The following is a 52745-nucleotide window of genomic DNA, read 5'->3' on the forward strand; positions in this document are numbered from 1 at the left end:
CTTCAGTCTTATTTCAGAAGGAAAGCATGAGCCTTACTCTATTTTTTCAAAAAAACAGATGTAAAAATCTGTCTACAGGAAAATATTCTAGGCTCTAAAATGAATGGATACACCATCCTGTAGGCTTGAATCCAGAGTCTATGCTCTGGAGAGGAATAGTATTTATAACATATTAAAAAACCTTGTTCTTGCTTTCCTTATCAGTTAGTACTAGTCTTCTCTCTGCTTAATAGATGTGTTATTGGTTGCTTTCCAAGATGTCTAAACTTCTCTCTGCAGTTCACAAGGAGCCTAGGTACTTCATGCACACTTCTTGTCTGCACTCAGAGGCCAAACTACCTAAAAATGCTAGTGGCTAGAGGCACCCAAGTCCTCTTAGGAAACCCGCTCAGAGACAGTTGGGATAGATTCATATCATCACATTTCTTGTCTGCGTATGTAACAAAATTTGGTCTCTCACTTTAGTAAGGCCATCCAAAATGCCATTGGTTCAAAGATTTACTGACAAAGCAGAAAAAAACATTTTATTAGTGTGATAGTCTGAATATTTTCAAGTATTTTACAGAATCTGAATTTCAAAAAACACATATTTTTCTAGACACATAAATGGAGGCACAAAGCCCCTCTGTAAAGGTGTCACAGCAAACCATTGGCTGGAATGCTGCCACTTTGCAATTCCGATTAAACACGTTTCCATCCGCCCACTGAAACCATCCAGCATATGCTACCAAAGTCTGTGCAATGGATTTGCTAATGCCAGTGGCTGAATTAGCTCAGTCTGTAATAGTTTCTCCTTAATGTGAATGGGAAAACAGCAATAAATACCATTAAACCACATTCATTCACATTACACTCCTAAATGCTATGAATGCCTCAGCACAAAATTTCTGTTTCAGATTCCCTCCGTCATATCAGCCATCACAGAATCGTAGAAATATTGGTTGGAAAGAACCTATGGAGGTCATCTTGTCCAATCTCCCGCTCAAAGCAGGATGGTCACCAATGGTGGCTCAAGTCACCTGTGACTTTGTCTAGCCTAACCTTGAAAACCTTCAAGGATGAAAACTCCCCAAATATGCAACCATTAGTCTGAATGGAAGTCACCATCCCAGTCCGTGGGAGAACCAACTCTGATCATCTCATCTGGTGGTATCTAGTATTTTGTCTTTGGGAAAACCCAGAAGCAGGTGATTAGGGGAAATTCATTAAAACAGAGCATTTAGAAGTAGAGTAGGGAGTATGTAGAATGATCTTTTTTCTAGCAGCTAGATAAATTAACGAGGAGAAGTCCTGTTAGGGTTGTTACATACAAAAATACAACTGCAACTTGAAGTTCAAATTCCCCAGGTCACGGGGGTATATTTTGCTGAAAAAATGTACAAGAACAAAGATCACTGAATACTTACCCTGCTTTTACGCTCTTTCTTTATGAGATGTTACAGACTATTGTCAAAGACAGGATATTTGGCTAAAAAGACCTTTGCTCTTTTTGTATTCTCTAAAACTCATAATCTGTGTTCTTGTTTTAAAAGCAACAGGTTAAAAACACCCAATTTTTCAAAATGACGCCACTTAGTTACTGAATATACTGAGTTCACGTAAAATTATGAAGAAAACAAATTCAAGCAGATTCTCTAGCATAATTTTAGTCTTTCTTCTCTTGTATTGTTTATACATCCTTTGATTTCTCTGTCCCTGACTCAGACACACATCATCTCTGTTTCTGAGAAAATGGTATTGACATTTTGTCCTTCGGTATCTGTCACTGATGGGAGGCAGGGCAAGGCTGTCTCACGCATGGAATGTAGGTCATAAAAAGCTGAGGGCACTCGAGATGTTTTTGAACCAGAAAACAGTCTTTTACTGTAATGGGAAAACAAGAAATTAGACAGTTTCTTGTGATTTAATTTTGCATGCTTCGCTGAACCAGCACAGCTGCTCCACTGGTATTGTCCTCTGTGGAGACAATGATCCAAGTGCTCCAGCAATGGCTTGGTGCTGGTAGACAAACTGAGCAAAGAGCAACCAATTCAGCAGTGCAATAGAAAACCTCTTTCTTTTTTTTCCCCCCCAATATATAAATATTGGGAATTCATGCGCTCTCTTTTTGTGCAGCTTGCGCATGCTCAAAAGCTGCTAGGTACATGCTGAAGCTTAGACACTACCTCACCCCTTCCAGCCCCATCCAAGGCAACCAGTAAAGAGCTCTTCACATTACTGACAAAGGAATTTGGGACAGTTGGAAATTGCTTCACAAGTTTTTTCCATTCCAGTTCTTCTTTCTGGGCGGTCCTTACCAGCGCCTGCTCTGGGTTTTGGCTGTTCTTTATCCAAAGCTGTCCAGAATAATTTCAGTTATATAACATTTGCCAGACACTTCTCTATTCTTCCTACTGTTCCTTTTCACCACATTGCCCCAGATTTCCAGTTTGCCTACTAACATTTCTTCCTTTACCCACTTTATCAAGTTCTCTCCTTAGCTGTCATTATTTGTGTGTTATCTTCTATTAATATTTATGGTTATTTTATAACCATAATTTTTAACTGTAACTTCAAAACTCTAAAGTCAGAACATAATACTACTCTCACCCTAACTGAACTCAAATTTGAGTACCTGACATGCTACAAAGGGAAACATTCATATCCTAACTGCAGGCACTCGCCTTAAGAAGCTGATAACTTAGAAAGCTCTCACTTCCCACAGAGTTAGTGGAAAATATTTAACTTAGGCATGTGTATCAGGCATTGTGAATATCCACAAAAGATCCAAAATATGGGACAAGAAGCATTCATATTCATATAGGAAACATACCTCTCCTTCTAGGAAAGAGAAACTTTTCTTTCATGGTTCTGTATTTCTGCTAAATTTTTAAGGAGCTGAAGGAAGCAATGACTTCCAAGGAATAAATATAATGCTATTGAAGGACTGGTCCTAGCCCAAAAGCTTTTTGATATTCGGCTCCCCTCCCTCTGCCCTGATTAAGTGATGTGTGCACAGCATCCCTTTGGTCTCAAAGTTGTCATGTCAGCTTGGGCGTTAGTCATAGCCAGGGCATGATCCTGAACCCACATCTCCCAAGTGATCATTTTTGTCCTGAAGTTGGGTCTGCGCTTCTAATTTCTACTTGTGGCCAGGTGGTTAGTGAGGATTTTGAAGACTACTGAAGCTAGTAATTTCCAAACCAATATTTACATAAATGGGAGGCACAGGATGTTTAACGTCTGTCTGCTACACTTCAAGTACAGTTACCAGAAGCCATGCAGTCCTCTATTTATCATTATTTAATAGCTCATTTGAGAATAACAGGGTGATTCCCTTTTCAACACTCATGGGCCAGAAAACGCAGGATCATATAACTTTAGTCGCCTATTGACAGCTTACAAGAGAATAAATTAAAAGGGTCTTTGAGGGATTGGAAGTTTCTGATTGCATGAGCTCAGTCTGAAACCAAGTAGCACAAAATATTATCAGGAAATAAGAGACATTCTTCCAGAGTTACAGACAAATGTATATTGCAGGTAGTTTCTCAGTAAAAATGCCTCTTATGAAACTTCAAATTTGTCTGCAAATGTAATAATGTCAAGGAGAGGAAGAGATGTCATAAATAAGTGACGCAGCATGATCTCTGAACTGGCAATGAGAAAATTTATACCATTTAGTCATTTGAGGATGAGTGTTGCTTGGCTGTCTAATTTTTAACAACAAGGGGGGAAAGAATAAATTTTATAGCACTGGTTCAGACTTAGGTATATTATAGCAGGTCTAGTGAGACCTTATAAGGACTGGAAGGAACTGCTGCAAAGGGCAAACCAAATGAGAATGTTATTAAAAGGAGAAAAGGAATTCGCATATAAAAAATCCTCTCTGAAAATAGGATATCCAAGGCCTAAACACTTCCGATTTTCCTGTAATATCCAAAGTATAAGACAAAAGGTGGTATTAAACTGACATTCAGCCCAGGAAAGAAAATCTGAACAGATATGCTGGTTGAGTATAAAGTAACTCCGGATATGAGCGAGGCTGTGAGGATGTTTTCCTGGGTCATTAATCCACAGAGAAGAGGAGTTCAGAGGTAAAGCAATTAGGAATGGCTGCACCAGCTGGATAGACAAGTGTAATCAGGTGGTTCAAATACTGAAAAGGTTGTATATCACATGTACTTTATCACTTCGTTCACTATCAGTAAAGAACCTATTAAATGAAACACGCAATGAGGAAAGGCTGCGAGAGCTGGGCCTCTTTTGACTGCTTAGCCTTAGGGGATCTTAGCAATGTCTACAAATGGCTTAAGGGAGGGTGTCAAGAGGATGCGGCTGGACTCCTCTTGGTGGTGCCAAGTGACAGGACAAGAGGCAACCGGCAGAAATTGAAGCACAGGCAGTTCCGCCTGACCATGAGGGGGAATTTCTTCCCTGTGAGAGTGACGGAGCACTGGAGCAGGTTGCCCAGAGAGGTGGTGGAGTCTCCTTCTCTGGAGATCTTCAAGGCCTGCCTGGATGCAACCCTGTCTGCCATGCTCTAGGTGACCCTGCTGAGCAGGGAGGTTGGACTAGATGATCTCCAGAGGTCGCTTCCAACCCCAACCATTCTGTGATTACGGCCAGTGCAGAATGAAAGACAACCTTAATTAGTAAACTTTAAATCTGATACAGTTAAGGCATAATGCTTAAAACTCTCAGACTGTTAACTTCTATCACCACAGTTGTTCAGTTAGAGCCCGAACTGGAACCCTTGAAAATCAGCAGACTCCCTCAGGAATTCGGAGTTTAAAAATACAAGGCTGTTGCATTTCTTTTTCCACTCACTCACCTGACATAAAACTTGTAGATTAAGGTTAGATTGCAGAGGAGTTTGAATTTTAAAAATCTGATTATGTTGTTAAATCAGGCAATAAGCAGTAGTGAGTGCAAAGGGGAAAAAATAGCATTCAAGTCATATTTCTTTTCAACAGCATCTTTGCAGCTCTCCTTTTTGTGTAGACTATGACTCCTCAAGTTCAGTTCTTCACTTCTGTAATTCTCTGCCAAGGTAGCCTGCAAACATACTAAGCACCAAAGCCCTCAAACATACATACCAGTACATCAAACTTTTTAAAACCAAGCCCCTTTCAGCTTTTCTCTTGACAAGAGCTAGTGTGACAGCAATACCAGCTGCTCAGAAGTGAATAAGGGCTTTTTGAAGCACACACTGGAGGTTAAAACACTCAAAACGAGTCTGTAGCAGATATATACTGCCTGAATACAAGGGATAAGTCAGAGCTGTAACACTTATATTGGTATATATACTATATAGTTGTATTAGCAATTGGCAGCATCTTGGTTTAAACAGTATATCAGTCACCTCTTTAACTTGGCTCAACATCAGGTGAGTGAGTCATGACCTAGTTAAAGAAAATTAAAGCTTACAAGACTGAAAAGTACTCAGAGTGATAAGAGCTTTACAATTAAAACAGTTTAATGCCAGATTTCACCACACTGTGAATGCACACACTAGATAGCTTGCACATCTGCTAGTGGAATATGTCATCCCTCTCCTCTGAAGAAGAAAAATCACAGATCCTTAAAGCTTTATCAGCTAGAAACTTTCCTCTTTCCAACAGTTCAACTTCTGAGAAATAGAAGTCTTCTTTCCAGTGATATACACTTGTGGCTAGCTAGCAGTGAGAGTGTCAGTATATGCATGTGGCTCTAGAAAATTCAGGTAGCAACCCCTGAAAGGCGTTGCCTGGTCAGTATTGTAGTTACTCTCCATTTTTACATATGTTTCCTCCATAAATAAAGCTGAAAGGCTCTGAGAAGATTTCTCCCTGGCTGTTTGCTGTATCTGTTCTATGGAATGAATGCAATCACTGCAGCAGCAAGATTGGCCAGGGCTTGCATGCTGATACTAATGAGGCTCCCTGTATAATTTCCATACCCCTTCCAAGCTCATGCTATAAATAACAATCAACCACAGCCTTACATGGTTAAGTCTTGATAATGTTCCTGACAGTGCCAAAATATCCCATTTCTGTGTGTGCCAGATGCTTTTAATAAAGTGACTTCCATCTTATGGAGCTCTGTTTGCATTAGTCTAGCCCCTCTGAGCTGATTCCAGTCATGGTTACAGCTGGGTCAACTTTTTCCCCTTTTTCTTCCCCTTTTGGCTGTATATGAGCAATATAGCCTTCTCTGGAGCCACCCACAAAGAAGAAAAGACGAGTGTGAACAACCCCTTTCTGAGTGCATTTCACATTGATTTAAGACTTTGTTCTGTTATGAGAGCCCGTTCAGGGTTCAGCTGCACTGCCTTTACAGAAAACCCTCTAAAATGGCCAATAGCTCGGCACAATTAAAAAAAATAGGTGAAAGGAAAGGTCACAAAAGCTACAAAAAGAAAGGAACACCACTAGGTCCTGAGCACCTGCACATGCATGAGGAGGGTCCCACTAAAACTGTCACTGGTTAAAATTTAAGTCTCAGGGATTAAGCCTGGGTTTCTCTGTTCATTAAGCTAAAGCTCATGCTCATCACTATGCCTTCATTCAGAACTGAGGATTCCTAAATCTCCATTCTTACAGAAGCAGGGTTTCTGCCACTTAGCTAAGCCGATTTACTAGGAGATGAGAGAAGTGATTTTGAACTTCCTTAAGCAAAGAATGGAATCAAAGCTTGATTACACATTTCCTGAGCAAATGGCAATATCAAAAGTATACTGTATTGAAAGAGTATATCCCCTCCAAAACATATGTTTTTAAAAAAGAAAGAGGCCACCACCACAGGGAGCCAGGTAATATCAATGCATATGGCAACCCTTAGGGACCACCAACAAGACTAAGCCGTGGAACAGGGTCTCCAAAGTCCTACATGAATTTAGGCATAAGTAAAATGCTCAGTCTTAACATTACTGGGCTGACATGGTGTACGTGCAGAAATGCAGGTGAAGATATGTGCAGCTACGGCATTCAGATACTTCTTTGCATGGATGGCACCTGAGGAGAGGGGTCTCAATATTGCAATACTGGACCTTAGTACCCAAATCTCACTAAACATTTATCTGAGATAGCTTCTCAGGACATAGTCCTCATAACCTAGTCTGATTGGGCCTTTAGCTTTTCCCTGGAGCTGGGGTCACAGTGCTCACAGGACACTGAGTAAGAAATTCCACAGTACTCATGCTTGCTTCCACTGCAATTACCTAACGTATTTATTGTGATTCATAAAATGGATTTGTTGAGAACTTAAAGGTCAGCTCGTCTGAATGGAATTAAATCCATCTCCTATGAGGAAAGGAAGAAATAAAAGACATGGAGGAAAAAAAATACTTGCCATAATGTTTGTCTTCCAGTAAGTATAAAAGTGAGGCAACTACTGTCCCTTCCCGCTCTTAATGAGTAAGGTTGGACCTGACTACAGCACATCTGCTGTGCAGGGTACACTGACAAATACTGCTTTTATCTTGCACTGGGACATGGTCTTTAGCACTACTGCAAGAAAGCTGAGATGGAGATGAGGGCTTGCATGGCATGAGAGCGTTGTATGGCATGCAAGTCATAGGAATAAGCCCAGAACTGCTTAATCCATGACTACTTACGTTCAATGATTTCTGCCTCTGTGGTTCTACTGCTACCCTTGAGTCTACACTAGAAAATGCCATAGAAGAAGTCTTTTACTATTGATGAGGAAGAAGTAGAAGAAAGTATATTCCCACACACTCTCCTGTGCATCAAGCCATATGCCAGGCCTGCAAACAATCTCAGACTAAATTCTCTAAGCTTTTGGGAAATGGATCAAACCACAAATCCAGGCTAAGTCAGAGTGAGTGTGTGAGTCAATGCTCTTATTCACAGTTGCCTGGTAGCTAGGCTCTGACCAAGAGCTTCAGGCTGTGCAAGGTACAGAATGAAGTCAGTTATTGCTCTGAAGAGGTCCCAGGCCTCAGTAGAAAAGGAGAAGTGATTCACTGGAATACATATAACAGTTGGATGTCTAGTTTTTATAAGGGGTATTTAGATTCATTTATGCCCCAGAAAGGAAATTCGTAATAATAGTTTTATCTAGTTTATGGCTACTTTATATAGAACTGCAAACTAGGGTTATAAAGACTATTTTCTGAGATCTGGTAACTCTTTACTAAAGGATGGAATTTTATTACAAACTACTAAGGATAAGACTAAAGCTGTTCTATGGGAGTCTTCTAAATCTTCCATTATTGGTCATATTACCTTCTACATCACCATAAATGGAACTAGAAAAGTAACTGGTAAAAGAGCTGATCTAATTGCAGAACGTTTTACGTTTGAGGCAACAGTAAAATGCTATGGTCTTTTTTTTTTTTTTTTTCATTTTTCAGCCAAAGAAGAAAGAGGTCTTGTTTTAAAAATCATGCAACAGGCCACTACTAACTGGGAGATATTCCTATAAGAACAAAAATTCTGTTGTAAAGAAGCAGTTGTCACAAATTCATAGTTAAAAAATATACCTATTTCATACTCAAATCCTATTTGAACAATAGGATACAGTTTCTCCTAACCTTTGAAGAGATACCATGCCACTAATTCCAATGTATGCAAAAAAATGTTTTTCAGACTCTTTCTAAGAGACTGGCTAAGGGCTATCATTGAAGCTAAATCTTTCTGTTAGTATATCTAAGTTCGTGAAAAACATTAAAAAACTGACTGTCCTCTTAGTCTAAATTTCATGCTGCTTCAGCATCAATATCGAAAATCCAGTCTTCTTAATTCTATGTTTAAACATCTGGAGTAAGCTGGGACAAGTCTTACAGTATTAGAGACTAGGATCCAATTTTGCCACTGCAATTTATTTTAATTATTCATTTGACCTGCTCTTTTGAATAGAAGTGTAATGATTTTGATGATTATTGAGTTACATCTTCATTAGCCTAGGGAAAAAAAAGAGAAGATGACAACAGGGCCATTTGTTGTGGGACTGTGAGCTCTGTTTTTCTTTCAAATGACCTCAGTTATTTGTGCCTTTGGGTTTCCCACTTCAGCAGCTATGGCTATGTATCTAGTCAAAAAGCCTTCAGCATTTAGGAAATGTTATCTACTATTTACGCTGTAGCCCAACTCTTCAGTGTCAGCTTGAATACAACGCTGACTTCTCAGATACTTTTAGTGAAGTTCAAGGTCTCAATCACTTTATTCCAGACTCATTGATATCTGGGCTCAGCATATTTAAAATTCAGAACACAATCATTTCAGTATATAAAATTCTGAGACAGAGAATTTGATCAACATATAAGCTGGTTTGCAGCTCAGCCTAATCTAGGTAAAAATCCTCTGAGTAGAAGGAAGAACTTTCTTAGAGGTTATTCTTACCCTGTTCTGTTCATCTAAAATCCACAGACCATTATATAATCATATTACATTTATCTACCATATGTGCTCCTTGAGAACAACAGAATAACAACAGAGAGTTGTTCAGAGAGTAACAACGTCTGACTGCATTTTATTCTTTATGATATTAAGGACAGGAAGGGAAAGATAGGATGATATAGAACCAAACCGAACCGCACAGCATGGCACAGCACAGCAGAACAAGAACAGAACAGAATAGAATAGCTCTGCTCCCTTTAGTCTGATACATTTGTAACTTGATTCTTGCCATGATACAGAGGAATTTGAATACTTTCAGCTTTGTTTCTCCAGAAGGAGTCAAAGTAGTAGCTTATGCAGATCCTAAAACTGGCTGTATACTATCCAGCTGGTCACTTGGCTCAAAGCCAGGCCACTCATTCACATAAAATAGTAGCCGTTCCGTGATAAATGTAAAAGGAGGTTGTTGCTCCTAGTCCAGTTCTGAGTGGTTTGTAATTATAATCACAAGGGCTAGTAACCTTGTCTGCATTTTCAAGAAAGGTGAAAGTGAGCGATTGGTGTACGGAGTTACTCTTAGCTTTCTTTGTAGCGCCTCCCTGGGTCACCACTGAAACGAGAGTTCATCAACATTTCTCAGCTTATTAATTTTCTCCAAGATAAAAGCTTATTTTGAGGAATTTATTATTTTCAATGCTAAAATAAATTATTCCTAATTCAATTTCATTTCATGAGAACCTAACGAATAAATATTGACTTACTAAATTTCCCCCCTCTGATTTATAATGTTGTACGTAGCTATTAATAACAGAAGAACTCTTGTCAAAAAGTTGGAATTTCTTGAATTTTTCTGTTCTGCCTGATATTTCACCAAGTTTGTTTGCTGCACCTATTTGGAAAAGATGGTTTGGCAAAATTAATGGATAGGAATGGAAAGATAGATGTCATGAAGTTAGAGGCTACTTAATTTGATGACCTAAGTGGTGAGGTACATAAAATACAATGCTATTATAGTCACTAATGGGTCTTCTTAATGTTTTAGTAGCAGAAAAGCTGGATGCTTTCTTGCATCTCGAGGAATCAAAGAAAATGGAGTAAATCTTGTCTTCTTGCTTCCTCCTTAAAACCAGCTGGCTCAGAAGTCCTGCCAGTACCAAAATAGCAGCCTGATGAGTTTATATTCTATAACCTACACAAATTACTTGCCTGATATTCAAGTCACCTGCTGCTATACTAGTCCATGTATAAAAACAGAGCATATCAGGCAGTTTACGCATAATCTGCTTTCTAACAGATTTATGAGGAGGCTGACAGATGACTCGTAGTTAGCCACTTCCAGCGCACCTCAAAACTGTCAGCTGTTCCTCACAGCACAACCACTCCAAACCACGGGCTTTCCAAACACTTCCCAGATGTTTCAAACCTTCTCGAATCAACTGCATTGTTAACGTGTACAGATATTTATGGGCATTTTTCCCGCTCCTAGTTGTTCAAATGCATGAGTTGCTTTGCAGCTGGCAAATACAGCCAATAATGAAGGCTGTATTCCAAAAAACTGACCATTTCAGACAGCTGTCTGCTGTCCTTGTGCAGATCACGGTGCAGATAACATCTGTCCGCACAGGAACAATTTCACCATAATAATACATTATTTCACAGTAGAGTCAGTCAGGCCAGGTAGCTACTGGCCATGGGCTGATTTCTACCTGTTTTAGAACAATTGGGAGATGCATTTGGGAGATATTTTGTATCTTATAATAAAGAGACTAGCAGGTCGCTTTTTGCAAACTGTTTTCCATTGCAAGCAGATTTCATTATGGATTTTTTTTTTTTTAACTCCAAATGCTATAAAAATTGAGGGGATCCTTTCCCTTTGACTTTTTTTCAGTTTTGGCTCAACTACTGGACATTTCATCTGGAAAAGCTAGAAGAAAGTGGAAGAGCCTCAGTCAGGGCTGGATTTATCTTGTTTGACACATTAGTTCTTAGTTTTTCCAGTGGTCTGAAGTATGGTATTAATTCACACAAGTTTAAAAAAGAATGTTCTAAGAGATACTTTTGTTTTATTCCTACCGTTCTGTCTTCGAATTATTAGAACCTTTATATCCTATTAAAATTTTTTAGTTGAGAATGAACACAAAAAATACAAAAAGTGAACAAATAAAGTAAACAAACAAAATATGATTTTTTTCTGACAAAGGGAAAACATAGAGTATGAGTATGAGCCAGGAAAACAAAATTTGTTGGAGAATGGGTGGTGACTTGTCCAAATTAAAAAAAAAAAAAAAAAAAAAAAAAAAAAAAAAAAAGGTGAAATTTAAATTGTCAGCTTAAGGCCAGTCCAAATTAAACTTTGGGATGTTTAGAGACATAGAGACATCACTCTGGGTAGTTGGGCATGTTGCCTTTAGCCTGCTGAGACACTGAATTCAAACATCTATAAAAGCACATATTCATACCCATGAACTAGGGTTTCAGTGAAGAGACTGAACACCAGAGATGAGGCAATGCCCGTTTAGACTTCTCTCTTCTTAGAGCCCACACAGGCTCATTGAGTCTCATTTTTTAAAAAATACAAAGACAGAGGTTGGAATTTCATTGTATAATGCTATTTGTCTGAGATTTTTAGAGTGCTTCATGTTAAGAATTGCCACCAGTTACACCTAATGGATGCAAGAACTTAAACATAAGAGGAGTCTAGCATCCATTAGTCTGGAGCAGGTCCAAATCACAGCCCCCCAGTGTTTCAAATAGGTTGCAGAAAGCATTTTATCTGTATGAAAGTTAGAGTTAGTTTACCACAGCTACCTCCCCTCTAGTCTTCTTACTGCCGGATGGCTCTTATTCCTGTGGGCTGCACAAAATGCTATCAAAACCATCCTTCTTTTCAGACAGACGGATCACTTTATCATATCCAACTTCAGCCTCTCATATCAGCTGCAATGTCATTAACACGACTTAAAAATCTCATCACAGTACACTCTCCAACGCCTACTTACATGTTCATCGATAACAAGGTCTGTAAAAATGTCAGAGCTTCCAGTCTCACCTGGAGATAGTCAAGGAGCACCACCACTGTGCTAAGGTTTCTGCATAATTAAAACTAACCATTAGGCGGTTTTTAAAACCTATTGGCTACAAGTTATCCGAACCCGTTGTAAAAAAAAGAAAGAAAAAAAGAAAAAAAGGAGAGAAGAAAATGCCAAGTTCTAGATACAGCTGTTTAATTTCATCCTGAGTTAAACCGAAAAGTCTTCCATCGTCATCATATGAATGGACTACCTCCTTTGGACTACCTACCTACCTATCTATCTCACCTGATACCTTTATACTAAATACAGAATGGAAATACCTGGTAGGCAATGTGTTCTCTGCCCTATCGCCTATACTTCCACCAGTGTTTTTAACTGATCAAGGGTATCATAGGACAGCTCTTTTCAAGTTTCTAGTATCAGATGTTTTAGTATCTGCTAACCACAGAATTCATCTTTCATCTTTGCATTTCCCTGATAAACATTTCTATAATTTTTATGTCCTTATTTACATTCACTTCCCATCTTGTATGTTTTATATATATATATAGACTGAATATATGCTTGTGAAATGAATACATGTGACTGTATCCTGCATGTTTTATAGTATATATAACTTAGAGTTAACTAGATTTCCCTGTGTGTCCCTACAGCCACTCGTATTTCACTTATACATTGACTTTCCTTAAATTCAGGTTTTTGATTTTCAAGCACTTTTAGGCTAGAAAGAGATTTTTTTTCCCTAAGTTATGGCCTTTTAAGTATCTGGCAAAAATATTAAGTTATGACTCTCAACTAATTTGTAAAAGAGCGCCATTCAGATCTGTGAAAACAGCTCTTTCAAACTGCTGAGGTCATTTGCTCTCTTTGCCCGTAACAACTATGGTCTGCTATGTCATGGTCGCTATACCTTATGTGCCTTCAGCTCCACTTTACTGAGATCGTTGCTGCTATAGACTTTCACCCATGGCAGGTAAGATACTTTTTAGACCAGTAAATAATGATCAATCACTTGGAGAAATTTAACGGGATATTTTAATATTCTCACCATGAGACTTCCTGTATAGGCCACCCAGATTTCTAGGTCTTGCAGCTGAACACATTAGTTAGCCGCATACTGCAAGCAAGCAGTCTCAGAGCACTTGTTTTGTAGTGCGACTTCGCGATCTACAGCAGGCCCCAATTATTTCTTTCACTCCATCTTTCCCTCACCCTCTCCATTTTCTAGGACATTATTCATAGTGGTTATTTTCAAGGTAATTTTTTTCCAAATTCATGACTCAGACCAGACCGCCGCTGCCCTTCTCCTCCCTGTCCAATGCTCCAATAATCGTGGTAATCAGTAATTTTAACAGTCCACTAGTGCAAATATTCCTACTGATTTTTGTAATAGTAACTAGGCAAATTTGTGTGTATAAAGGAGCGATTCCAATTTCTCCTGCTGATTATCCCGACTTCTAATACTAACTGTAGGCAGGTAAAGAAATTATTCCCTCCTTGCTTCCTTCAGACCTTGATTCATTTTGTTCTGTGCACCTTGCCCTTGTGCTAAATGAGTGTTTACTTGTTCCTTTTCTCACTCTCACCTCTTCCTGACTGGGTTACGCTGCCTGCTTCATAGAAAGATTTTTTTCCCTGCTGCTGGAACGAAGTCCATCAAAATCACACATCATCTTTTATCCTTGCAGAAGGGAAGAAGAAGAAATCGTTGCTCTGACAAGCTCTCCACTTTATGCTGCTTCCTTTGCCCAGGTTTCACTCTCTGAGTCTCCTTTCATCCTGTCCTCAGACAGACTCTCCAAGAGATCCCCAGCACACTTCTCCACCAGCTCCTCTAGAGTTATCTATCTACTTGCGAGGAATTAATAAATAAAACAGTGCCCATCTGCACCTGGATGCCAGCAGGAACTAGTCATCTGATAAAAATAGCACTCGGAAAGACCTTTCAGAATCACCCTATCTATTATGTGCACCCTAGTAAAATGCAAGGAATAGGTATTAACATCCATAAATGACCCCCAGTACATCTATCCCTGCTTTGGTTCACCAGCGTATTAATCACATGCCTAACCTCACATGTTTAACATCACAGCTCCTTGCTGGGTGAGGCCTAAGTTTCCACGGTGTGCTTGTGCTGGACCCAGGGATAGTCTACTTATTAAGCAGACCCAGGTCAGGTGTTTGAAACTCTAGGGAGCAGATGAGCATTAATTTAATGGATAATTAATCTGCCTATTTGCTCTTTCAGCATTTTAGTTGCATTACCATGTCAATCATTCCTCTGTTTCAAATGAGCCAATGTAGTGTTTACTAAGACTCTTGAGACTTAACATGGAAAACGAGCAGAGCTATTTTGATTCATTGTTGTAACAGATTGTAAACCTCTTCTGTGTTTTTAAAAACATTTACCATAGCAGCTGAAAAATGATTTTTCAAAATACTATTGCTACAGCCATGGGATTAGATCTTGGATTTAACCCAAAACACTCTCCATGCAGTTATGACCTCCTTTTTAATCCTCCTAATCTCTGTATAAAAAAGAAATTTAAATAATACATTGGGGGAGGGGCTGTTTTTAGGGGAGAATTTCAATCTAAAACACTACTCTATGTAGTACATTACAATCCATATGACTTTCTATTTGTTAGTGTTGGCACAAATAGAGATGGGGAATTATCAGTGAAAATGAAGTGAAGCATTTTTGGTACCAACAGCAGAAACACTTCTGCTACACGTCGTTAAGCAGTAAGCTTTAATTTCGTGCAGTTCTTTCCTATTTTGTACAAATTTAAAAACTGGACATGGAACAGATTTTCAAAACAGTATGATTTTAGCTTAAGACTCTTAGAGTGCAATCATGTTTCTTTCCTTATTCTTAACATATATCTGCTATTAAAAAATCTGACAAATTATGTGTACAATGTTTAAATGTGATCGTGATGATTGTCTTTTGCTTGGTTCCATGAGTGAGGCCAGATGTCAGTGAGATTTCTGTACCTACTACTTGTATATGGGGTAGGATTTAGATATGTTACCTACTTAACAGAACTTAACAGATTTCTTTGCTTTATAAATGCTGTCCATGTGCAAAACAAAAATGTCTCCTCTCACCTTACTTTCAGTCCAGGTGTTGCATCTGTGTGCTCTGTGAGGTAAATTTTTGTGCTTTCTAGTTGAACTACTGCTGAGCTTTTAGGGAGATAAATGGATATCAAAATGTTTCACTGTGATGGGGAGTGTCAAGAACTTGTGGGAAATCTGTGCTCCAGGAAAGATGTTTACATAATGACTTTTCCTCCCCCAATTCAGGACACAAACCAATACTGTGGTGTCAGAAATTGCCACAGGCATATAAATTTTGTCTTTTGGTCAGGCTCTAGGAAATACAGTACCCATGAGCCACACACAGCGGATCACTTTGTAAAGTATTCATGGCCTACTGCCTACATCTGCTGGAGAATCTGGACCTCAGACACCTCGGGAATGGGGGCTCTATAAAGACACAGATTGACGAATTTAGTAAATCTCTGCACCATCCACCGCTCCTGGAATACCTTGCTGATGCTTCACACTGTGGTTGCCCTTCTCTTCTGCTGCTTCTCCATCCCTGCTAATAGAGAATGGGGGATGATGCACAGCTCATTTTTTCACTCTGCGACTTCTTTGTTTCTTTTTTATGTAGAAAAGAAGGCTGCTCTTGGACCCTTCAGGACCACAGGAGACTGATTTCACAGAATACTTCTGCAGCTGACAAATTGCAGCGCTGCTGGAGCTGCACATGGAAAATCAAAATGTGTCAACAGCTCCTTTCTGTCTTGCCAGAGTCCGAGGAAGGGCTTTGCTAGTTGACAAGCTAACTTTCAGGCACCTTTCAGAGAGCCAGTACGACTTAGTCTTTCATTTTAGAGCCTGGCTCCATGCCGTTAAGATCGACAGTATTGAATTGACTCTATTGGAGCAAATTTCCTCAGTATTCCACAAAACAAGTGTCCTGTTATTAAAATACTGCCTATTTCTAAAATAATGTTAGACCAAGTTTCACATTTCTGTTAAGAAAATACTGATTTTATTCAATTATCTCCCACGTTTTTGTGTAAGACAATTAAAATTACAAGTATTGTTCCAACTTAAGGCAACTCTGTAATGCCTACCAGCAAAAAATAGGTAAAGATTACTGTTTTTATTTTCAGCACAAATGCTGAACTGCTTCACTAGTATAACTAGGCTGTAGGAAACTTTGCTTTATTTTAAAGGATTGCTGGTGATTTACAGAAATATGCCAGGGTGCTTTCGGAGCAGCTCTTTTTCAGTTTGCCAGGACTTACTCATGTGCCTTTCTTTTTCCTGCAGCTGCTGTCAAAGATGCGAAGCAGAGCAGCTCCGTCAGCCATTTACGTTTCTGGTTGTGGTCGTTTCACCTCATACCGACAACACTAGTGATACAGATTAGCAAGCAATCGTAGAGCTTTCCACCGAAAAAAAATAACACTTAGGAAATGTACTGCAACAAAAGCAACAGAAAGGCGCACAACAGGTACAGAGCTTTTGGTGAAAAAAAAAAAAAAGAACAACTGTGTATATTTATCACTGCAACTTTCATCGTTTTCTCACCTTCTGCCCACAGATTTGTCCCTTTCGTATAACATCTGACATCCCAAACCACTGAGAAGCTATAAAGGGCTTTTCAAAATATCAAAACTCCCATAGCCTGTCACAGATTTTTTTCCTACATCTCCCTAAATGTGGGATTTCACTGTAAGATTTATAGGCCAGAATGGCAATCTTTAATCCCAGAGGAATAGCGTATTTCAAATGTTGAAATCTTTCTGTCAAGGCAAAACTGGCAGTTTTATGCCCCTAATGTAAGCAAGATATAGTTTTGCAGGAGGATATACAGCTTGCAGGAGGTGACCTCCATAACTTGCAATGGGAAACAGAACATCAGTTTTTAACCACAAAGACTATCAACATGATGGACTTTCAAGTTCAGACCTTTTTAGGCACATAAAAAGGTATTTGGGAGCATTTTTAATGGCTTGGATATATTTTTCTGTATTTCTTGCATCTGGACTTGCAGAGGGGAAACATACACAGCTTTAGCAGTAAAATGGTTAGAAAGGGAAGTGCCATTAATGTATTCCAAATTCTGATCAGATAGTTTGTGAGCTCGCTGTGGAATGAGTGTCATGATGTAGTGAGGAGCCATCACTGCTACCTCCAATTAAAAAAAAAATCTGCCCTATTCTTGCCAATAAGCCTTTCTAGACAATATCATGAAAATTCACGTATTACTACAGTGAGAGCAAAAGAGAGCTCACTTCTCCTGTTGCCCTAGAGCTCTGCCTGACACAAGAGAAAGTGCAAAGTGCTTTTGAAAATAGGACTGAAATTTAGACACTAAAAGGTTAAACCTTGATTATTCTGAAAATTGCCAGAAGATTTTGGGGTTAAAATCACCTCACTTAACTTGAGATCTGTACAGCATGACATGTACTTCAGTTCTGCTCGTCTGAGACCTTCTTTACAGGAAGGAGGCTTTGTAATGAACAGTTTTAGATGCAATATTTTGGACCTACTGTGAACATCTACTTTCTGAGGAGAGGACTTCACCCTGAAAGCATGTATTTCTTTCCTGTGGTGCTAAGGAACATGTAGAAAAGTAGCTCAGATCTGTGTGATTGCTGGTCTTGAGGCGGCTTCCTCTCACAGAAGGAAAAGGGAGGAGTTGGCACTGTCGCTGTGTCAGTGCATATCTTCACCTCTGATGGAGAAGTTAGAAAGTCATCTTCCCAGTCACCAGCATTATATTCTCAAGCTTCGCTCTCTTTCATCATTTTAGATCTTCCTAAGCTCTGATGAGAAGACGGTTGAAGGCCTCTTTTCCCCTTGTTTTGGGGGTTAGTTGTTGCAGGGTAGCTGCCTTTTTTTCCCCAAGCTGCTACTGGAATTTCAAGCAGCAAATCATCATGCGCAGCTATTTATAACTCTGGAGGTAGAAGAGCGTTTCATCGTGGAACGCAATTTCTGATGGAGTCAACTAGAAGTCATTGAACTTTGCAGCTGTGCAGCTGTGTCACCAAACCCCTCATGCTGCCCAATTATTTTCCTTGGCAACTGCTTCCTTTAAGAACTTGTTTTTTCCTGCCTATGCCTCAGTTGGCTGTTTGTGAAAGCCCTGGCTATGCTTGTTGAAGAAAGAAAGAGTGAGTGGTTGCTTCTGTTATTCTGCAGAGAGTTTTACAGGGAAAAATGCTGCTTAGTAGTGACATAATCTCGTAGTCTCCAGAGGAACCTTTTGACAGAAAGGGAGAGAAAGAGGAAGAGGATGGGAGATCTGCTCAGTCTGACCTTTCTCCCCGAAGGATAAAAATCAAAGGAGAAAAATAAAATATCTTTTATTCTCTTTTTTTTGTTTGCTTGTTTGTTTGTGTCTCTGACAGCCTGAAGCTCCACTCCTCTACACATGCTCAGCTACACAAGTGTGTTGGTTCACTGCTGGTGAATGTACCATTGAACATAGTTTGGTAGAAAAATGCAAAGTAACATCACCTCAGCAAGCTTGCCAAAAGCCAGAGAATTGGACAAACCAGCAAGATATTTTAAATAACTCTGGCTTAACTGCTGGTGGTTCTTGTTCTTTTTATCCAGGTTTACATCCCATGGCATGACCTATAGAAATTTTCTACAGCAAAACCCACCAGGTTCTATCTGCTGACATAAGCACTGGGAAGGTCTGGATAAAAGACCCAATCTCCTATTTGTGGAGCACCAAAACTGAAAAAATAATCTGCTACTGTGGGAAGAGGGATGAGAACAAACATAGACCTGGATGTTTTCCCCAGGCACATTCAGTTAAGTGAAGATTATAGAAACCCATGTAAATAAAGAGAATAAAATAAAATAAACATGCTACATCCCCTTTCCTGTCCCCTTTTAAGTCTTTTTCCTGCTTCAAAGCAGTCCTCAGGCTTTGGTGCTGTGTGTGGGTACACAGAGCATACCCACACTACCCTTCCACAGCCTTTGGGGAGAGGTTTGCAACCCCACAGGTCTTTGAACACCAGTGCCTGGCTGGAGGCGCAGAGGTAGCATCACCTTCTGTATCCTGCAGCTGCTTGTGGTTAAAGCTAACTTTTCATCAGCCCCATGCCTTGGTATAATGCTGTGAACTGTAAATGTTCAGCACAGCACTGTGGACTTCAGAACTAGGGAAGAAAAAAAAAATCTTTCTTCAGATTCCTGCAAAACTAACAAAGCCCCAAGCAGAAGCAAGTAGTCAAAACAAAATTAAGAGAGCATGAGACTGCTGTCTGGGATACATGGTAGTAGGGAATGGTTGCTGCAAAACTAGTGAAGAAGAGCAAAGACCGCTGTGGAGGGCAGGATGCAGACATGTAGAAGAGCTAGCATGGAAGAAGCAGTGCAGAACAGCTCGTGTGGGAGGGCCTGCACGGACAGCCAAAACAAGCGTATCTGCAGGAGGGGTGGCTGGCTGCCATGCAGCACAGCTCCCGCAGGACAGCATGCAGGGAACAAGTCTGCAGAGAAGCTACTGGGCAGTGACCATCTGTGTCGCCTCCGCAGCCTGCTTCCCAACTCCATCACCTGTTCTTCTTGGAGAGAGTTGCTGCTGTTTAGGGAGGTTACCCTCAATCCCAGTCCCAAGCTGCTCCTGGGGTACAGAGTAAGATGCTGCCATTCCTAGAGAGATGAGTCTTCAAGCACCCAGTTCAGACAGCTGTACAGCATCCTGGCCCATGATCATGCCCATCTAAACATATAAAACAAATTTACAGGCAGATCTTTTCCTTAAAAGAAAAATTTTCTCCAGAGAAGAAAATTTCTGTCATTCTGTGCTGCTTATTTCTCTTGCGTATTTCCTGCTTCACCCATATTCGGTCTTCCTAACAGCCATCATTTCTGTTTATAAATGGTTTTATCTTACGCATAGTATTATCTCATTCGTGTCTTCTCCTGTACATTGAGCCCAAAATGTAGTCCTTAACTTTAAACACACCTTGAAGCAGGTATCTTAAATTTCATCCACCGAGTATCTTAAATTTCATCCACAGGTGGGCAAGACAGGCTCAAGGGAGCTCTACTACAGTAATGAGCTTGCCAGCAGGGCTATGCCATTCACAGATTGCAGACCTTGCTGGGCTGCAATGTAGAAACACCATGAAATGCTTATGTCCTTTGGAAGATCTTGCACTGATATCTCTCCTTTATTTTGCTGATTTGCCTTTATAGGAATAATGAGGTAGCTTTAGAAATCCTTCTGAGAATAAAAGGGTGGTTAGATTAATGAATATCAAAAGCTTTCATCTTATTTGCCCAGACTTGACTTAAAAAAGCTGCAGCTGAAAGTTTCTTTGAGCAGATCAAGATCACACTGTTGCAATATATATATTTTTTCCCCAAGAGATACAGTCAGTAACTATGTATAACAGAAAAGTTGCCCGAATATTTTGTTTTAAAGAGACACAGACAATCACTTTAGAGTCCAAAGATCTTAACCAAAAAAGAAATACAGTAAGGTTGTGTTACAGACTTACCATTAACTGCTGGCGTCAGCGGATGCTGACTCTGTCATACGACAGAGCAGTTAACCTTTGCAACTCTAACCCATGTCAGAGGATGAGAGGCAATTCATGAAGTCCGCTCTTGTATTGCAACAGCTAAGGGTCACACTAGAGCTGAAATGACACAGACACTATTGTGTCCAAAGGAAACAACAATGCTTTTCTCCTAGAAGAATCTCATCTGACTTTTATTCCCTCAGAATAAAATCTGCTACAATGCAAAGGCATTTCCAGACTATCAGATGTTCGGTGTCCACAAGATTTTCAGAGAAAGCTTAGGGAAAGAAAAGGAAGTGTTGATTGAACACAATGGGGAGCACAAGGGAAATTAGCCTTTCTCCTCTCACATAGATGCCAGCCTTTCCGTACAGTGCCAGGACTAAAAGGCCAGGGCACTAAACACTGCACATTGATCAAATGTTAATGCTACATCACTTTCCAATGCCATTCAGTATTACTACAGTAGAGTTGTTGTGCAATTTATTTCAGAGTCATTATTGTATTATTTAGGAGCCCCAAAGCTGTTTTCACAGTAAGAAGCACCACAGAAGCAGCTAGTCACTATATGAATCTTCTTACCAAATACTTTGTTGGTCAAAGATCTGAAAAATTAGTAAAATAAATCCAACAAATCAGACAAATTGATGAAGAAAAAATGATGAAGATTTTTTAAACTTGTCCAATATTCAGCAGTGAATGTAACCACCCATCACAAACTGCAATATGGTAGTCCTGAAAGGTACATATGTATGTACAGGCTTAACTTTTAAGACATGACAGTAACAGGCATGACAGTAACAGAACCTTCTTTACACCAGTTATTCTAAGTTAAGAATATGCTTATGCCTTTTTGCAAGCTTGGTGGAAACTAAGATTATATTTTAATGGAAGGGACTTGATCCTTTTGAATATGGAATACTCAATCATTGACAGTCATATTTGTTGAGGGTGAAACAGCTCTCTGTTTAGCAACAGCATGATTGCCACATCACTGTTAGAGAAATGGGCAATACTATAACGGAAGAAAACAGCGTTCCCTTTTTCAGAGGAATATAACCTATCCATCTTTCAACACTAAGGTTGTACTCACAGGCATCCAGCAAACCATAGGCAGACTGCTCCTTTCTGCATGTCTGGCAACACGCAAACCCAGCGGTACAAAGCTTGCCACAAACAAATAATCTGTGGATATAGCCAGAAAGTCTAGACTTGATGACTATGTGAAGGGAAGGTTCTAGCTGCCACAAAGTTTGTACTCTTTGATGCAAATAGGAGTTGAACATGTGCAAGGCTCAAAGACAATACCTAAGTCTAAAAACTACATCTGGCTGTAGAAAACATTCCAGATATAATTTTCAAAGAGACAGAGGAAGAAAGTGTCTGTAGCAAGATCAACTAAGATGGTTTTGCTCTTTAGGGTACCTACAAGAACTGGATTCAGCTTTTGGCAATTTCTGTCTTGGGTTTATCAAATAAAAGCCTTCCAAACACTAGCTGTAAAACAAACTTAATAGTGCTTCCTCTCTGCTGCTTGTCACGTACACGCAGAACTGAGCATGAGGAACTCAGCATCAGATAGTCTTTAAATGACATCAAAGCACAATTCAAAAATATGAAAAAAACCAAATAGTATAAATAAGCGACTTGTGTGCAAAGCAATTCTAAGCATAGTCTAAATAAGAACAGAATAATTATACCAAAGGGCTGCAAAGGGCTTTCGTATCAGCAGAGTCCACTTTTCTGTAAGAAATTTTTCTCTTGGGAGAGTCTATTCCAGTCTGACAGAATACAGAGAGCAGAAAAGCTTGTTTAAAAAGAGGTTTACAGCAACACTTTATTTGTGTAAACTTTTATCTCCTTACAGTAGAAACATACACAGTACAAGCCAAAAGTAGTATAACAATTTTACAGCACAGATTACTGGTAAAATGCAAAACTAATTTGTATCAAATTTTTAAAAAAACTGTGCACTTTCTCAAACTTAACTTTGTTCAGCACATCGTTTTGATTTATATATAACAAGGCATTAATTCTATAAGAATCATTTACTATATTCCAAAATTGCATGACCTAGGTGTAACACTCTATAGCCTGATACCATTTTTGTTCCTTTCAATATTTACAGATTTAATCTACTTGCATTGACATGTAACATACAAGTACTAAGAACAAATATAAGCTCTGCTAATACTAGTTTCACATTGAGAAAGTTATACAAAAAGCTCAATTTTGCATTGCAATAGCTTGGTTCTGCTGCAACCATGACTAATTTAGGAAAAATTTCCCTTCTTAGCATGTTCCCTCACTTTCAGCAGCATTTTGGTCTTTCAAACTGCAGAACTGAATCTGCTCTGAGCTCTACAGGAACTGGAAGCAGATCATATTTCTACCAGCTACCAATTTTTTTTCCTCCTCTTCCTTTCCAGAACACAACTCCTAAATTTTTTTTTGAAAGTTGCATCCTCTATACATGACATAATCCAATTCATTCTAGCTACTATGTACAGAAATGGCTCAGGCAATTAAGTTAGTCCACCTTGTCATTAGTCAACAGGAAGTATAATTACTGTAGCTGTAAAGGAGGTATCTAGTGTTCCAGAATAAGTGAGTTTAGTTATGATGGAAGCTTCCTCAATTCTATTTACATGACAACTTCAGGCTCAATGTTAAATAGCAAGTCATCATTTCCTCTTCGAACTTCAAGTAGTAGAGGTGACTCATTCATCACAGCCTCTTGCAGGTCACTGGAAGTCATCAAAGGACGCCCATTGACTTTAACAATGATATCTCCGTCTTGGATCCCTCCTCTGCATAGGCAAGAAGAAAAAAAAAGCAGTAAGAATGCATTCTACTCAGAAAAGTAGTACTAAAGCTATTCACCACCTCTTTGGCTGATGTTATATTCTTTGCTTGCTTTAGTTTCCAAAGGAGGGCACTTTCACACTTCTGATAGATGCAGACTAATGAGTAATGCTCCCTAAATACAAAATCAGGCTTGGAATATTTCACTGAAGATTTTCTTCTGAAACAACAAGAGATAGTAAAAGTGGTCTATTTTCTCTCTGTTTTGTAGAAATAGAAAAGACTTTTAACCATGACTGACTTACTCCATCCATGTGAAAGACTATGTCTCTGTCTCTATAGGACATATTTCACACAGCAGAAGTTAAACCTAATTGCAAAATTGACAGATAAATGAAGTATATGAACTGAATTAATTCTTTCCTGCTGCTCAAGTGCTAGTCAGAATGGCTGCTCTTCTCACCTTTGGAACTTCTTAATAATTCCTAAAAACATATGTAAAAATATGTTACTTATTTCCAACTTTTCTGTATAATGGTCTCTTCCTCAAAGATAAATAATCATTTCAGACAATAACTCAGGCAATGTCTAATATGAATGTAATTCTATTTCCTGTTGAATTGATATTTGCTTTACCTTTCAAAGGCAAAATTGACTCGTATTTGGGATCTTGTTTAAACATGCACATTGTTAGTGCATACGATGTCATTTGAGAAGTTTTGAAACTGAAATACTTCACCTTTGTATATCTGAGTAAAATACTACTTTTTTTTTCTTTAACAAAAGGCACAAGTTTTAATTTTTTAAATACAAATCAAGACTGGTATGAATAAGTGCTTGAATACAAATAGGAATATCTATTTGGAAATATATTTATTCTTAAGAAAATAATGTGCTCTGCATACCTATGAGAAGGTGAATTTGGAACAACTTCATGTACATAAATTCCACTTCTGACATCAGGGAAGTCAGGATTACTGTGTTTCAATTCTTCTACCAAGCTAAAAGAAGATCAAAATTATATAACATTTAATTCTACTAGTGTTATAAAAGTAACATTTGAAGTATTTTCCCTAGTCTTTTTCTTGTCCACAAATAAATGACATAATAGATAACTTTTTGCCTCTCGTTTTGTGCTGACAACATAGGAAACTTAGATAAAACAAGCAACAGCCCAGTCCAAAGCAATACATTTCAAGGGTCAAAAACACTTACTTGTGCAAAACTTGCTATATTTAATGGTCTCATAAGTCTACTGCAAGAGCTTGACTTTTGTTACTTGCAGCAATAGTACAGAGAGCCCTTCCCACACACCCAGTCCTAGAGGCTGTAGAGGGACCAAAGACAGTCTTGTGCCATAGAATTAACACTGCTGATAAGGCAGAAATTTACTAATGGTTTTGCTTCTTTCCTTTTGCAAATCTTTAGTGAGAACAACACTGCTTTTGACAACTTGTGTCATAACTAGGTGATCAGAATTATGAATTTTTCAGGGAAACTAGTACTTTAGCTTCTTTACGTTTTATCACAAATAAAATGGTTGTGCTTGTCTTTATAAAGACGACAGAAACCAGCTGCAAAACAGAGACTCTAAAAATATCCTCTTATTTCTGAGAAGACGACTTCATGTCAGACCTGGGTACAGTACAAGTTAAAACCCACTTATAGTACAAAAAAGTTTTAAATCAATGATGGATTACTTTGTTGTCTGTCATGAGAATCTGGGGTCCCTCAGGTGGAAAGGAAGCTAGAATAGCTGCACACAGCTTCATTTTTTTTTCCAATTGAAGACCCTAACATAATTAAATGTCTAAAAAAAAAACACATCGAGAGAAAAAGTATTTTCTTGAAAATTGGCCTGTAAACGTCTTACACTGCCCTATTAGATATCACAAAAGCAGTAAAACATCACACTATGTTCATGTCACAATATTTAGAGATGCATCCTGAATTTCTCTCAATTGACGGTGGTCTTGTGATGTGAATGCCATTACACTGATTCATTCCAGCTAAGGCTCTGACCCTTTTGGGAGGTCTGAAAGAGTACAACTCAATAAATAAATATGGCTTTGACTACAATCTCAGCTGGAAATTGTCTTGTTTAATTTTGTAGTATACTGCCATATTGCAAATGTGCTTACCAGTGGGAAAGGACACAAGTGTAAGAACCCTCACTTATTATGCCAGGATACATCCAGGTAACAAGACAAAGTAGTGTGAGAGAGAAAAGGCAGTAAAGAACCTGAGTCTGGTTTTGGTAACAAGGAGACACAAAGCTTTACTTCTTTGCTTTAGCAACCACTTCGTTTCAAATTAATGGTTAGACACCAAATCCTACACGTGGCCTCCACTGGCATTGATAAAACTACTGCCAAATCTTCAGGTATCTAATCTCACACAGTCACCTAAATGCGGTAGCTTGTTTAAATCATGCCTAAAACCTGGTACAACACCAGACATCCCAGTCAAGACGGTGGGGAGAGGGGGGCGTATCCAGGCTCTTCCTAACTTCCCACTTACCAATGGGGCACGCACCATTATCAGTACTTACAAAATGACTGACTGATTTTCCAAGTCGCAGAATATACATTTCACCAACACAATTAAAATGTTCACAAGCTTCATAAAAACTAACCCACCCATCTGCATTCTACAGAGGTTTATAACCAAAGCTGCATAATGAAGTTCTGAACCACTATTAAACATTTTCTGCAACTAACTGTAGGAATAATTATACAGGATACTTTAAGATACTTACGCAGGTGTTATTGTTAGCATTCTGATGCCAATGAAACGCTTCTTCCCATCTGAAAATAACACAGGAGGTATTTAAAAAATTTAGGCAAAAACTAAGAAAAATAACTTCTTTGATGACGTAAGATATCTTCCAATCAAAACAGTATGTAACAGCTTTTAAAAAAACTAAACATAAATCATACGCATCAACAATGATGTCATTTTTTCTTTTGCCTAACGTTGGTGTATAGAATGAGAATCCTTCACCTCACCTCCACCTCAAAGAGTGCTGAGGTAAAATTTTTTACCACTCTAAAAAATTTCCTTCAGGAAAATTTCTGTGATTCAGAATCACATGACTTAAATAAATGGAAGATTTTATAGCCAAGCACCATCTCATCTGAAACTAGTTGAGATAATCTAATCATATGGTGTTCCCATTAAAACGTAGGAATGAGATTTAAAGAAATGTAAATTTTCATCTTTCAGAGAAAAGAGAGCCTAAGAGATAAATCTGAAAGGCTTACACCAAGTTCTAGTGCAAACAGCTCATTATTTCTACCCAAAAGGAATGAAAAATGAATTAAAAACCTTAACCAGGACTCTATAGAATTTTAATTCACTCCTTCAAGAACACAGGCTCATTTCTGCAATTAGCTCTTAGTAGACAAGATATTGCACAGCTGTTTTATGAACAAATGCTCTTTGACAACTTCCTGGAGTGAGTACATCAGTAGTTAGTTGCATCTGGTATTAAACAGTATTTCCCCGTACTTGTTCCAGGGTAACTACTTCATAATTTCTTTGAGATTCTCCATATTCTCATATAAGGTGACAGAAAAGGAGATGTACAGAATCTCCTCTAACTCTCATTCTATCCAAGAAAAATAATCCTAAACTAAGGATCTAGTTCTGAATGTTATGCATGTCAATGAGAATGTTGAGTACTAAAACATGGGATTCACTATCCTCTAGACAATCTTGTATCTTCAATTGTCATGCATGCTTTTCCCTAAAAATATTTTGGCTGTCCTTTATTTTAAAATGAAACCAATCTGATCAAAATCAGCTATAGTAAGACCTCCACGAAAAAGCCTCATTACTTTAAATTGAGGTCTTAAAACCTTTGGGCATGTGCCTGAACTAATGAACTCACGTTTCTTTAGTCCATGTAGCACACACAAATCCTTAAAAGGTAAATTTTCGCTTTTTTAAAAAAGGGCAAACATTCTAACTCTCCCAGCTAAAAATAATTTTTCCCCAGTGTGGACAGTTAAATGGTAAAGCTGTCTGTAAGTCAAACTGCAGTCAAACCGAACAGATACATAAATGACAGACTCTCTGGTGACAGTTTGTCTCCACTGAACAGCTTGCTACTGGTCATGGCCTGTGTGATACAGAAAGATGCAGGAACATAATGCATACTCTGGGGGTTCGATTAGGAAAGCCTACTTGAAAGAAAATGCAGATGAAAAGGACAAAAATTTATCTGGAAGAAACAAAACAAGGGGGAGATTGGGCAAGAATGGAAAACCACAAGCAGAAATACTGCTGATCTAAACAGGAATTTTCTCCCTGTGGCTGATGACATGTGTAAAAACAAAGCTTTGAAAAAAAAATCTAGTAAATATGGAGTTATTTGCAACTAAAGGTCTCGTGTCATTTGTGGGCAACTGTGAGTATGATTTTACCCCTATTCAAGCACTGAAATTTAAAACTGCCTTCAACTCTCTCTCCACAACGAGTTTGATACACTTAGAATCATAGAATCGGTAAGATTGGAAGGGACCTCTGGAGATCATCTAGTCCAACCTCCCTACTCAGCAGGGTCACCTAGAGCATGGCAGACAGGGTTGCATCCAGGTGGGCCTTGAACATCTCCAGAGAAGGAGACTCCACCAACTCTCTGGGCAACCTGCTCCAGTGCTCCGTCACTCTCACAGGGAAGAAATTCCCCCTCACGGTCAGGCAGAACTTCCTGTGCTTCAATTTCTGCCCATGGCCTCTTGTCCTGTCACATGGGACAACTGGAAAGAGTTTGGCCCTGTCCCCTTGACACCCTCCCTTCAGGTACTTGTACACATTGATAAGATCCCCCCTCAGTCTTCTCTTCCCCAGGCTGAAGAGGCCCAGCTCTCGCAGCCGTTCCTCGTAGGGCAGGTGCTCCAGCCCTCTGATCATCCTCATAGCCCTCCGCTGGACTCTCTCCAGTAGCTCCATGTCTCTCTTGTAGTGGGGAGCCCAGGACTGGACACAGTACTGGAGATGAGGCCTCACCAGGTCTGGGTAGAGGGGCAGGATCATCTCCCTCGGCCTGCTGGCAACAGTCTTCCTAATGCACCCCAGGAAACCATTGGCCTTCTTGGCCACAAGGGAACATTGCTGGCTCACAGTCAATAATGGCTCATACTATAACAATAAAAAGGTTATTTCATAAACTAATAGGTATGAAGTTATCGGGAGTCTAGCAGTCAATATGTTGTGTTATTTTAGTTTTAGAAGTCTAAATTCCTCCTCATGACCACTCTCCCAGCCATTTCGTATGTCAAAATACTGGTAGGAGAACTTCAGGCTTTTTGTTTTGCAAAAATTCATTCCGTTAAATTTAACCCAAGTCAAATATCTTACACAAAAATAAAGTTTCCATCAACATTTAGTACAGAAAATATAATTGACCACTTCATTAAAATATCAGTAGAGACTGAGTGGGCACAGACAACATTTCATCACCCCAAGGGATGGCTATTTTGAGGTCAGGGTTGAGTCATGTTGGCAGAGCACTATGTGGCACCTGGAACTACCGCTGTCATATTACATCTGCTCTGTGAATAAAAAGTCTCAAGACCTGTCAGTTCAACAGTTTGCACAATCATGAGGTATAAGAAAAAATAATTAAGAGAACTGGAATAAAGTGAGATCTTGAATCTAAGAGGCATATCGTGAGGCTGAAGTCCCAATAATAGTTAAATGGTGGCTAATGTCAGAACAATCAAGTTCAAAAGATGTGAAACCATTGCAGCTTGGAGCTGGAACACAGCATGGTAGAGGGACATGTACAGATCATACTTAGCTCTTGTAAACACCAGGCCAGATTAAACACTGATGTAGGTGCTTTGTGCCATGCCAGTGGTACAAAGTGAAGCAAACCAGCCTCATCCATGAGTCTAAACTTGAACTTGTTTTGTGTTAATAGAAAGTCACAAGCAGCTGACCCCAAGTATCGAGAAACGGTTGACAATTTAAGGAGCTTTATGTTCTGAAAGACATTTTTTAAAATCAACAGTAAGGACAGTATTTACTTAAACTTTTTTTTTTCCCTTAATTGATGTCTCTAACAGTACAAACAGTAACCTACAAACTAGGCAGATACAACGGTTGACAACAGAAGTGTTTATGACTGCTATAAATTGTGGCAAAAAAGCACTGATAGATCCAAATTAAGGGGCCAGTCAAACTCTTATAGACATGAGTATCTTCAGCACATGAGTATCTCCATTGCAGCCGATTTCAGTGGGGCTAGGATATCACCAGGATCTTCAAGTGAAGGAACAAATCCTACACTTTTTATTTGAGTGGCAGGCAGAACGCCTACCTCTCTGCTCATTCCTTTTGCACTCAGACCATCTTGCAGATTGCATATGCAGTTCTGAAAGTATGTAAGAAAGATATTCTGCTGCCAAACACAAACCATGAAAACAGCCCCAGTTTAGAATGTTGAATTACATACATGCAGGGTACCATCCATATAAACTGTATAGCAGAATTTGATCAGGAATCTACAGGTATATTCAGAAAGCCTCCTAAGCAGCCTTCATGGGTACTGGTAATAATCATTGATAAGAAATACATAGGCAGGCATATAGACTCACCACAACTGATAAAACTTTGCAAGGATGTAACTGCAGATGCATATAAATAATTTGTTGAATGTGGCCAGTATAGAATTCTCCTTCTTCTCTTTGCCCATCTTGAAACAGAGTTTATTCACTTTTCTACTGGTATTATATGAGAGGCCAGCCTGACCTCCTAGGCTGGACTTTCTCCCTAATATGCTATTGCACTACTTATTTCCTGTCTTTAATCCTACAGTATCCGTGTTTGAAATCTCTGTGGTTTTACTGCTCTGCCCAAGACTTAACTAGTAGTAGTATATGGCAGAGCTAAGATTGGAACTGAGAAATTCCTATAGGTACTAGCAAAATACACAGAGGTAAAGTCAGTCAAAGCCTAAATATACAGACTGACTTGCAGAAGTAAGGAGAAAACAAGCACATAGTTAAAACCTAGATATGGACGCAGCTACTTAACTTCCTGTACTAGATTAATAACTATAAAATAAGGTTGACATTATTACTGATAAATACACCATTAGCAAAGGTTTTCAGATCTTTCAGTGGATAAGTATCTTTATATAGAGTACAATAAATTCTTGGTCAAAAATACATTGGGTATTATATGGGTATTACCCACATATTAGGTAATACATAATATTTGGGTAATTAGTCCAAATAATTCATTCAAATGCCATTCTCATCCTAATTTTTTTTGTTCCTGTACAAGTTGGTTATATATTTACAATTACATAAAATGGACGGGACTTCATGAATGTATGTCATCTATACAAAACTGGTAGATAGGTAGATAAACTAGTAGTTATCTGATCAGCTCAGACTTAAAAGACTAAAATCAAGCTTATTGAACACTATCCTGAATATATACCTATATACCAGAGTGAATCTGGAAAGAGCTATTTCCTAAAGGAAACAGCTCTTTATCATCTCTAGGCAATATGATATTTAGAGCAAAATGGAAATACCCTTAAACTTATTTCATATGACCTAATTGTACCATAAGGGTGGATCCCCTGAAACTACTGAAACGTAACTGGAGCAAACGAAAACATGATAAAAACATCCCAAAAATTCTGCTTACAGTTATGACAGGGAATAACGCCTATACAACAGATTTGAAAACCATTACTAAAGGCCAAAAGAATGCAAACTGAATTTAAAATACTGCAAAAATATCTACTAGAAGTTTCTTTCCATATGCATCAAGGACTAAATGACTGGTCTATCTTCAGAGAATAGTACTAGAGGTGCTTCAGACAAGCTAAAAAAAAAAAATTTTTTTTTAAATTAATTGTCTGTGCCTAGAGTGTGCTCAGTCACGAAAAATCAGGCTGATGCTAAGAGTAAGTCCAAATGTGTCATAATCAAAAGAAAAGGAATGAGGATGGAAATTGGATAATAAAGATGGTTCACAAACATTTCATAAAGATGGTAAGAAGGTTCACAAACATCATAAAATAAACATGAATCTTTCACTATTATTTTTTCTAAAGTCCATAGGCAAAGTTATTTCAAGGCCCTCAAACTGAGCCTAGAGGATTCCTCACTCTCTAGAGGCAAAGGTGTCTGAGAGTGCAAGGCGGCTGAGTTCGTATTCAGCCTTTGCAACTTCCCAGCCCCAGTTATCAGGAACCTACTGACAGGTGGTGAACTTTCAGTACAAGATTTGCATTCATCTTCTAGAACCATTCCTGCTGTGTAAGCCATCACACCTCAGCACTTTGAGATGAACAGTTTGGTTCTGAATGGCAACATTGCCAAGTATACAGGCCTGCCTCTCACAGAAGTCAGTGGGGATAGTTAGTAAAACTGGACAAATAATTACTTTTGACTTGTTGAAGCAAAATTATGTCAACTACCTTGAAATGCATTTTTCAGCACAAAGTTGACTGAACCTTTTTCATCAGCTTTGGTAGTGAAAACAATCTGAATTGAGGAATGTAGCACAAGATAGACGAGGAGACCGTGTCAGAACTGAGATGTCTCAAAGGCAAGGGCAGAAGCATAAATTTGAAACCTCAGACTAAGAGAAGTTTCTGAACGAACACTGTCTGAGAGGAATGGTGTAGGGAAACAATTCTGGCATTAGCAATTGGATGAACTGAAGAGGAGACAGAAATTATATCAAAAAAGACTCAAGATGAACAGCAGCCACCTGTCATGATACAAGATGAGTAGGGTGTGAACAGATAAACTGGCAAGCAGAAGAGAAAGGAAGGTTTGGCCTAAATGAAGCATTACTAGATCAGCTTTGGCTGTGCAGCATGTAGTATGCCATCTAGTCAGAGTCTCAGCATTACATATGAGACAGACACACACAACAGGAAAGTCCAGAGTACTACAATCTTCAGTTGTTGATATAATTAGATTTATAAACTCTTTAGTGCATGCAGGGCCCTTTCTTTTTCCTGTCTCCTCCCCACTATGCATGTGTTTAGGAATTAGCACACTGCTTTTCTTCTGCAGAGGTTTCAGAACCTATCACAAGACCCATTTATATAACACAGCTGTAGATGACCCTGGCAAAAACAAACAAACAAACAAAAAACTCCACACATCCACAGATGGTGTGCATAGGAACAGCACCCTCAGACAGATTAGCTCATTTTGAGAGTCTGCATCTTATTCTCTACACCTTTTGCTTGCACAACATGTGAAAGAGAAGGATTAGACCCCTTGATCAAATCCCCATTTGTTCTCAAGATTGAGACTGATGACTTATCTGCATCCTCACTATCCTCAGAAGTCCCTCTTCCCAGATTTATACAGATGCTACCTATTCTTTTGGGGAGGGCTGAGTAATAAAACTTCACCATCACTTCTACAAAACTGTCTTCTATGATCAAGTCCATAAATAACAATAAGGTGTCCTATACTGTAAGAGGACATTACATCTTTCGTGACCAGGACCCCAGAACTGTGTCCTTCGGCATTTTATTGAGAGATCAGGTTAATAACTGGGAGATGAGAGAATCATTATTTCCTGCAGACATTACCTTTACTTTGTTTGTCATGAGACTCCGTGAGGAACTGAGTGATGCGGTCTGAAGGAATAGCAAAGGAAATTCCAGCCGTAACCTTCAAGGTGTTAATTCCAATCACTTCACCATCCTGTGGAGACAGCAACCAATTAACTTGATCCTAATATACAGGGTTCAATTCACTACCTAGCATTTTATTTTAAAAGTTGGTGTAGGTAGTTTTAAGAAGTTTTGTAATCATTTAATAAACGTTATTTCTAGGAGAGAATCTGGGTTATGATTGGCACTGCCTCTCATGTTTAACTGTGATAGCCAAAGAGATTACAGTACAGCTTGTTTATCCAAGGTTCATCCAACCACTCAACAAGAGGCTCCCTTCCCTGAGCAGGTAATCGGCTCCACTGTTCATTGAATTGCAAACTCAGTGCTGCTTTAAAGCAATTTATTTTAAAATCTGTTGTGTGGACAAATGAGATCTCATCTTTGCCCTGCACCATCTAGTTCAAATTCAGTCTAGCAAAATTTCCTCTGCTCTCCACAGAAGTGTTTTTCAAAGCTGTATGAACTGAAACCTAATTTATGTGATTTGTATTAGCTTTAGCATATCTGCCTACCATTAGCCTGAATGGCTGGAAGCTGGTATAAATCAATAAGCCTTTACAATTTATCTGTGAGAGCACTCTCTGCCACCACTGTGTATCTTCTGGGTAGCAGTTTACACAGATTATTCTTTCATTTTCACAATAAGCATAAGTATTCTCTCATTTATTTAGAACTAGATATAAAAATAAACAAAACACTAAAAAGCAAGCCATCTGGACTTACCAGATTAACTAGAGGTCCTCCAGAGTTGCCATACTGTAAAAGTGACATAAGGAAACAATAAATTGGTGAGACATTTCAGGAATTTAAAACTGCATTTCAAGCAATCTTTTTGTTTGTTAGTAAATGAAAGAGAAGCAAGGCATTTCTTAGGCTTGTTCTACCTGTTCATATCTCTTATGATCACATTTTTTTCTTCTTAGAAAAAGGTCTTAAATCAGGAGCAGCAACTTACAACCAAAAATAATGAGGCCATAATTTAGAGGAGAATCACTAAGAAGTTAAAATAAGTATTTTGATCCTTCTGAATATCATTAGAACAAAGTTTTGAAATAATTAGTTGCTGTTTAAAATAATACTTCAGTGAAGTGCTCTCAGCTTATTATGATTTTTAAGAGGTGTTATTCATCACTTTGGTCTACAATACTGTCAGTCTTTCTCATTCTCTAACAGGGGAGAACAAAACACTTTGCAAGTATAATCATGGCATATTGCTGTGAGATAGTTGCTATGCAAGGACTGCTGGGTAACCATAGAGATGTAACCACTTCTAGGGAGAGCATAAAGCAGCTCTGAACATTTTTAAATTGCCTAATACCTATTGGCCTTCAAAGGAAAAATCCAAGCAGGACTATAGGAAGTGGGAGCTGGAGAAGTTTCTTGGCCATCTTCATGTTGCCTCACCAAGTTTGTTTTTGAATGAGGCCAGTATTTTTAAGTATGTCTACCAAATAGTCAAGAACAGCAACTTACCACTCAAAATAAACAAAAGCTAAGTGATGCATGACAGCAACATGAGCTATCTAAACTGTTTACACTGAGACAGCACTGGGCAAACCTTATTTATTCTCAGAAGAACAGATATTAAAGTTTTAAACAGCTTCAAGTTCATGTTTAAAAAGAGATCAGTTTCTTACGTAGACTCTTTTCAGTGGCCATGGGGTACATATTTGATTTTTATGTCTGATTGACAAGAAGGAACCAGGATAGTGCGGGTTTTTTCAGCTTTCAGATACTCTCACAATGACAATTTTCAGCATATGATCTTTCACTCATTTGTCCTCTGCTTGAAGGATCTGATAATGGAAGAACTTTGTCACGTGCAGTATAGTTCCATTTAGGAATGTATGGCCCTGCTGTCTTCTGCCCCATGTTCCTGTTGTCCTAGTATTTCTCAAAAGGCAGCTGTATGCACATTCCTCCAGGAAAGTCTTGGCTGAGCCACAGGAATGCTCTGAATAGAGCAGCTCTCAAACTCCTCCCGTTCTCAGGAGAAAACTAGTGCATTAGCTAAGCACACAGTATCCCTATGCCAGGGACTATCTTCCTATTCTGAAGTCTCATATGGCAAAGCAACTCAAATACATTGTCATTTTCCTTACCTCATCTACTATCACTATTCCATTTACTGTAGTATTACCTGATTCATTCTGCTATCTTCATCTAAACTGGTTTATTAGCATCTGAAGGCAGTAATTGCTTAAGCACATACAAGGAAGTAGTTTCATTCGGAGGAATGTGCACAGGCGTGAAGTCAAGAATCCCATGTTCTAATTCTGGCTCTGCCACCAATTCAGTTTGTGCTCCCAAGCAACCCATTTTGCATAAATTTTTCTATTTGCCTGTGCAACTGAACAAACTAATACCATTTAAACATCTTAAGAGCTTCAGCTCCTGAACCATACAGGAGTTTGAGAAAGCTCCTTTTAATGTCACATGTTGGTGCAAAAAAGTAATTGCTTTTTTCATATAATTGCTCTCAAAAACTCTGCAAAAGTAAATATTTGTGAAGTGCTTTGCATGTGCAAAATTCTAAGCATTATGATTTGTTGAGTTTGGTATTCAGAGCCATTAAATAAATGCTGGAAATGTTTTCCTTCTAATGTATAACAGATTTAAACTGCAAAATTTCAGGCTGTTTTCTACCTCAGATATGCACGCAGTACTCTTTAAAATCACCACAAGTTATATACACATCTGAGGACTTCACTTAAGCTTTTTGGATGCCTCTAACTGCTCTGAAGGCATATTATTTTCACATATGAATATGTTTCTAAAAACATATAATGCAATAGGGCCTTAACTCTGAAAAGTATCCAAAGCTTTAAGTTATTTTACATCTAGATTCCTATTTGAGGTAGGTGATGCACAGAGCAGGGAAAAACCCCTTTCTTGAAGTTCTTACCTGGACTTCCTGACAGTAAATCCAAGCAGATGATATCAGCTTCACAACTCCATCTGGCTCTAATGGATGGAGGTGAAAAACACTGGCTCTATTCTACAGCTTGCTGGGCCAGACTAGCTGAACAAGTACAGAGAGGAACATTGATTTACCTCTATTCTGTACAGCCACGTGTTACTGCACATGAGATCTACAGAATGAGAGGTCTGTCATATGTGGCATCTTTGTAGACAACCTCAGAGGACATTTTATTTAACACTCCTTCCAGAATACTAATGTCTAAATGCAACTTACAGACACTGTATAGTCTTCTTTAAAGAGAAGGAGATGTCACTGATTTTTAACAAAGTTCCTTTCATTCACGGAATTCATCTTTCAGAGCATACATTTCTCTGCTGAATAGATTTCAAAGTCCCAGGACTACAAAGTTCAGCCATTTGCATATCTAGTACTTACATTGATAATAGCATCTGTCTGAATGTAATCCATATCAGAGTCCCTCAGGCCAAGTTCTTTGCCATCTCGCTGAGCAGTGCTGACAATACCTGTTGTCACAGTGTTCTGTAAGGCAAATGGGCTTCCAATTGCCACTACAAATTCCCCTGGCCTCAGATCAGCAGAGTGTCCCAGTAATAATACAGGCAGTTTTTTCTTAAATAAACACAAGAAGCAGCATTAATTTAGATCTGAAAATAACCTAACAAGATCAAAAACTAGTGAGAAATTAGGAAGACATACATTAGGAATGGCCACTGCATTGCATTAATGGGAGAGTAACTCACTATCATATGCCCAAAACTTAAGACAGATCACACTAATGTAGGGCATTATTGCTTTCAACTGTCTTCAGAAATAAAGTAATAGCAGCAGTACCCTGCTATTTCATTCATAAAAAAATGCTAACAAAACTCAGTATCAGATTTGTCTATTTTCCAGCAGACTGTACCTCCTCCTCCCCATAAATTAGCATGCAAACTGGCTTTTGACAGTCTGCCGTTCCCACTACACTACATACCACTTCACAGTCCACATACACACTAAGCTAGAATGACTGCCTGAAGACAAGAGACTATTTTGGCTAACAGCATCAGAATCTGACCGTGTATTAGCCAGCACACGTTATTTTTTTTCCTTTTTAGCAGTTCCTAGTGCAGAAGAGATGTAGCAATTTAATTCTAAGGCATGAAAAATTTCCAGGCCTGCAGACATAGTTTGTTCTGAACATCATTATCTCCAGATCTGTTCCCAAGGAATCCCTAAATATATATTCCAGCCAATCAGTCTGTACTTAAATGAAACTGAAATAAGGCTCCCAAATTCATTCATTCTTCTGTTTAGATCACTCACCTTAGGGTGAATCTTTATTGTTGCAATATCAGATTTCTTGTCAATGTCTTTGATGGTTGCTTCATAGGTATCTCCATTTTGCAGTTGTACTTTCAATTGCTGTCTCCCTGATATTGCATTGGTGCTTGACACCACATGGGCATTGGTCACAATTAAACCAGAATCAGACATTATAAACCCAGATCCACTGGAAAGGGGGACATTTCGACCAAAGAGAGGGTGCCTGTACAAAAAGTAAATAATTATTAAATCATAAGGGAAAAGCAGACAACTGCATTAGAAATTATTCACCACCTTTCATCCCAAGAAATACCAAAACATTTGATGACTCCTGTTATAGTCCATAAAAAAACCAAACATAAAATATTGACAAAGAAAGGATCACTTCCTGAAAACCTGTGTGCAGCTTTTAGTCAGCCAGGGAGACAGGAACTGAGGTTTCCAGACAACTGACAGATCACATAGTTCTTTTCTTTTCCAATTCTATTTTTAAAGTTTTCCTTGCAAAGAGGAAAAGGCAGGTGACAAAAAAAGAGTAGTTCATCTGACTCCACCACCTGCTTCTATAATAAAAGAAAATGATGACAGGAAATAGGCAGGGCTAACAAATGGACAGATCCACTAATAGGAAAGAGTTACCCAGTGAAGAAGAAGGAACCTTGCAGGACACGGGAGCAAATGAGGTGATAAGGTCTCAGGTGATCATGAGGCACAGGTGTAAGAAAAAGTATGTTTGCAGTATGTGTGCAGACTGAAAGGACTAGGAATGTAAAAGAAAGAAGAAATAAAAAACACTGACAGTGGGTAAAATTTGGAGGGAACATCATTTGCTTCACTAAAGATAGCTTAAAGACTTTATAAACTGTTTAAGGTACTATGACTTTTCCCTGTGAACAATTTCTGCGGTTACTTTAGATTCATTAGCGGAACAGAAAGTGCCTTAGCAGTAGAAAATGAGAAGAAGTCCACAAATTCATCTTTATTCCAAGATGTGATCCTTATTAGGAAATTGTTTGAAAGTTCTGGGCTATTCAGCAGTAAAGAATTGGAGCCAATCCCAGGTAGAAGGCAATATAACAATTAATGTCCAGCAGGCCACTTGGCAAACATTTACTTTTAGGTAAGGAACAAGAAATCTTAAAAACATATGCAAAGACCTAAAAGGTCTTCAGTTTTAATGTTCTCTTCAAAGACCAATCACCGTGTGCATAATGACAGGCCTCAAGGCCCAATTATCCAGCTTAGTCCTACATTAAAAACTATACAAGTTCTCCACGAAATTCTTAAGCTCATGCAGAATTAGAGCATCCCTTGCAGAAAGATATCCAGGTAACAGTATCTGTAACACTGCAGTAATTTGTTCTGACAGCAGCTTCTCTTGAGTTCTTGATGTTAAAAGCTGTCTCCTTAGCTCCAGCTTCATGTGGTGTCTTGGCCAGCAGATTTAGACTTTTTTTATATCTATCAAAAGCATTTATGTGTTTCAGTGGATTATTACAGATGGTCAGTGAGGCACCTCTTAATGTTCTCTCTGACAGAACAAAATCACTTGACATTACCTGTCACCAAAAGTGGAATAAGCAAGAAAGCACTATGTTTTTCCAATTTACTTTTCTGTACTTGGCCTGGGTTTTTTTGTTGTTGTTTTTGTTTTTTTAAACTATGATATAATAAACACAATCCAGATACCACATTGTTCTGGACCTCCAAAGAAGATTATATAGCTTCTGAAGGCATGCAATATCTGTCATAAGTTACTGTGAAGATTCTAAACTCAATAAAACAAACCTACTAAACAGGAACAGAACACATAAATGGGTGATGGTGCTTCTCATACGGTATCTTACTCTTGTAAGATCTTGCTTCTCTGGATAAGACTGCTGTAATGTTTCAAAGTATTTTTTTAACATCAGTAATTCAAAACAAAAGTTCTATTCAAAACACTTATGTTTGATAGCAAAAAGAGAAAAAGGAAATATCTTTGTAGCCCCTTGTTTAACAATGCCATTAAAATATAAAGAGTTAGAAGTGTTACCTGAGAAAAAGCTCAATGTGCACAACTGCAGGTGCAATCTTTTCCACCACATCTGCTATGAAGTTAAATTTGTATCTTGGGCTGCTGGACTGTAGGTGACCTATACTAGCAGAAAGAATTGGATATGTTAATAAGAAAACATCCTTTTAACCAAGTGAGATGAACATGAGTATTTCTCACACTGAGATAGTTTCCAACCAGATTTGTGAAAAGCAATTGAAGACACTAAGATTTATTCAAAATTATTGTGTTTTGCCTGATCCTAAGAAAGTCAAACAGCAGAATCACTTAGCTACAAGTTCTCTGACATTCTTAGAAATCTCCAAGCTTTATCTTGAGCATTTTTCTCAGCAAAACTACTAATTATTAGCTAAAATACATAGAATCATAGGACAAACCAGGCTGGAAGCGACCTGAAAGTTCAGTAAAGCTGAAAGGTTGGAGGGGACTTGAAAGGGTCTAAAGAGGTTGGACTACAGACCTCCTGAGAGGTCTCCTGAAAGAGACCTCCCACTTAAAACGAGTTCAGCTACCAGCTCAGACCAGGTTGCTCAAAAGCTCTGTTCAGTCAAGGCTTGAAAACCTGCAAGAATGGAGACTGCATGCCTGTTTCACTGCTTCATTACCCTCATGGGGAAAAGGATTTTCTTGCATGTAGTTTAAACCTTCTTGCTGAAACTCATGCTTGTTGTCTCTCATCCTCCCACCATGCATCTCTGAAAAGCCTAGCTCTGTCTTCTCAGTGACCTCCCCATAGGCACTGGCAGGCTACTGTTAGCTTGGACAAAGAACAGCTTCAGGGTGACCTAAGCAAGCTCAACTCCCTCAGCCTTTCCTAACAGGACATGTGCTCCAGCCCCCTCAAACACTTTGGTGGCCTCACTGCCATTATCAATGTCTTTCTTGTAGTGGGGGTCCCAAACTCAGAGGCAGTGGTCTAGATGCGGTCTAGATGTGGTCTAATGAGTGCCAAGTAACGTCACTGCAGCATCTCTGGACTGCACTGAGAATCTAAATGATGATTCTTTTTGAAGTAGACACGTTATAAGCCTGCTGTAAATTATAACCTTCGCACCTAAGAAGTTTTGCAAACTCACAACTAAGCTATCGCAACATAACTATAGATTATTATATACTAAGCATTCTGGTAAAAGATCATTTAGTACTGACTTAAACAGCACCATACACAACAACTACGAATACCAAATGGTCGTCCTATGAAATGACTATTGTGGAGGGGGCAAAAAAGCACACAGCATCCCGGATCGGAATGTCACAGCATCCCAAAGTAGTAATACTTCCCGTGCTAGAATGACATGCTTATCTGCAATCCCTAATACATGAGGGCGTATCACTACATATGTTAAACACATGTTAGGGGACAAAACACTACATTTCATTTAATAGCAGTCTTTCATGGTCACTGCCTGATGCTTTATAACTATAGGATCTAAGGAAGGCAGCCAGCAAGTTGTAATCAAACACAGCAAGGACATTTTTGGGTTTGTTCAAACCTGGTGCAACAGCACACTATTTGTCTCAGGAGGCATAATTCTTTTACTGCCATTTAGTGAGGAGGGATACTGTCTATAATCTAACTTCTGAAAGGTTTATATCATTTAGACCTTATACTTTATGCAATCAGATCAGTGATTTGCTTGAGGTTCAACTCATGATGAAGGATGAATTTACCTCCACAGAAGCTCTAGCATTCACAGTTTATGTCTTGTCTTAATGGCTCTAAATGGTCCTTGTTCTAGGCAGCGTAACACGGTAATGAGTCCAGATAAATTATCTTTTGAAAGCATGTAATTGCCCTTGTCTTTACATGCAAAGTGAGAAAGAAAAGGATACGCATCACACAAAAAGGAGAAATACATAAAAAAAGAAAGGAGGAGGAAGTTTGAGAACGGGAGATTTCTCATGCACTTCGGTATTCTGTGTAGTTCTTAATTCAAAGATCACTCTGGCCAACCCAAATCTAAAGCTCTTTTACTGTCCATTAAGCCTTGTAAATTACTTGGGATGAGTGCAAAGATAGCAGCACAATGGTGTCTAACCGATTTACAGATTTACAAAAGGGAGATGTCTCACTGATCTATCCTATTCTTTGAATGAATTCATAGATAGTGGAAAACAGAGAACTAGTTCTAACAGTTCATTTTATCTTTCAAAAGGCCTTCACAATAAAGCCTTGAAGGACCTACAGAGTCAGAGAGTGAGAGATCATACCTTATCACAGTAATTAAGAGGCTTGAAACAAAAACCAAAATTTTTGAAACTTAATATGGAATGGATACATCACCAGTACCAAAGGAAAAAAGTATTAAAGGAAATAGATCAAGACAATAAGGCATTTCTCATTAGAACTCTGAGTGTGGTTCTTCCTGTAACTGGACATGGGATTTAGCTCTAAGAGGAAGCCATGCTTACATTTAGCAAGCTAAATTTATATGATATGGAATAAACAAAAGGAACAACTTGGCAAGAATATATTCAGTCTATTTTATGTACATTCTCACGTACTCTGAAAAATGCTTCTAACCAACTGAACATGCTTATTTCAGTACTTAGTTTAAAAGAGACACTGCATGCAGGAATCACAGAGGTCAATCAAATGCAAGTTCAACAGACTTATTTTGTTTACTGAGCCACTGAAGATTTATCTTACCTTCAAATCACAAGCAATTTGCCTGATTATGCAGTATATCCTTTGAAGTCTAGTGATATGAGTTTAATTGCTTGTATACACAGCAGTGTTCACTGATGGAATATATCGTCACTATCACATTTATCTTAACAGAAATGACTATATGTCTACAAAAGACAGTAGGCTAGACCCTCAGTTGAGATACATTGGCATAAGTGAGGAAAAAAGCATGGTGAATGTCAGCTTTCAGTTGGTGTAAAGCAGCATAGCTTTACATAAGTCAGAGCAACTAAATCAGTTTGCATTAGCCAAAAGCTGAACTATTCTGTCCGTGCCAAACTGTCACAGCACAAGACTAAAAAGCAAAAGGGGAAACCTGCCAAAGATGTCAGTTTAACACCACTCCTCCTGTGAAGCCACCAGCAAAACACCATGGGTGGCAATGCCTTTCCAGCTGAGATTTGGGGGTAGTCAGAGGAAGAAAATTTGACAGAGATAGCAGATGAATGAAAATATGGATAGAGTGGAAGAAACTACATGATGTAATAAAGAAAGAAACTGTAAAACCAAAGCAAAGCCTGTGAAAACATTTATCAGTCTAAGCTGAGGACAGAAGACAAGAATACTCAGATGTGTAGGTGAATCCAAATCTGCCCTATATTTTCACTGGAGGAAGGGGAAGTTTCAAACAGAGCGAGATTAAGGAAAACAGACATGCAAGCTTTGCATTGGCTATTGGCCTGATTAGAGATGAGCTGCTCTTACTAGCAACTTATGGAGACTAAATTCTGGCAAAAACTGACTTACAATCTTGAGATGCCTACAGAGAAGCTGATATCCCTCAATTTTTTTCCTGCAAGCTGTGAGTGATAAGCAACTTTAAACACATTACATGACATCCCACTCAGGAAAGCTCAGGCTGTGGACTGTAAAAAGTAACTGCAAATTAGCACTTGTTCTTGTCCCTCCCTACCCTCATCTAATTTAAGGGAATTTAATAATTGATAAATAATATTGTAGTGCACAATTCTCACAGAGCTGATCTTCATCAGCACTCAAAATACTTCACAAGGAAGGTGTTACAGCCTGAGAAACTGAGGAGGGAAGTAGTACTACCTTGTACAAGGCGTATAATGTCATCCTGCAAACAAATATTAGAACAACATTGGTGGAATCATGGCCTTATGTCAGACCTCCAATCTATCCATTACTTCGTATTAATTGGTAGAGACCAGCTACTGCTATTATTCTTACTACAACATAAAATTAGGTATGCGTGATAGTCCTAGGATCTTTTCCCTTGCTTTTTCCCTCTGCAGATATTCTTGCTGCCATGCACAGCTTTCACACTGCTCTCACACCTCTGCTGGACTGTGAATGTAAAAGCTCCATGTCTACCACAGCCTCATGTGTTTTGATCCATTGACATACTGAGATTTGCTGCCTATTTTTCAGAAGGTCTCTCAATAACATCCATTATGGTTGGTGTTTTTACTACATGTTCATAATCATCTCATTAACCAATGCTAATTTGTCATAGCAAAAGACATCATTTAATCCAATTAACTATCTTTAAAATAATCAAGGTATGAAAGGAGCAAAGATACATCTTTAATTGAAGAGCTAGATTTTTCCAGTTTTCTCCAAATTGACAAGTCAGCCGGGTTTTCAGTAGATCTGAACTCCCGTTTTATCACCTAAATGAAGTGATTAGATACAGAATCACAGAATCAGTAAGGTTGGAAGGGACCTCTGGAGATCATCTAGTCTAACCTCCCAAAGATTTCCTGATGCTGGTTCCACTGGTCAGAAGGGCTCAGTATTCAGCACCAAGCACTAGAAATCCAGAGTTGGATGTTAGCAAATAAATTGACATTAAAGATGTTCAGTCTATTTTGTGAAGTTTGATCTTACATTTTCAGCTCTATGCACTTCAGCTACTTGGGATTTACACAGCTAAAACTAAGTGTCTGCCAGGTGGGAGTCACCTTAATTATCAGCTTAACACTTTCCTGAATTCTAGTGTATCTACAGACTATGAGTTCATTTAATAGCTTTGTATTTACTTGGAGTACATCTGTTCCTTCTGCAACTAATCTCATTAACACTATTGTAAATCAGGAGCAACTTTACTAAATCTGTAGAGTTAAATAGTATGAACAAAACAGAGAAAAATTTCAGCAGAAATAAATTGTCATAGTCCCACTGAAGATAATAAAGGTACACCGGTTTACATTTGCTGAAGAGTGAAAGTATCTGAATAGCTGCCAGCTTACTCCCTATAGTATTAAATCAGACCATATTCAATGATTTCTTAAAGACAACACATTACATTAAAATCCACAATTTTATATTCATTAAGAATATGTGAGCCTGGGAAACTCATTCTTTTGAGGTCGTTTCCCCCCCCTTTTTTTAAAGCTAGCTTCAGAAAAGATCTGCACGTTCAGCTAAATTATTGTGTCTAAGGGAGGACTGCAACCTGGCAGATCTGATCACCAGGGATAAACACTGTCCCTACTGTGCTTTCATGGAAAGAAACGAAAGACAAATAAAAGATTATAATGTCTCTGCTTAAAAAACAGAAACATCTGCTGGAAACATAGGTTCATGGGCAGCTTTTCTGATGAATTCAGCATTAAGATCAAGTTGCATAGCTGTGCACTGACCATAAAGCTTTCGTGGCTTTAATACTACATTATGTTTCAGGCAATTTGTTTATTCAATGGATATCTACCATGCACAGATGAAAACAATTTGGTGAACCATCACCAAAGTGGCTTTCTTGTGCAGCACAGAAGTCACAATGGCCAGATAGATATGGATTGACACATGCCTTCTTGTAAAGACACTCAACTGCCTCACTGACTTCAGAAGCTTATTACTTCGCCTTACCAAGTGACTTGCACAAGGAGATACAATGTGAACATCTCTTTTTCTGTTAGTGATTCTTCACAAAAACAGTGAGGTGCTATACTCAGAATATGGCAAATGCTAAACAATATTCATCCTTATCTGCAGGAACTCAAAACTCACACAGACATAAGGAAAACAGTCAGTAAAGGAATGTAACTAGAGTTTGTGTTTTCAGCCAATGCCTTGCAATGGATTTCCCTAAATAAAATATACAGCTGGAAGGAGCCTTTGGCTCTGATGACAATAACAGCAGTAGGAGACTTCAGTACATTTTACAGGGACAGTTTCTCAGAAATGCAAGCAATGATATGCTCCATCGTTCCTGTGCACTTTCAAGGTTACATGCATGCACACTCCAAAAACCTCAGGCAAAACTGCATGCAATAATTCTGCTTATGCTCCAGTTGTATTTTCAAGTGGGTTTTTTAGGGAACCTAACTTTTAGGCTCAAATCTTGTAAAGATTTGACTGACACAAGACTTTAAATCATGAGTCCTTTCTGACAGTCTCTTCAGTTATACAATTCAGAGGACAGACATTCTCAGGCATAACCCTGCTAAGGATCAGTATCAAAACTAATGGGACTCATTTCTTAGAATGAGTACTCAAAAGTTCAGTCAGTCTTCTTGGTTAGTTTCTTTGTTCCATTAACCAAATAATACCTTCATGTCTCCAGAAAATAATTTTTTTCTTTGCTTCTGCCTCCTAGATTAGAAAATTCAAATCTTCATTTGATATCTAAAATGTTTGATAGAAACCATTAGCACAGTCAACATTGCAGGGAATTATTAAATGCACTGAGAACATTATGTTAAGGGCTCATAAACAGCTCTTTGTGCAGAGAAGCCTGACATAAATGGGTCACAAATTGCAGGCAACCTCACAAATTGTGTGTAGTTTCTGACAGCTTCATAGATTGATAAGAGAGATTGTTTATACTTAAATTTACTATAATGGGAAAGAGGGCTCTGCAGAAGCAGGTCTTTGATTACAGTTTGTCTTCCATAAAGATTTGCATCATTACTTACACACCAGCCTGTAACAGTTGTATATACCTATTTGTGACAGAAGACAGGTAAAAGCTAGGTGTTTCAGAAAAAAAAAAATCATTAAGGTATCTTGTGCTGAAGAGGAACACAATTATTAGCATATAGGTCATTTAAAAGTCCTGATGACTTCTTAGTTTTTCAGGTAAGTCAAAGGGTCTACTCAGATGTACGAGTAATTGTATGAGCAGTGGTTTTCAGGGCACAGGTCCTACTGGAGAATGTAGTGATGACAGATTAGTTACTGTAGTTCCATGCGGTATACTCTCCCTTAGCACACTGCGTCTACACCTCTTAGTTTGGCATGTTGATATTCTTTATACTAATCCAGGCCTCTCACAAGGACAGAATTATTTGAGTTCTGTCATTTCTGGAATTATCACTTCCTTGGTCATTCTGAGCACCTCTCTCCTTCCATCCCTTCTGGATCTACTACTGTTTTCTCATGTTCTCCATGTTCTGAAAATTAGATGCAAGCCATACCATTATCTGGGGCTGCTTTAATGCATGTACAGTTAAGTAAAAGTGGATTTACTTTGTAACTAGCTCAGGGCCTTCAAACTCTGAGTCATCTAAGGCCAGACTTCCTTCGTGAATAGGGAAAACAGACAAACTCGAGAGTAATTTTAAACTGTCGATTTTCTTCTAAACCCTCTCATTAGAGCCGTTGCATGTTATTGTTTAAAAAAAGAAAAAAAAACATAATTGGGTTCTTTTCCTGGCTCAACTGCTGATTTAAGACTGACCTTGGGCAAGACACTTAGTTTCTTTGAGCCTGAGTTTGTGCAGCTGTAGAATTGAATAAAAATTAAAACTTCACAGAAAACCAGATGCTTCATCTAAGCTGAGGTTTACTGGGACAGAAAATAAAGCCAAAATAAAGTGAGCACTAAAATAGTTGCTTGAAAAAAAAAGTTACTTCTACCTCTCTGCTCTAAATTCCTAAGCCAATTACAGTAGACTCAAGAAAATTCCATAAAGAAAATGTCACATGTACCAAATCCCAGGCACTCTCTAAACACTTAGATACTGGCAAGCTTGCCAGTTTTGGTTAAACATTCTAATTATTTTGCAGTGGATGATTTCCAACCAAGTATTAAAAGGACTAAAGCTAATGGATGCTTAGATGAAAACGAATAGGCAAACAGCAATTTATCACTGCAAAATGATGAAGAGACTGACCATTGCAGTTCCATGGTAGCATCTGGAGATATTCTTGGCTCTACAAGATATGCCCAAAGTAACTTTAGGAATATCATTTGACTTCCTTCTTCCTTGTGCCACAGTTTACCTGCTCTGAAAAGTGGCATATATGAAAAGTCCCCTCCAAACAGGGCAGTTCCTACAGGCTAGCAACAGTAACACTCCAGTCTCCCTCTCACTCCTCCAGTGATTTTAGCAAATCTGCCATCTGCCATACAACAGATTAGTTAAAGGTTCACTTGACATAACAGAAGAACCATGCATGATTTAAAACCTTGCTAAATATACGACTCTTCTTTCCAGGAAAACTGTTACAACTTTCACTGTTACAAAGAAGTACACTGTAAAAATAACATGCCAGGAAGTATGCTAACAGAAATAAGCAAAATTAACATTTCCAGCAGGTGAACCATTTTAATAACAACAATAACAGAAAGAAAAAAAACACTAAAGTGAGTGATTACTAATTAAGTTAAACCATCAACCTTGAGGTTACCATAGAATATTACAATATCCTATGTGAAGCAAAGGCTCCAGTATCTTACTGCAAACAGGAGATTGCCCGATATCCTGAGCACCAGTATTTTAAACTGTAAAAGAGGTTCACTGATGGTTTTTTCCTCTTTAGACTCCGCAAGAGTATGACTGTAAGTCCTCTCATAAGAAGGAAATATGAGAGACAAAAGATGATGTTTTAGATACTGTCTATTGCATTTTCTTTTTTCCCTGCTCCAGTCACGTTTCAAATAGGTGTTTTCCCTCTAGGGATCCCTGCCAGCTTAACCAAAATTAACTTCTAACGAGAGCCACCAGAGAAGGCCCGGGAGCACGAGAGCGTCCGATCTGTTTGCGCGGGACTTGGCGCGACGGATCTGTGCTCCAGCCCAGAGCGGCAGGATGCCGCCCAAACACCTTCCTAGCAGGCGCCAAGTCACAGCGCGGCGCGGCGCTGAGCGGGGCCGCCCCACGCTCCCGCCGAGCCGAGGAGCGACCTCGCCCCGACGGGACCGCGGCGGAGGTGGGCTGGCGCCCCTCGGAAAGGCCCCGAGCGCCCCGCCGCCCCCCTAGGCCGCATCCGCCGCCCCCCTAGGCCCCTCGCCGCGGGCCCAGGCCGCGCCATGCTCCTACCCGATTCGCAGGCGCCTTTCTGGACCTGGGCGACGGCGGGCAGGCCGTGCTGCAGCGCCTTGCGGCTCACGGCCTTCAGCTGGCACACGTTGTCGTAGGTGCGGCCGTCGCTGCCGCACACCTGGGCGCTGAGCTTGCACTGGCAGACGCCCTTGGCGAAGCGCTTGCCCATGGGGTAGCGGCAGTCGAGGCTGTCGCCGCAGGGCGGGTCCTCCTTGCGGCCGCAGGAGTCGCCCTCGCCGGCGGCGCAGATGAGGCAGCAGTTGCAGCGGTCGGGGACGTAGCCGCTGGGGCAGCTGGGGCTGGGGCACTTGGAGACATCGCAGCGGGCCGGGCACTTGGCGCGGGCCGGCGGCAGCTCGGCGGCGCCGCGGCCGCGGCTCAGGCAGAGCAGCAGCAACGGGCTCAACAGCGACACCCGCATGGCGGCGGGCGGCGGGGCCGGGGCAGCGCGGGAGCGGGCAGTCGGGCCGCGGGCAGGCACAGGTGCCGGCCCCCTCCTCCCTCCCCGGGCAGGGCTCCTCCGCGCTGAGCGGCAGAGGGCGAGCAGGGCGTGCAGGTATAAAGCGGCAGAGCAAAGGCTAGCTCAGTTCATCGGAGAAGCGCGGCAGCTCAGGGGCTCCGCGGCACTAGCTCGCAGGGCGGAGGCACCGAGCCATGGCCAAGCCGCAGCCGCGCAAGGGGAGCGCCTTCTCCGGGCGGCCGCGCGAAGCAGTGAGCGCAGCGGCGAGCCGAGCCGCAGCATTATATGGGCGACGTGGCCGCGGCCGCCTCCAGCTGCAGCCGCGCCAGCAGCAGCGGCGGCGGCGGCGGGAGCTCCGCGGCGGCGGCCAGGCCCCACCCCGCGCCGCCGGGGAGGGCGGGCCCGCTCCGCTGCCGCGGGCAGCCCGCCGGCGGGCCGGGCAGCGCCGTGCCGTGCCGCGCCGCGCCGCCCCGGGGCAGATGCCGCTCGTGTGCGGGTAGACACCGCCCCAAGGCGGGGGAGGCAGAGGGCCGAGCCGGGTGAGCGGGGTGGGTTAAGGAGGTGGATATACAGGAGAGAACATATACGTGGAAGGCGCCGTCGTGGCCTTTGCGGCGGGGTGGGGAGGGGGGAGAGAAAGCCGGCAGCCATTTTGTCCTCCCTCACACCTTAACGTCGTCAGCGTTGTCGCCGTTGCCAACGACGTTTGTCGCGGCTGAAGGCTAACGGGCCAGGCCCCTGCTGCCCTCACAGCACTTGGGCAGCGACTCCCGGTTAACAGGTGGCGAAAGGCAGGCACCGAGCCCGCAGCGCTCGGTGCAGCTCCGGTTTCCTCCTGCCCGTGGGGCTCCTGCCCTCATCTGCTTCAGCGGAAGATCGGGCAGTTTCTGTATAATCTGGTAGTAAGTGAAGGTTGCCCAAGCCTAAATTCTGTGGGGCTTTTTAAAATTATTATTCTGTAATGTACCACTGTTACAAAGCTCTTGGGAACACTGTCAGTTTGAGCTTGTTGAACTTGGTTAACTGGTCGTTGGCACTTAAATGGAAAGAACAAAACACGCAAAGTAAACCTGCCGCTGTGAGCCATCCTGCTGAACCAGCGCTCGTGTTGGCTCAGGGGTAGTTCACTAGTCCTAGTTTTAACAGTAAGTAAGTGAGGGGTGGGTGGAGCTGACCTTCAGTAACTGCTACCCAGACTTGAGAAAGACTTCTGACATAACTCGCCTGCAGGCAGCACCAAAGCCACTGGGCAAATTTTATGTGCTGGGTATAATATTTTAGACCCTTGGTTTCCACCTCCCATCTCCCCCTCTCCTTTTTACATAAGAGGGATGCAGCTCATGTAGTCCTGCTTGGTGGCACTTCAGCCTTTCTCTGGTAGGATCCTGTGAACCAGGTATAATGAGACAGTCAGTGATTACGGTTTGGTAGCCAGCAGCAACTAGCTGTAATATCATGAAAAAGCAGAAGTGATGACAGTGTCTTCCAGTTAAGCACCTTTTGAATGCACTGAGTAGCATCCAGGATCCCCTACTACAGTGAATGCATTGTTGTTTCCTTTGTTACAGGACAGAGTTAGTCCAGGACAGTATGCCCCAAAATTGCAGTCTCACCTGCATTAAAAGGAGATGTGTGATTGCTAAAGACTTAAGTGCAAAATTTCAGAATTTTCTCTTCATATCAAGAAGGTAGGATTTGCTAAATGTTTTTGTTTATGGTGAAATACCTGAAGTAAACACAATGTTTTTGTCTTGATACAAAGTTGTCCTTGGAAAAGAAATAATAGAATAAATGAGTAGCAATACAAATGAAGAGTGTTAGGTCTGAAAGATCGGAAATAAACTAGCATTTTGTGTGTACATGTGTGTAAAATATGAATATTTTAATTATTTGCAATGACTTTAGATACAAGGTAGAAGCTGGGAAAAATGTTACAAATTACAACTAACAGTCTGAGAAACTAATGTCAGGCCACACTCTTTCATAGCCATATTGATATTGCTGTGACATTGCTATGAAAGACAGAAAGTCTTCTGTAATCACTCTTGGAGACTTCAAATACAATATAGGAAACGTAGGAGGAAGATGGACAGATAAACAGAGCAGTGCTGACTGAAGCATTTGCAGTCTAAGATGAATGAGTGCAAGAAGTTTCAGTTTTTCATAATTGTGTTTTCAGTGTGAATCCTCTTAACTTGGCATGAAAAAATCTAAAAGGTATTTTCAGCTGATTGTTGTCTAGTAGCCAAAGTAAAACAAACATGATTTCTCTGAGATAATCTTATGTATAATACAGTCCTAAGAGTGACAGAGTGTTATTCATATTCTGGGGGGTACTGATCAGGCTTTTTTTATTTAGGAGATGAAACAAGGATGGTAAGGAATACCTCAGTCTCTGCATTTTTTTTCCTAAGATTTATTTTAAAAAGTATGATAGGGAGCAAGGCTAGGAAAAAGATCAGTTACACCAGGTACTGAGTGGCCTTCATAGGAATAATATATAAGAGATTTCACTATATAGTGTTACTTACCAAGCACTTTTCACTAGAATTTGATTCATTCAAAAATAAATTATGGCATTAAAAGCCATTCAAGTGGTAACTCTTTCAGTAAGAGTTCTCCATCATTTTGGAAAAATGACCGTTTCATGGGTTCTGAATCACTTACTTCTGGTGCAAATGATGCTTACTGAATAGCTGGTAGGGAGTGCCTCAAGACAAATTCAAAGCAACACAGGAAACTGGATTGGTGACTCAGTGGATATCTGTCTTCTCTCCTGAGGGCCAAACTGTGGTTTTATGCAAGACCCGAAGGATAAGGAAGCATATAGTTGCCTTGCCCTTAACAGAACACCAGGAGTTGGCTAAGAAAGTCGGTTGTCTTATTCTAAACCTTCCTCTTCCTTATGACAGGAAAAAATTCTTTATGGCTTTTTTGACATTAATTTTGACATTGTGCCTGCTCATTAGCACCTCCCAGTTGTAGACTTAGGGCCTCAGTCTGTTGGTACTTCTGCTTGGTCACATACGGATCAGAACCACAGTTGCTGGTCCCTGCTATGTTACTCTGTATAGTGTTATGTAGCTGTGGTAGCAAAGTATGGGCATATTACACTGCTCAGGATTAATAGTGAAACGATGTCACATCTTAGTGCTGTCCTAGGGTTCTCTATGCCGGTAAAGAAAGTGCCCTTTAGATTCACAACTCCACAATCATTAAAAAGCACACTGAATTGCTTCAGTAAGAGATATTTAGACTCTGTCTTGTCCCAGTCCAAACCAGGTAATTATGTATCAGCTAATTTAAATCAGTCTTTCTCAATTTAAATCAATTTAAATCACACAGAGTATTCTAATTTGTACATTATCCTAAATCCGGTTATTCTGATTCATCTCTGTGTATTCATATATTTTATAAGCTGCTTTGGAGTGAATTTTTATATAATTAAAATTTGTTGTTACTGTTTACTTCATATGGTTAGAGTTCAGAAACATTCACTTCTTTGGTAACCTCACTATACAAACTGTGTAAGTTAACGACCACTCTGACCTTGCCATTTAGGTCTCTAAATTAGGAGCACATGTTTAATATTCATCCTTAGTTCCTTGCAGGAGTACTTTAAAAAGAAATCCAAAGCACACTTTAAACTGGA

The 52745-nt window shown here is 39.7% G+C and overlaps 1 protein-coding gene across 1 annotated transcript; it reads right to left on the reverse strand.

Annotated features, from left to right (window-relative positions):
• Positions 1–22736: 22736 nt before the first annotated feature.
• HTRA3 (HtrA serine peptidase 3) lies at positions 22737–49371 on the reverse strand. Its single transcript, XM_062575289.1, has 9 exons — positions 48631–49371; positions 39688–39787; positions 37653–37875; positions 36762–36956; positions 34127–34159; positions 33317–33431; positions 26492–26540; positions 24639–24734; positions 22737–23738 (listed from the first exon to the last, which is right to left on the reverse strand). The coding sequence occupies exons 1-9, from the start codon at positions 49052–49054 to the stop codon at positions 23573–23575; spliced, it is 1401 nt and encodes a 466-aa protein (XP_062431273.1). The 5' UTR covers positions 49055–49371; the 3' UTR covers positions 22737–23572.
• Positions 49372–52745: the final 3374 nt, after the last annotated feature.

Source organism: Rhea pennata, chromosome 4, assembly GCF_028389875.1.
Source record: "Rhea pennata isolate bPtePen1 chromosome 4, bPtePen1.pri, whole genome shotgun sequence".
NCBI lineage: Eukaryota > Metazoa > Chordata > Aves > Rheiformes > Rheidae > Rhea > Rhea pennata.

Excerpts from the sequence above, each read along its gene's own strand:
- HTRA3 (XM_062575289.1), bottom strand. The coding sequence starts at position 49,054 with ATGCGGGTGTCGCTGTTGAGCCCGTTGCTGCTGCTCTGCCTGAGCCGC. Across the intron at positions 39,788-48,630 it reads GAAAGGCGCCTGCGAATCGG|GTCACCTACAGTCCAGCAGC; the intron begins GTAGGAGCATGG and ends CTGCTAGTATAG. Across the intron at positions 23,739-24,638 it reads CCAAATTCACCTTCTCATAG|AGGAGGGATCCAAGACGGAG; the intron begins GTATGCAGAGCA and ends TTGCCTATGCAG.